General features: G+C 40.3%; 2 protein-coding genes across 2 annotated transcripts; one reads left to right on the top strand and one right to left on the bottom strand.

Annotated features, from left to right (window-relative positions):
• Positions 1-34405: 34405 nt before the first annotated feature.
• Positions 34406-37253, top strand: ttc36 (tetratricopeptide repeat domain 36). Its single transcript, XM_083914361.1, has 3 exons — positions 34406-34524; positions 34756-34944; positions 36848-37253. The coding sequence occupies exons 1-3, from the start codon at positions 34419-34421 to the stop codon at positions 37114-37116; spliced, it is 564 nt and encodes a 187-aa protein (XP_083770487.1). The 5' UTR covers positions 34406-34418; the 3' UTR covers positions 37117-37253.
• Positions 37254-37382: 129 nt separating this feature from the next.
• Positions 37383-42191, bottom strand: LOC310947530 (F-box only protein 40). Its single transcript, XM_083914360.1, has 3 exons — positions 42041-42191; positions 40035-41894; positions 37383-38111 (listed from the first exon to the last, which is right to left on the bottom strand). The coding sequence occupies exons 1-3, from the start codon at positions 42041-42043 to the stop codon at positions 37923-37925; spliced, it is 2052 nt and encodes a 683-aa protein (XP_083770486.1). The 5' UTR covers positions 42044-42191; the 3' UTR covers positions 37383-37922.
• Between the last annotated feature and the right edge of the window lie 29898 nt (positions 42192-72089).

Below are 72089 nucleotides of genomic sequence, written 5' to 3'. Positions count from 1 at the left end.
GAAAACTGGCAGAGCTCCTCTATTTGCTTTTCTATTTGTTGAGGCGATTGACCCCAAAGATGAAGTGGAGAATATGTAAACACACATTACTAGTACAAAGAGGCAGCGATGAGCTTTTGCTTCTTCCCTGTCCACGACCCAGTGAGCACAAGGCAATTTCCTTTCTTTTCTTTTCTTTTTTCTCTTTTACTTCTCTCATGTACACCTGGGTGTTTAATTGTCTCACAATGATATTGCTCAAGGACAAAAAAAAGAGAGCCAGATAAAAAAATGTATATCTTGTAGACATTAAGGAAACATTGATCTGTAACATGCTCATTACCCCCTTCCTCCATTTGCTTATGTCAAATATAAAAGCACAAGATGATTTAAGACTAAAAAAGATGAGACACTGAGGGGGCAAGAGCTTTGACGTATACTTTTAACAGAACATAATGAAAATCATGGTCAGACACAAAAAGGTCAGAGCTTGATGGATCCCTGTGTGGAAGGAAAGTGCTTTCGCTTTCTCAGGAAGCGTTTTAATCAGGAAATGGGGAGCAATACTAGATTAGCAACTCTAAACATTAAAGCGCCAGTCAGTGACACACTGCAACTACAGCACCCTGTAATAAAACTTGATTAGCACAAAACACAAAGTCATACAATGTTACCGTTATTTAACTTTTAGATTAAAGTATTTGAGTATTTATGCCGATCTAGCAACTGTGTATTTTCCACCATACTTCATCCAGACATTTAAATGTGCCACACCAACACAATCCTAACAAAGGGAGCTGACAGTGCTGAGAACGAAATAGATGAAAATTAGCAAAAACATCTAAGTATGCACTTTCATCATAGAAACATTGCTTTTATCTCAGCAAAGAGGATGTTTATGCTAGCTATGCCTCTAACCACTTTTCATCTTATTAGCTCAGATGGAAATTTTTGAGAGTAAGATCTGAAAAGACTCACTGAAAGACGACACAACACTGCACTTCAAAAGAAGGGACGCGACAATTTAATTGACAAATCATCCAGGTAACAGCTTGCAACTGCACCAAGTTTCTAAGGGGAAAGTGGTTTGAATACAAGTGTACACACTTTCTGACTTGAGTTACAATTATTCTAAAATCACATTTTGTCTGTGAGCTGACTGACTCGAGCACTGTGGCTGGTAGACCAAGCAAATTTGTCTTTGTGACAGATGACAGTAGAGTCTCCTATAAACTTTTTGATTGGTGTAATATTTTGATGAATTTTCAGTACAGCATTTAAAATAAATGGGCTGAGGGGAGACATTTCAGGCCCAAGTTACAGGTGACAGTATCTTGCACTAGAGACGAATGTGCATAAACATTTTTTTACAGAAATGTATGATTATATGTATCTTTCTGACAATAAATCTAGATCATTTTCATTTGTTCTTGTCAGCCATTGCACCATCTTTCATGCCAGCAACGTTATATCCCAGAAGTTGATCTTCCTCCACATTTGTCATTCTTTTTAATAAGAATCCCTATTCCATACTGTCTGTTTGATGTGGCACAGAATATGTAAGGCTTGTGGGATATGAGTATTTCAAAAGGAAAGTTAAAATTCACAGATGAGGACACACTATTGTTTAAATTTACAAATTCATCACAAGAGTGCTCTGATAAGCCTTAAAAAAATATATAAGACTGAAATACTTACAGGACTGGTTTCTTGGATTGGAAACTATAAGGGGGGGGGGGGGGGGGGGGGGGATTCAAATAACCTTTATCTTTCACTGTCAAAACTGAGACACAGTTAATCCTTTGAAGTGTAAAATTTCCCTTAGAGTGTAAACAACTCTCTCCCATCCATGACGTTTACCTCCCCTCTTTGTGCTTTCTACAATAATAAAGAAGCTGCTCCTTTCTCCCACTGGCTAGACCCTGACTGAAGTGCAATCTGTTATAATATCAACTCAAGCCCCCATTGGCAAGCATCATTAGCCTCTGCTCTTTCTTGCATATTTAGTGGTGGCATCATCCATGTGGCAATAGACAGCATTACAATTGATTTTACACAGTAAGATGATTAGTGCTTAGACTCTGATACTGTTCTTTACAGGGAATTTCACTCTTATCTGACTACACCCCCCCCCCCCCCCCAAATTTTAATTATCAGCAAAAGGATCTTCTCTACTTATTAATGTGGCCTGAATCAAATCCCCAACACTTGATTTTCTCATTGCAAGGTTTCATCTTGTGTTTGTTTCTGTCAATTCTTCATGAAAGAGGGATTATTCCTTTTAAACAAACTTGCAGGATTTACGTGAAGAAAGCTGTGACTGTGTGTAAAAATGAAATGCCTCTTTTCCACCAGTCAGCTTAGTATCCTGATGCCACTGCTAGCGGTGCACCGGGCACTACACACTAAAGGTAGAGAGGCTGGCTTAAGATTTCACACACATCCCTGTCATGAAAGATTGAGCATGTGGGAGTCATTGAAATGTATTCATGCTCACAATGTAGAGGAAGCACAGGGCCACAGTAATGGTTGTCAGGGGCTGGTATGCCTCAGTGAACTGAAGACGACATTTTCTGTCTCACTGGCTGCAGGGATGTTTGAGTTATATAACCCTGCAGGAGGCCACAGATGAGAATGTCACATGTGAGCTCTAATGAAATGCTACATTTAGTGTGTGTGCCATGAAGAGTTTCACAAAGTCTAAGTGATTAAATAAAAGCTGTTTTTGTGTAGCCTTGATCGTTTCAAACACTACAAGGTAACATTTTTCTCCATGTGCCTCAGCTTGCCTCTGTATTGTGCAACTAAAATCAATAGAATGCGGGGAAGGAAAAAAAAAAAACTGTAAGACTCTGAATCTGGGTATGCTTAGAAATTGAACATTATTATTGAAAATGTCACTGGAAGGTAGGGTACATTTTGACCTTGAGTGCTATATTCAAGACTAAAAAAAACCCTGAAGTCTGTTTGCAACACCAAGAGCCATTTTTGATTCTAAGTGTTCAAGGGGACTCAGATAACAACACATCTAATCTTCTGCAGGATTTAACAATATCGCAGCTTGGGTTCGGGTGTCCTTTTCAGAGATGCAAATCTGAAAATGAGATGAATGCATTGCTGTGTGCTCCAATTACATTAATGAGGTAGAAAAAGGCAAACAATGTCAAATTTGTTGTGGAGTGCTGGATCAAGGAAATTGTCTGCCATATCACTGAAAGAAGGATGCTCGGTTGATTTCTTTGCAAAGGTTTTTCTATTTTCTTTTCTTTAAATTCCTGTGAGGATAATTACCATCAGTTTACAATGTGCACGGAATAAATTCAATGTGTCTGGTATTTAATGAAACAATGAATACAAGTAATCTGACCTTGATCTATCCAACAGTGGTTCCCCAAACTACAGCGATCAAGGGTTTACGGATAGTTTGCTGCACAGAATGTAAAACCCAATTTTGAGAATTTCAAATGACTAGTCAGTCAACTAACAAAACAATGATGACATTTGTAATAGGTGGTTGTTCAGACGTACAAATTGGAAGATGACATCTCCAAAATCCAAACATTGTTTAGCCACCGCTTTCTACTTTTACCTTCTTAGTTGATAAGGTAATGGCTATTAGATCCAGTATTCAGTAGACATTTAAACCCAGTGAGGGTCTTTAAGTTAGCTAGATTCCTTGAATGTCTTAACGCTATTAGGCAATGGTTTACAGAAAATGTCTTGCAACTCAATGTTGATGAGACAGAGGGGACAGTTTGAGCTTTTTCTGCTCTTTTTCTGTCTTATCAGCCTAAACTGTCCCTACAATCAGCTTAAACTGTCCCCCCCACCTGCGTAATTTAGGGATAATATCTGATCAATCATCGTCGTTTTACATCCATGTGAAGCAGCTGATGAGATCTTGTTTTTTCATCTGAGAAATATAATTAAATTGAGATCGGTAGTTTCAATGGTTGGACTTGAGATGCTTTTACATGCCTTTATCTCATCTCACATTGACTACTCTACACAATTTTCCCCTCACTTAGTCAATCCAGAATGCTGCTGCAAGGCTACTCACTACATAGGTCAAAGCGACAGACGCACATTACTCCCATACTGAAATCACTTAACTGGCTCCCTGTTGCATACAGAGTCCAGTTTATGACCCTCACTCTTACTTACAGAGCATTGCACAATCAGGCTCCCACATATGTGACTGGGCTACATCACCCATACTCCTCAGCTCACTGTCTTAGATCAGATATTCTCAATTTACTGTCTGTACCACACATTCCCCTTAGACTCGGGGTGTTGGAGTTTTTTAGTTTGTAGCACCTACATTATGGAATGCTCTGTCTGCACCCTTATGGTCTGTTTTTTTCCGTGGTTTCTTCTAAAAGGTAGATAAGTCATAGAGTGGGGTCTTTACCTACTCTTTAAAGTGATTTGGCACTATAAATAAAATTGAATTGAATTGAATAGATAAAGACCTATTTGTTTAGACAGGTATTTATTTGACCTGTATACACCATGTCAACTAGATGCCTTGGTCTTATTTGTGTATTGTGTTTTCTGTTTCTCCCTGTATGTTATTTTTTACTCCTTTAAAGCACTTTTGTCTGTGAAGTGCTATATAAATCAATTTTACCTACTTACCTTGCTACACACATTTGTATATTTCCTGATATTTTATGAACTGAAATTTTTTCTTTTAAACAAAAAAAGAACTCACTAGACAAATTAGAATGACCACACTCATTGGTTGTATCTTAGACAGATTGCATATTGCATTAATACAATATTGTCAAAGTGAGAAGAACAGGAAAACCTCAAGTTAGATAGATAGATAGATAGATAGATAGATAGATAGATAGGTGGATAGATAGATAGATAGATAGATAGATAGGTAGTTTATTTCGAACATGTGAAAAAAAACAAAATTATCATACATTAATGGGCAATCAAATAGAAAAGGGAAAAAAACAGAGAGAGAAATATATGTACAATAGCAAAGTTTAACAAAGTAAACAGAAAAATAGAAACTCTGTTTACATATCCGAAAAGGAGTGGAAGAAGTGTAAACTTATTTAATTCCACCCCTTTTTAATTAATATTACTGAAATAACACATACTGAAATATTTTGCCTTCTGCCTCTTTATATTATTATAATATATAACATACATACATACACACAGACGTACACACACACATATATATACACATATACATACATACATATTACATACACACACACACATACTGAAGATAACACATAGATACATAAATAACAAAGTAAATAAACAATATACACACAGTAATAATCATACACCCTCCTCATTTCATAGTCTGACTGTTTACATGTTTTTCTAAGTGGGTTCCCCCCACTGCTAGCCTTGCAGTGACATGTACATCACATTTATATACTATATATGGAGCTGTTTCTTATCAAGCTAGATATGAACAGTGTACTGTATAGATGCTTTTACATTTGCGGAATTGATTGTATTAGTGTTGATACTGGATCTTATTTAGCTGTATCTGTCAGTGGTTGGTAGCTTTGCAGACATTTTGCCAGAGGGTTGTTGCAATACATTAATGTGAGAAACAGGGAACATATACATTATTGTCATGGCTTCACAATTACAAAAGCTGTGGTAGTTGGGCTAATTTAACAAGGAGGCTAATGTCATTGAAAAGAACATGAACAAGCAAAGTTAGTGATTGCTGTGCTTGTTCTTGAAGAGTCTGTTCAAGTTTAATGGTCTCATCTAAAGCCTGAATATGGTGCTGTGTACCAAATAAAAGCAGCATTTTGCAATTTGTAGGCAAGGTGCACCTGCTGAAACCAGGGCGTTGAACGTTGAAGTCAGTAAGAGTGACAGGGCTCCAGACTGCGACCACCTTGCAATAAACTAAACTAAAATTTGAGATTATGCGACTGAATTTTACATCTACAAGTTAAACAAATATTTGGTAGGCCAATAACTGTGAGAAGGATAGGAAATTGCCACTAGATAAGATGTAACGATTCATCGTGACACAAATAAAAATCGGTACAAATACGTGATGATTAGCACCGATCGAGAGAAGTAGGATACGTTATTTTCTTCTTCTTTTCTTTTGTAGAAATAGGTTACATTATCTTAAAGAAGATTGGTGATTCATTTGTTCAACATCAAGTCAGTTGACTTAGGTCACTACGTACAGTAGGTACGCTACAGGGCACAGAACGAGGGAAGACGTGGCAGTGGTAGGCAACAACTTTGAAAGAGAGAATGCACTGAGTGGTTTTAAATCACCTATGTGGCGACATTTTGTATTCCCCGAATACACAAATACAACCTGTGAGAAATGGATGGACGAAACCAAAATAGCATGTAACGGCCTTCTGAACCTAATGGTACAGCTACTCCGGCTTCTTCCAAACCATATCTATGAGGTTGATAACCACTGACAGCGGGTGATGAAATGTTCTGAAGATGGACAACTAATAAACGCATCTCAGATACTTCGTCCTGTGGGTTCTCATTTTGTTGTATCATGCAGGCTATATATGATCTGTGTCTCTCGGTCATGTTGATCATTTGTTTTTGTGAATGGCCGAATGGTGTGTTGCTTTAAAAGTCAATGCCATAAGTAAATGTGGGGCAGCATTATCTCCTTCCCTTTTGCAAAAGATGGTCCAGTGTACTACATTCTAAAGGAGATAAGAAAGGAAGCACTGAAGCACTTTTCTTTTGCATTTAGAGAATTCAACAAGCTTATTGTGGCTGCCATTTAGTCACTTCCGGGTCATTTCCCTCAGTGAGGAACCTTCCTAAGCAAAGAAGACTATTCGACTGCAGCACATAATACAGAAAACATCAAATAAAAGTTAAAGTGCAATCATTAACGTGTTCTTTGTTACTTTGATTGGTTCGTACTAGGGCACAGCAAAAAACATTCAGGGCTCTTATTCTGAAGTGTTTCTTCTTGAACAAAGTTGACGAATAAAAGTTTGTGAACCCCTGAACTACCAGTTACACATATTTCTTCAGATATATATAAGAGCTATTTTCTTCAAAGCCTTACACAGTATATTTTATCTAGGGTGAGCTACAGCTTGTAAGTGATATGAACATCATTTATCACAAGTAAAGGTTTTGTGGATGGCAGGGACTCAATAATTAACGTTTTGTGCTATTCTCTAAAACATTTAGAGGGTAGACTCCAAATGACAAAATATGGCTGTTGTGAACTCAGAAAGGTAGTTAAAGTGACACATTTCATAATTTTCTTGCTCTGCACTCTTATCTCTTCAGATTCCAACAGATAAAGTGAAGCAGAGGTTAAAATCCTGACAATCAATTTAAATATGGTGCTGTTTTTATCCCCACATAGTTCAACAGATCTGCTTCACTATATACACTATAACTTAACAAGGACACAGATTAATTTAAGTCCCTAAAACAGTCGGTTCAACACTGCAGCTGGAGTTCTGCTGAGCGTTAACGTACCCCACCTGCGTTGCTCTGTGGTTTCATTTGCTGCTTGACGTCAGGAGGACTCCGATACTTTTGAAACAGGTGAGGTGAATTATTTCGCATAAAAACACATCGTTTCATCTCCTGTGCATGCGCATGTACCGCAACATGTCCTCCCCTGCCCGCCTCAGCCCAAATTTTGCCCAGAAAAAAACCCTGTATTAATACTTTGTTCTTGCTTTAGAAAGTGATTTAGTGTTCATTTCTAGAATGAGTTGACAATGTCATAAATTGTATATGATATGACGATAATTAGGGATGCACCGATTGTGAAATTCTTGGCTAATAGCCAAGCTGATAACAATGTGTTATTGTTGTGGTTTATTTTGTTTTGGTTGTTATGTATCCATCTCTTGTGCCAGGGAAACAAATAAATCCTTAAGTGTATGAGAAATATATTTACATTTTTTCAAAAATATTATAAATATATTTTTACCATATTTGCTTAAAGTTTAAAACACACTTTTTTGGAGTGTACTTCAAAAGTACTTTATTGTCAGTAAATTGTTAATTGTACACTAGTCTAATTTTTTAAAAATCTTTTCAATTTTATATTTAAAATATACTTTCTAAAAGTGTACTTCAAAATTTATGTCATTAAGTTCAACTTCAGTGTACTAAAAATAAATATACTAATTCTGTAATACTTAAAGCTGTATTTCACTGTAGTTATAAAAAGTGGACTTAACAAATATACTAATATTCAACGCTTATATTGCGTCAAATGTATTCAGCCACCTGAAGAATAAACACAGGGTTCAATACGAAGAGTGCTCAGCAGCAGCAACTTCTAAACCGTGTCCTCACAGCACGCAAGTGTCAGACTATCGTGTCGCATTGATGATCTCTGTCCACACTTATTCACAGAATGTGCTGTAAAAAATGCACCTGGAAAACAGGTATATGTCCTGTGCACCCGCAGACTTCTAATATGTTTAACACAGAGCCAGTGCCATCACTTCATAGAGGCCGCCTTCTGCCCAAAGATGTCACACACACACTGTCTCACACAAACACACACACACACACACACACACACACACACACACACACACACACACACACACACACACGCAGCGACACTTAATTTAGGTTTTGTAGTGAAACGAGGTGGTCTTGTTTAGGTAACTCGTCATTTCAAGTTCATGATAGTTCGACAGGGATAAATAGAAAAGGGGAGTCCAACAAAAGTTCAGCTCCAAACCACTTGTGTCGCATGCTGTTAGGACAGGGTGGTACAGCAATCCCATGATATTGCAGTTGTCAGTCGGTCAGTGTGTTTTGATTACTGCCAAAGAAACTAAAAGCAGCTAGTTATTGTAAAGTTGCATCATTGCAGATTGGTTTGTTACCAGCCTAGAGCTAGGGTAAAACACTAAACCAAGTCTCCACAGTTCAGCAGCAGTTGTGTGAAGCTAACATGAGGCTGTAGAAACATTTGGTACCACACCCACACCATGCATGTTATGCTGTCAACTGAATTGAAATTGTGTCTAATCATTTTAATGAGGGCATACCATAAACCTGCACACTGTAATATCAAATTATTTCGAGTCATTAAGTGTTCCGAGTCATCAGGATTATTTGAGATCTGTAGGTTTTTACTTAGTTGAAGTTAGCCTAACTTTTAAAATGGTTTATCTTTCTAGCATAAATAAATCTTTATCCCTGGGCCTAAGGTTTGTGTGCACCTCCTCTACTGTATAACCATAACACATAGCAAGTTTATCATTTTTTTCCATTTTCCTGCTCAGCTGTTATTCCAGCAGTAATGTGTGTGAAAAGCGTTTTTTTTTATAGATTGGCTTTCACTGTAATATTTCCACCTACCGTAATTTTATATTGATGTGATGTTGTTCTGATATGAGGTTAGTGACAAGTGCATTGTTTTCAGAGGTCATACAGGAGTTCACCTCTACACTATGACTGGGTGGCTGGCAGACACATGGAGGCATCTCATGGTGTTAATCTCACAGGTGTGTACTGGGCAGGGATAGAAAGGGTTTCCCACAGCACATTACTGGCCTGGCCTACATGGACTTCCCACTGGGCTTAGGAATCTTGTTCTTGTTCTTCCCTGGTTATCACGGTTTCAGACAAAAATAAAGATATCATAAGAAATATGTAATATTAATAATATAATATATTTGTTCTGAATGAATGAAAAAAAATGAAATTCTGGCACATGGTTATGTCAATAATGATCTAATTTTGGCTTATCTTCCATACCATAACCATGTGCAAATTCAGGAATGACACATGAAAACTTGCTAACAAGGCTACTGAGTTTGTTTGTTTTTAACGACTTTTTTCTTGCCTCAGAATAAGACCCTCCAGATTAGATGAGCATGCAAGTTCAAGGCGTAGTGTAACTGTCCGTATGATGAGAGACTTGTCAAGGAATAAAGGGTGAGCTCTTGTTGAAATATATAGACAGATCAAGATGCTCTTGTTGTGGCTTTCTTGACTTTGCTCCATTGTTCTCCATTTTTAGCAACATATCATAATCCACATATTGATGCTTCAGCCACTATATTTCCCAGTAAGGGACAGTGTTTTTGAGGAAGAATTGTTTGCTCACATGCTGCTTTGAATCATGAATAATTGTTTTGATGATGATTTAAATGCCCTGTCCAGCATCACTTATAACATGGTTCTTCATAGGTAATACTGCCTTTGTAGCCAGGCCAGTTTTATGCAGAGCTTTTTACTCTTTGCTGCTTTCTGTAGCTCCATCATAATTTTTTGTCTCCTTCACTAGTCTCTGAGTGAATAGAACTGTTTATTAGAATATCCAAGCACTTAACTTCATAAAAGATAACATGGTCATTGATTTTTTTTGTAAATATAGGACCCACATCTAACAAGATTACATGTGATGACTATAAATTGTATTCTCAAACCACTACATAATATTTACAATTTATCATATACAATGAGAATATTTCCAGAGAGTATGAAAATGGCTAAAGTCATTCCTTTTTTTTTAAACTGGATACAAGCATGACTTCAATAATTATTGGCCAGTATCACTGCTTCCTCAATTTTCAAAATTATTAGAACAAATATTTGTAAATGAACTGGATAGTTTTGTAGAAAATAAACCACTCAGTGAGAACCAGTATGGTTTTAGGTCTTACTGGTCAACCAGTTTGGCTATAACAAAAATTGTAGAAGAAATCTCAACAGCAATTGATGAAAAGAAATATACGATAGGACTGTTTGTCGATTTAAAAAAGGCATTCGACACTATGTTCATTCTATTCTACTATATGAATTGTATTCGTATGGAATATGGAACCAGATGAATCTAAGTGACAAGATTAAAATGTTTTTTTATTCATAAGTCACTTTGCCTTTACAAGTTTTGTTGACATTAATTGAATTGTTCTTTCTACCTTTCCTGTTTCGAATTGTAATCAGACATTACAGGCTACAATTATATGCTAGGCGTGTAGCACAAATGTATTAAACCACTTTTATTTTGGTGTAATGACCAAATATTGTACAGGGCACAACTACATGGTGATCTAAATCAATGCTGCTCCTGAGGTCAACCTGAAAGTACACATAAAAAGGCCAGCCTGTTATGGAAGTCTAGCAGTAAAGTGAAACGATTTCCAGGTGAAAGGGTTGTTTCCATACTAACTGCTGGACACATACTAACTTGTTATGAACCATTAGAAATGGAACAAACTTCTGCAGAGCAGCATGGCAGACTTTATGGCTTTAAACTAATGTATTGGATCATAAAGTTTCATATAATACAAATCACCCACTTTCCCACCAATATTACAACATTATATATTCCACTTTGTAATCATTGGATTTAGCACCTGTTCTCAATATACTTGTTTTAAATCCCAAAGTCCTAAAATATTTTTAATTAGTTACTGTCTTCATCTGTATCACATTTGCTCCATGTCAACAATTAAAATGTCATGAAATTAAACTGGAGTTGAAACAGAATGATGCAAAGTGAATGAATGCATGATGAATGAATTAATGAAAAAGCACTGCCACTTAAATTCATTACTTTAATTTACGAAAGCCTGCCTCTGACATTTGTCATATCACAGCAAGTGATGCCATAATTACAGTGATGTTGTCATTACAACACATTCACTGAAAATTAAAGTGGAAATAAATTACCCCTCTCATCATTCCTATTGCATCATGCAGAGTATAATACGCAGTATTCAAATGCAGTGAGCCTTTACTGTAAATTTCAGGCCCCTTAAACCAACTTGTGTGCTGAACTTTCCAAATGATGACTCCACTAAAGTGTCTATAGAGAAGAACTATTGATTTCTGTTCAACATCCAAACAGATTTAAATCTTTAATTAGCTCAGTGGCATGTGGCCAGATGTAAATTAGACATCTGACTTGTGATTGTGTCAGGATGTTGATGAAAGGTTCCAGCATGAGCTTCAGGCGGAAACAGCATTGTCTTTGGTGAAAATAAACCTGATTACTGAAATTGAATTGTAGGTTGTGTGCGTGTGTGTGTGTGTGTGTGTGTGTGTGTGTGTGTGTGTGTGTGTGTGTGTGTGTGTGTGTTTGTAAAAGAGAGGAAGGGAAAGAGACTTACATGCAATCTCATGCACTAATGCAAATCTAATGCCACTAAAAGCTAATTCATTGCTTCTGTTGACTGTAATTTTTTAAATCTTAAGTACAGAAAATACATTTGATCCAGTCTAGGGTTTGAAATCGTCTCAACTAAATAATGCTCCCAAGGAAATAACCTGCTTGCCCTATGGCTCAGTAATATATTACATCTGATTGGCTGAACTGACCAAAGGCTGCTGACTAAAAGGGTACCCATGTGGCAGGAACAAGCCAGAGAGCAATAGATACAAAACCATAGAAGCAGTGACAAAAAATAACTTCAAGCTACAATGTTGCAGCAAACAACAATATGTTACATCTGTTTGTAATCCAAAATTTACATGTGAGCCTTTATGTGACATATTTTTAAAAAGCAATTAATTCTCATTTTTTGTATATTTCTCATAATTAACTCAAACAATGTTAACCTCCATAGGTGAAAAATGCCAACACTGATTTACACCCTGCATGGAGACAACACCTGTCGTAGAAACTGACAAGACACAACTGGCAAATGAATGTTATTGTGACACACTATTAAAGCACTTTACAAAACTAAGTGTTGTTTTGACATGAGAACAACCAGACCCAGACGCTCAGCCCATTTAATCAAACCCCAAACCCTCAGAAGCCTAATAAATGTGCCTGCCAAGTTTCATAAATGGGGGATCAATTCTAATTGATTTCACAGTCTGATACAGTTATTAAAGTGACATCCATTTATTCACCTGCTTACCTGTTTTGCCATCAGCCCTGGCTTGTGGTCGTTCAGAGAATGAGCTTTCTGCCTCATACTTTATTCAGAGTATAACTTTGAGATTTTTTGTTACACTGAAATAATTGCTACACCACCCAGGCAGATTCAATACATAGAGAGCAACACATCATTTCTCACACTGGTCAGCCGATGAGACATCTCTAGGATTTGTTAAATACACAATATGTACTATTGAATGTGCAACAGGCAAATAAGAAATGGAATTTCCCCTAAGAGCATAATAAATTAGTTCCAGGGTGTTACCTCCTGTCATATTATGTAACATGGTAAATGGTAAATGGACTTGTACTTATATAGCGCCTTTCTAGTCATCTGACTACTCAAGGCGCTTCACAGTGTCTGTCACATTCACCCATTCACACAGACATTCACACTGATGGCAGTGGACATCTACATACCATCTAATCTGATCTAACCATTCACACCACATTTACACACCCATGCGCAGCACGGGGAGCAATTCGGGGTTCAGTGTCTTGCCCAAGGATACTTCGACATGTGGACCAGGGGGAGATGGGGATCGAACCACCAATCTCTCGAACAGAGGACGACCCACTCTGCCACCAAGCCACAGCCGCCCCACTGGGACAAGCCATGAGTATCTGGCTCCTCTGTGGTCGGCTACTAGGGTTTGTTTTCTTACTTCAAAGTCATGTCAATTGCAGTTTCAAACACTCATTTAAATGACTAAAAAGCAGACAATAACTATTTTGTATATGATCTGGGTTATGTGGCTACTTAAAGCTCTACCGAACCACACTATTTTCCGTAATATAGTAAGACAAATGTGGATGCAGATGATTTGTTATTCATATAGGCACAACTTCAAACCCAGTTTGAAAGTTATCAACTGATTGAAATGGTTTTATCAGTTCTAGTTCCTCCTTCTTGGCTCAATAGGCCGTTATAATCTATTGGCACGATGGATCACCCATCTATGTCACTCAACTGCGGTGCTGTAAGATGACGAAGTATGAAGAGCGACAACGGTAGGGAGTTTTAAAAGACGTAAAGTCTGCACAAGAAGGACGCCTAGAGTGGTGGATGGCTCGAATAAACACAACTTTCACTCGGGACATTGGTGTTATTGTCCCTTAGGAACCCAAAAGTTTTTTTTAATTACGTAGGCTACGTAAGTTAATTTTCTTGGTAACCTTCCTTATGTAATATTCTTTAATGGATACTTTACTAGATCTAAATCTAGGTTTGTGTATGGCAAGGTGTGCATTGTGTTCCGATAAACGGTGTTTGGCAAAAGTCCTCGAAGAACAGAGCATCTGAGATTTTGGCAGAGTGCTGAGGAAAAACAACATGCTTTGCGTCATTCAGCAGATTTCGTCACATCTCGGATTCTCCGTTCATGGGGGACTTACCACATACCTAACCTCTCTCTTTCTGATGATTGAGAGATTCTTTGAGCAGTTCCCTGCCATTCAGGCGGCAGTTAGGGACCCAAGGATAAAGAGCCAGTTTTACAAGGCAAAGTAAGGGATAGAAGAGGACTTGTGTGTTTATTGCTAACTATTTTCTGTTTTCTGTTTGTCCAGTAATGCACACGCTTTACACATCAACATTCAAGTGAGAAACGTCCAACTAGTGGTTGAAATTCTACCCATCTTAAAGAAGTTGAGCGCTACTATTCCATTGAGGCAAAGGAACTCTGCAATCGCAAGAACTATAAAAGAGAAGATATGGATGAATGATGATCCCTCCGCTTGTTACCAGGTGACATGACTGATGTGTAGTTCATAGTTTGTAGTTCATGAACGGTGGATTTCAGACACTAGCAAAAGTGTCACCAGGTTTTTCAACACCTTCTTCATCTTTATCTTCTTCTCCCTATTTATAATTAATGGTGAAGCAATCCAGAAAACTATGATGCCATCTGGGACAGGCTGAGGACCACAGCAGTTGTAGAGACACTCATCGAAGCAGAAAAGGTATTTGAATAACAGTCTGTGGTACAATTCCATTGTGATGTCTATATACTCTGGTTCCATGCATATGACTCCCTTTGTTTATACTTAAGGTACCAGTGCCAGAAGACACACAGAGCCAGAGACTGTATTAGGATGTGGAAGAAGAAGAAGACGATGAGGAAGGCCATGTAAGCACGGTTCATTATAATGACCAAATGGTTTATTCATAATTATCCATACAGATCACACACCTAATAAATAAGTAGATGGTCCTTTTAATTTCAGACTTTACCTGTAAAGCACCCCGAGACGGCTCTAGGGTAGCTGTTTGGAGAGGAGGAGCAAGGCATGCAGCAGGTAGCATCCCAAGAGACCCAGACCAATGGTGAGTGTGTAGACTTAGAAATATGAATGTAAAGAGGCCTTCCTGCTATTCCCATCTCATCTGACCCTGTTCTGTGGTGGTGGCAAAGAAGACACTTTGCCACTTCTGTATGATGTAGCACAAAAGTATTTGTTTGCTCAGGTTTCTTCTATTCCCTCAGAAAGGGTGTTCTCCATAGCAGGAGATACCATTAGTGCAGAGCGCTCAAGAATCTTCCCAAAAAAGGCAGATATTATTGTATTCTTGCATAAGAATGTTCATGCTCATTCAGTGTACTCTGGCAAGCTTAGCTTACAGTTACATTTTTTTTTCATTTCAAGAATGTTATGGAGGAATAAAGTTCATGCCTATTTAACTAAAGTGAACGTGCATTTGGTCACTGTCTCGTTTACATTTTATATCCGTTCTTAGAAAAGGAGTGTTAGACTATAATTTACTGACATTTGGTTTAAGCTAACAGTTGAGGTCACAGTTACTTAAGTTAAATCAACAATATGTACTATGACTTGTGTATGTCCACCAAATGTTATTTCATTTAAAATATCCTTTTTAAGAAAATAAGTGGTAAAACATAATTAGCATGTTCAAGTGTCTATGTTATTTAATGACTGATTTATTGTATTGTTATTTATTTAGACTATATTTCCTTTCTATTCTATATCCTGTCATGGTGTTGTCCAGTTGGTAAAAAATTAAATGAAAAAAATAAAATGGTTGCTTTTGGTGCAGAAGACTGTGTAGAACTCCTTTTTTTGCCACTCAATGAATCAATTTTGATAAAAACGTATCATATCCCCTCCCCTAATACTGTATGACGACTTGATACATAAACAGAGTTTTCATGTGGCAAATTCAAATCAGCAATGACTACGCTCTAGATAAGCATGCATTGCCAACAAGGGGAAACTATTCTCATTCTCAAAAAGTAAAGTAGAGCTCAAGCTGATGCTTCATGATTTTAATTTCAGTCTTTTTTTTTTTCTTGACAGTGTACCTTTCTCTGCTCTGCACATGGCAAGTTGTATTTTTTCTTTCCACACATCCCCAAACAAAGTACACAAGACAACTGTGAAACAGATGGTTATTTCTCCCAGAGATTCTCTGTCCCCTTCAAAAGTGGACTTGTGACTTGAAGGACTATGGTTTGAATTCAGAAGCAGATTGCAAAGTGAAAACGTCTCCCATTTCTCCACAAGTGAAGCCAAGGTGCTGAAGAGAAAGACAATGTGCCTCAGACTCCAATTGTGGAGCTGATTAAGGGCAGCTCACACGTTGAATGTATGCCCCTATACGGCTGCAACTAATGATTAAATATTTATAATTACTGATTTATCAGCCAATTATTTTATTTGAGACTATTTGTTTAGTGTATATAATGTAGTACAAGCTTAAACTAATCAATAGGAGTGTGATATGATCTTGTCCCGCAAGATTTTGCGATATTTAAACATGACGATATTTTTCCTCGAGGTGAAAAGTTGTCTCGCGATAAAAGTACATAAGTGCAACCATTTGTGTGGCAGCATTTTGGATTCCGGTGGAAACAATAAATGGCAGAGTGACAGACAAGGCACAAACAGTATGTAGGCACTGTAAGAACCCCCCTACTGTAAGTGTACTTAAGTGTGGTGCACTGCGGCTAACGAGAGCACTATGCAAAGACACCTGCACCTCCACCACTGCTCGCTGCTAAAATCAACTGTGCCTGTAAAGAAAATACTGATAGTAAAATATGGTGTTAAAATCCTGTCTTGTCTCGTTCCTTAGTCTGTCTCATGGAACAGAAATGCCTTCACATGTAAATGTACCAATCTACACTGACTCCGAGAGAAGAGCATAAGGCACATCTACAAATTCCATATTCTGCCCTGTGAAGCATGATTTCAAATAGCACAAATATCCTATTCTCTTAATATTTTTGAACATATTCTGTTTACTCCATGTGTCAGTTTTCTTCTTGTATACTCCAGGGCTGTGGCTTGGCAAAGGTTTGGCAAAAGAATACATATCATTTATACAGGAGTTTCAATTAAATATATTGTGATATATTGTGGTACTGTAAGCAAGGCAATATATTGTGATTTTTTTGGTAAACTATCATAGTTTAAATAATATGCCACTGTATGCACAAAATCAGGAGCTGGTATAACTCCTAAAATGAGCCAAGGAAAGTTTTCACCTATAATTCTGTATGGCATCCACTCACTAGAATATGTTGAAGCAACAAGTACAATACCAGCACAATTGGATGGACACATCCAACCCATGAACCATATTTGGAAGTTCAACTTCCCTAAACGCGCTTCAACTTTCTTCCTTTGTTCACATTCATGCTGCAGCAACAGCGGGATATATTTTGTGCATGTACGCCCTTATACTACATCTTGTCTCAGTTGATGTTGTTGGAGTGGAAGAGTCAAATAGTTGAAGGCAGATTACAACACTTCTATCTAGCAGCCAGGAGTTTAAATAACACAAAGTGAAACACTGTGTGCCATAAACATAGACTGTAAAAGATATTGGCAGTCACAAATTGGTTTACGGACTACTGTTTTGAAGCCAGGAATCTGGCATTTGGCTATCATCATTGCCATCTTGGTATTTTGGAGCCAGAATTGACCATATTTAAGCAGGAGGATACCCGCTACACGAGTGAAGTTTCAATGACACTGTACTTATTTAAACGCCAGTATCGCTAAGCTTCTATCCTGATTGTTGGGTAGCCATGCCCTAAAGCATACCCTGCTTATCTTCTATTTCACTCTAAATAGGACCATCATTTACAAAGTGAACCTCATGCTGTATTGATTAAGACCATAAACTCATTAGGAATATGGTAACTGAGGTTTTAAGTCCATTGAGAAGTAGGGTCAGTTTTCTATTGAATTCAATATAATCAGACTAAGAATGCAGTTTTAAATTGCAATATCACAGCTTTCCCTAATGTTAGCATGTAGCTACATGTAGCAGTGTATGCAAACACAGCAGTTGTTATTGTTGTAAGTACTTTTATTTAAAACAATCTTTCTCTAACCTTAAATCATATGGTAGTAGCCATGCAGATATTTGGACAAAATGAGAATTGGAAAAATGTTGGCACAGAATGTCAGAAAACACAGGTTTTCGCTGAAAATGATCCAGGATTTTTCAGAATCGCCCCATATCAATATTTGTATCTGCTGATTGTGTTTCTACATAGGCAAATCACCAAACCGTAAGGATCTGTCATTTTGGTTAATGCCAGTATGTTTCTGGTGAGGATAGTCTCAAATGAACTAAACAAAAAGTGACTTGGAGAAAACGGACTACATTAGATTGGTGCTGACGTAACAGAGACTGAGTTCATGAAATCAGTGGGCATTTGTCTCGTTGGTCTAGCCTGTGCCGTTTATGAACCTGTCATTCCTGTAAGGTTAATGGTGTGGGGTGTTGCACTGCTCTGTTGATTAATTTGAGCTGGGCTGAGGTCAGTGCCTCAAACCTTTAGCTTAGAACTCAAGCTCATAAACAACTGTATTAACATGGGAGCTGTGAGTGGGAGGACAGATCCAGAAAGACCTGAGCCACATGAAAACACTACTGCCTCCAGATATAAATGTGATGAGTCACCAAAGAAAATTTGCCATATGTTTATCCTTATTGTTTCTATTAATACCGTGTTGACCTATATTAATGGAAACTGCCTTGGGGCTCTCGATTTTCCCAACAAAATCTAAGACCTGTCTCTGAGTGATATACCCTTGAAAGAGTTGAACGCTAAAAGAAAACAAAATAATAATTAAACAGAACTTTGGCCAGACAGCAATGAACTGAAGTCTTGATGTTGTTGCTGAAGGCATAAAAGAAGAAGAATCATGTTTTATTTAGTCTCCATGCATGAACCTCACAGACTTGTATCCCTTGAAGTGACCAGCAGCAGGCCTGGACATCTCTGTCTTTGGGCTCCATCCTTTGGTCAATATGCATAACTGCAACACAAATATGCTCGCTGGGGTTTTGTATTGTATCAAGTCACTTGAGTGGTAAACAGCAGTGAATATCATCAGTTTCAGGGTTGCTACTTTTCCCTATATTTTACATTTCTTGTAAGCTTTTTTGATGGATAAAATGGCAATCTATGTTTGCAATGAGAAGTTTCTTAAAAAAAAAAATCTGACTCTTATACAGCCATTCTTAGTCCTGCAGACAATCCAGACTGACACATTAACCAACCATTTTTGCACCCGGTGAAGTGGCTGACAAGAAGCAATCTACAAACCATACAATATTGCGGCCGATTAGATCCCACACATCACTCCAAGGGACTTTTCATTTTCCAAATGAGTTATCCCGCCTGCACAAATGATGTAGCCGCATGACATGAAGTGTTAAATAAGCTTTGGACCAGGCTATCCATTTTACTTTGTGGGTGCACAGTAATGTCTACTCCACCATAAAAAATGTATTTTCTCTCCAATGTAGGTAAAAGATCTCATGGGATATCCATGTGCTCATTTAACGTTCTAATAGAAGACTTTAAATACATGCAGATGGATTCTCACAAAGACCAGATAGGCTTTTTCAAGTGCATCCTGGCATGAGAACAGTTGACTAAAAAATGCATGAGAAAATGATGGGTGTTAGGTGGATGCATGCCCACCAGGAAAAATGCAAGTGGGACAGTATTTTATATGTATTTTCTTTTACTGCTAGTGCAGTTATGATGTAACACATTGTGGATAATAATTGGTGTTAAATTGTCTGTGTTTGAATATTTATCTGATAATTATTTGACACTGATCTGTCAAAAATGCAAAAAAGACACAACAATGAGCATCTGCACTGTTCTTGAAACCATGCAAAAACTCATGGACTGACAGAATAGTCAATTGCACTATATGTGACACTGTTTATTTCAGTGTGCCTCGAGTTCTCCACCAGCAAATGTTCCTCTTTCCACCAAAGATACCCTGAATACTATCCAGAACGTCAGCTAGTCCTTGGAGCACAGTAGGAGACTCTTACTCATGCTTATAAACCCAGACAGAGCTGTCAGATGTGCAGAGGAATAACACTGATTGAATAGCTGTATGTGTGTGGACTGTCAATGCGGTGGGGAAAACACAATACCTGCATTATACAGGTATTCATAGGTACAATAGCAAAATTAAATTAGCCTCATAAATATGATGCAGTTGGTATTTTAACTCTTGTATTAAATACATACATAAAACACAAAAGATAATGCACCATAAAAAGAAGTTGAGAATAGTAAAATGGAAAAATTAAGATAAACTGAGAGCATATGCATGCATTATTTGTTCATCTATCATTTTTTCCTATTTTTCATGGACAAATTGTAATGAGATTCCTCTATGAGACACTGCCTCTAACTATGATATACTGTATAATCCTCTGCAGGTTGCACACACAGGTGCATCATCTAGGATCGATGTTAATAACTTATACAGGGTAAGTGTTGCCAAAGACAGTGCAGCTACTAGGCTCAACACATTCAACACACTGTGTTGCTCAGTGGACGCTAAAGCCAAGCACTCTGGATATTGTCTTTCCTTACTGATTTGAGCAAGGCAGTGTAAGGGCAGTGACTTTGGAAACAAATGATGCCAGATCTCTGGTCCAAATGAAATACATTTAGAGAGTTTTCTTCAGTTGGGTTTGAGCTACTTTTGCTTTATCAGGAAGGAGCTACAGTGTAGTCCCTTTTCATGCAGCAGGAGCTGCAGCAGCCGGCAATCCATGCAGATGCTGCATTATTGCACCAAAAGGGAAATAGTCATAAGCTTCCCCAACCATCAGAATTTACACAATGGCGTTGGCAGTAGCCTTGCTGTTTTTCCTAAGAAACAAACTAAAAATGAATCCTTCTCTAACATTTGCAAGACATTGTTTTGTGATGATCTGTGCAAAATTAATTACAAGAAACTTGTTACTCGCAATTCATGGCCTCATGCACTAAATTGGAGAGTTAAAATTGTATGTCTCTACAGTATTGTACCAAGCTGCTGAGAGTGTACCCTACCAGTGCATGCTAGGATAGGCTCTAGCCTACAAAACTCTGTACAAAATAAATGGTACTGAAAATGGGTGGTCATTTTTTTCCCCCATTGAGGACTTGGACTTATGGATGATATTGGGAACACATTACTCCAGTCCTGACCAAATTACACTGGCTTCCCATTTATTTCAGAATTCAATTTAATATTCTATTGATTACTTTTAAATCTCTACAATGGTTTGGCTCGACTTTACATTTCAAATCTATTAACCCCTTAATCTACTGCGGGAGCCTCAGATCTGAGTATCAAATGTTAAAAGTTCCACTCATCATCTCATCTCATCTCATCTTCATCCGCTTATCCGAGGTCGGGTCGCGGGGGTAGCAGCTTTAGCAGGGGACCCCAAACTTCCCTTTCCCGGGCCACATTAACCAGCTATAAGTGGGGGATCCCGAGGCGTTCCCAAGCCAGTGTGGAGATATAATCTCTACACCTGGTCCTGGATCTTCCCAGAGGCCTCTTTCCAGCTGGACGTGCCTGGAACACCGCCCTAGGGAGGCGCCCAGGGGGCATCCTTACTAGATGCCCGAACCACCTCAACTGGCTCCTTTCAACGCAAAGGAGCAGCGGCTCTACTCCGAGTTCCTCACGGATGGCTGAACTTCTCACCCTATCTCTAAGGGAGACTCCAGCTACCCTCCTGAGAAAACCCATTCCCGTCGCTTGTACCCGTAACCCTGTTCTTTCGGTCAAGACCCAGCTTTCATGACCATAGGTGAGGGTAGGAACGAAGATTGACCGGTAGATCGAGAGCTTTGCCTTCCGGCTCAGCTCTCTTTTCGTCACAACGGTGCAGTAGAGCTACTGCAACATCGCCCCCGCTGCTCCGATTCTCCGGCCAAACTCACGCTCCATCCTCCCCTCACTCGTGAACATGATCCCGAGGTACTTGAACTCCTTCACTTGGGGTAAGGACTCATTCCCTACCCGGAGTAAGCAATCCACCGGTTTCCTGCTAAGAGCCATGGCCTCAGATTTAGAAGTGCTGATCCTCATCCCAGCCACTTCACACTCGGCTGCCAATCGATCCAGTGAGTGCTGAAGGTCACTGACCGACGACGCCATCAGGACCACATTGCCTGCAAAAAGCAGAGATGAGATCCTCAGCCCACCGAACTGCAACCCCTTCCCACCACGACTACGCCTCGATATCCTGTCCATGAAAATCCCGAACAGGATTGGTGACAAAGCGCACCCCTGGCGGAGGCCAACCCCCACCGGGAAAGAATCCGACTTACTGCCGAGGATCCGGACACAGCTCTCGCTTTGGGTGTACAGAGATTGGATGGCCAACAGAAGTGACCCCCTCACCCCATACTCCCCCAGCACCTCCCACAGTATCTCCCGAGGGACCCGGTCATATGCCTTCTCCAGATCCACAAAACACATGTAGACTGGATGGGCATACTCCCAAGCCCCCTCAAGGATCCTTGCGAGAGTGAAGAGCTGGCCCGTTGTTCCACGTCCAGCACGGAATCCACATTGTTCCTCTTTAATCTGAGGTTCGACTATAGGACGAACCCTCCTTTCCAGCACCTTGGAGTAGACTTTACCAGGGAGGCGGAGTAGTGTGATACCCCTGTAATTGGCACACACCCTCTGGTCCCCCTTTTTAAACAGAGGAACCACCACCCCAGTCTGCCACTCCCTTGGCACTGTCCCTTGCCACTGTGGAGTTGTTTGACTACCTCAGTGACTTCCGCCAGGGATATTGACAATGATTCCCCATCAGCCTCCAGCTCTGCCTCTACAAAAGAGGGCGTGTCAGTCGGATTAAGGAGTTCCTCAAAGTGCTCCTTCCGCCGCCCGACTACCTCATCAGCTGAGGTCACCAGCATCCCGTCCTTACTGTAAACAGCTTGGATGGTTCCCCGTTTCCCCCTCCTGAGATGTCGAATGGTTTTCCAGAAGCACCTTGGTGCCGCCCGAAACTCCTTCTCCATGACTTCTCCGAACTCCTCCCACACCCGCTGCTTTGCCTCTGAAACAGCAGAGGCTGCAGCCCTTCTGGCCTGTCGGTACCTTGCAACTGCCTCTGGAGTCTTCCGGGATATGTTATCCCGGGAGGCCTCCTTCTTCAGTCGGACAGCTTCCCTGACCACCGGTGTCCACCACGGTGTTCGAGGGTTACCGCCCCTTGAGGCACCTAAGACCTTGAGGCCACAACTCACCGCTGCGGCTTCAACAATGGAAGCTTTGAACATTGCCCACTCCGGTTCAATGCCCCCAACCTCCACAGGGATGCCAGATAAGCTCCGCCGGAGGTGTGAGTTCGAGATCTCTCGAACAGGGGCCTCCTCCAGACGTTCCCAGTTCACCCGCACTACTCGTTTGGGCTTACCTGGTCTGTCCAGAATCTTTCCCCATCCTCTGATCCAACTCATCACCAGATGGTGATCAGTTGACAGCTCTGCCCCTCTCTTCACTCGAGTGTCCAAAACATATGGCCTCAGATCAGATGATACGATCACAAAATCGATCATCGACCTTTGGCCTAGGGTGCTCTGGTACCACGTACACTTATGTTCGAACATGATGTTAGTTATAGACAATAGACTAGCACAGAAGTCTAATAACTGACGACCGCTCGGATTTATATCAGGGAGGCCGTTCCTCCCAATCACGCCTCTCCAGGTGTCTCCATCATTGCCCACGTGGGCGTTGAAGTCTCCCAGCAGAACTATGGATTCCCCTACTGGAGCCCCATGCAGGACTCCATTCAGGGTCTCCAAGAAGGCCGAATACTCTGAACTGCTGTTCGGTGCATATGCACAAACAACAGTCAGAGTTTTCCCCCCTACCACCCGCAGGCGTAAGGAGGTGACCCTCTCGTCCACCGGGGTGAACTCCAGTTCATATGAGTATCCCCACACCCGCCCGGCGCCTCACACCCTGGTCAACTCCAGAGAAGAATAGGCTCCAACCCCTATCCAGGAGTACGGTTCCAGAACCGAGACTGTGTGTGGAGGAAAGCCCCACCAGATCTAACTGGTAGCGCCCCACCTCCCGCACAAGCTCCGGCTCCTTCCCCGAAAGAGAGGTGACATTCCACATCCCCAGAGCCAGCTTCTGCTGCCCGTGTCTGGTCCGTCGATGCCCCTCACCTTCACTGCCACCCGTGCAGCAGCGCACCCGACCCAAGTGGTTCATCCTGCGAGTGGTGGGCCCATAGGATGGAGAGGAGGGAGGTGCCACATCACTTTTTCGGGCTGTGCCCGGCCGGGCTCCGTGGCAAACCTGACCACCAGGCCCGTCTGGGCCTGGCTCCAGACAGGGGCCCCGGGCTTCCTCCGGGCAGGGTCTCTCTTCCTCTTCCTCGTTTGTCCATTGAGTCTTTGTGAACCATTCTTAGTCCGGCCCCTCGCCTGAGACCACTTTTGCCATTGGAGACCCTACCAGGAGCACTAGGCTCCAGACAACACAGCCCTCAGGTTCACAGGAACACACAAACCTCTCCACCACGATAAGGTGAGGTAAAAGTTCCACTGTCCAGGCTTAAAACAAATGGGGGATCGTGCTTTAACTATTTTAGCTCCATTGCTATTGCACAAACCCTCAATATCAGATCAGCTGAGTCAGTGCTTAAAATGCTTTTGAAAACCAACCTGTACACACTGGTAAAATATATATATTTTTTGTTTTATCTCTCTATGTTTGATCACTTCTTGAAAACCCTGTTTTTTTTATCACATTTTCTGTGATGTTTTTTTAAAATACCCCAAGTAGTCATCCAAGGAACTGCAGTTTTTGACACATCCACATTTTTCAGCACCGAGGTTGCCACTTGGTAACAACACAGCTTCAGCGTTACAAGAACACCATCCCCCTGCCAGCACACATAGATACACCACACACTGTACCTCTGAGCCCACAATCAAATCTCACTCAACATCTGCAAAACATTCCCAGCAGGCTTGAAATGTACATCAGCCTGGGGAAATCTATAGTATTGGCTCACCTCACTAGTTTTAATTTTGCGTGTGTTGTTTTCTATCAGCAGGTGGCACAACACCTCTAACAATGCAGCCTGCTCCACTCACATCACTCTGTTTTTACCCAAGTAAACCATAAATCATCCAGGGTTTTTTATGACATTTCTGGCTACGCTTCACCACATTACTTTGGGGAAACATTACAGTACATGTGTGGATATCCCAAATCCTAAAACTGCTATTCGGTTTTATTTGTTTCTCCGTGGTGCCTTGGTTCATGCCATCATGGTTTTTATCATGGTTGATTGGAAGAGTGAGTGATCGAGTGGGTGTGAGCGTGCATGCTGAGGCCAATTAAAACATTTTTTAGTCAAATTCTAAGAGGCAGAGTTGCTCTTAAGATGCAAATCACTTTGATTTTATGGTTGTTTAAGAATATGTCTTGTTCTACCTATTGTTATAAAGTCATTCAATACTGAATTGGTTTTCATTGTTTAACATTGTGTGGCTTATATAACCATGTAAAAGATGGTAGACTGAACATCTGGTAAATTAGAACTTGCACTCTTTCCCAATTTGTTCTGAAACTGCTGCACAACAATCCCCCTCTGATTAATATCTTATCTCATCTCATCTAATCTGATCTTATCTTATCTTATCTTATCTTATCTTATCTTGAAATGCATGTCTGCCAGATGTACTGCAATTCAGCTTGTACATCATGTTAGCACAAACACTTAATTCAGGTGTGTGGAAACAACTGTAAATACATAACGGTGAGGCAAAAGGGATGCCAAAACATTTGCAAATTCACAAAATAAAATACATAATATAAAGTACATAGTTTAGTGTAGTATTTTGGTGTAAACCTGGAGAATGTGCACATTGCCTATTAAAGCACACAATAAACAATTTCCCCAAGATATCCATTTTTGTGTTTTGTACAATATACCTATAATCTATCTATATCCATTATTAGCTAAAGCTGGATGAACAGCAAACATTTCCTCCACATGTCTATGGAAATAGAGACAGTGAGTAATATGTAGTTATTGTGCAGTAGCACAGAGGGTGTTGCTCAAGATTTCCCATAAAAAGGAGCACATTGTTTATTTGCCTAACCTCTGGCACCTCTGTGGAACTCCTCGTGTCTCCAAAGAGCGGATTACTTTGTTTTAATCCAGCTCAGAGTGCGATAGTCCTTCGTCATCGTAACGGTGCAGGTATCGACACACTGGCCCCTGTTTACCTCCACAGGGCAGAGGGATTAGGAGCACACAGTTTGATGTCAGATTCACAGACAAAAGTAGAGCAAAGCAAATGCTTCTCAGGGTTACTATGATATCCAAGTCCATTTTCTTTACAAGACGTTATGAAGCAGCACAAGTACCAGGAAAGAGGAGAATAAAAGAAAAACTGCAGAAGACAAAATGCAAAATTATTTAGAGTATTATCTTATACTATAATTTTATAAATGTCATAAATCACATTTATATTTTGTTGCTCATTTGTATTGTAGGGATTGAAAATTATCTTCTGTGGGTTTATAAAAGTCCACCAGGAGATTTTAGCCCCCAAAGAAATGTCCACTGTGTTTGCTAAACAGCTAACGAGTAATAATGTTGTCTCATTCACTATTAGCAGAGTAAATGTGCCATTATTTATACTCTCCTGTAGTTAGATTTAATCTATTATTATCAGAGGAAATAGAAAGGATGTGTTCATTGCTACATGTTGGTTTTACAGCAGTACTACCACTGAGGGTCAGTGTTTTTTGATTATCTGTTAATTTCCCTTTTGGCCTTAGGCAGACGCAACTCCATTCTCTCAGCTCTTGGTTTTAGAGTCTGTAAACACTGTCAATGTGTTTCTCTACTGACATAATCACGTTGAGTGGTGCTGATGCGGTGACATTTGCAGTAATAGGAGACTGATAATCCTCACACAATTGCTTCTCCACTTTTGCACTATAGGGGAGGCCATGGGGGATACACTGTGCTTCTGCAGAAAATCTGCTGCTTACTGAGTGACCATGAACAGGATAGCCTAGCCCTCACACTTTAACACTTATTACCCTGTGGAAAATGGGAGTCCTGCAGGATCAGACTGGCTGTGCTGACTTCGTGAATGGGGAGCCAGAGACCCAGCAGAAATAAAATAAGCAAGAGCTCACTCAAGAGATAAAAAGAAAACCTCTCTCTGCCCAGCAATCAAGAAGCTCTATTTTAATCCTCTTGGATTTTTATCAACCAGGCAAATAACTATACTGTCTAAGGTTGCTAATTGCCTTTTTAAAACTTTGCAGTATTTTGTTCAGATCAGATTTTCTTCCCACAGATAATTTAAGTCTCATTAGTGCCGTAGAGTATAGAATTACAGCAGTATAGCAGTAGAAGTTAGATAACATTACATACTTGAAATCAGCAGCTGTAAAATGAGAACGTTTGCACAGCCGGTCTGCCAGTGGGCGGGGCTTGGTTTTGGCTCGACTTGATCGCAAACTTTGTAAAAGCATCAAAGGCCTATTGTATTACCTTTCAAGTATTGAAATCAAGCAGTGCATGTATATGTAAACCATTTCAAAGAGGCTTCTAGGGTTTACTTTATAAAGTATTGCACCACAACCAACAAAAACTATCATGAGAGCACTTTAAACTGACATCTCCCCTTAATGTAAACTATTCTCATCATATTTGAACTACAAGGCATAAACATTAGAACACGAGAATGTGGGTACACATTTAAATGCTATGTTTTTTCAGGTGTTTTCTTTTCAGTACCTCAGCTGGTCGTGGTCGACCGCTGACTGCCAAAGCTTTTTCATATTCTTCATATTCTGTGCAGTGGTTAATTTGCAGATGGTGAAACAGGTGGTCGAGCTGTCTTTGATGGCAAATGCTTTCCGGCATAGTTTGCAGATTGCCGTCTTTTGAGAAACATCAGGGTTTTCAAAGTCAAACTAGCTCCATGCGACTAAGGATGGCGTTCAACAGTTAGCTATTAAATCCAACGACGTTGATTCCGAGGCTGGTAAAGTTTGTGTTTTTTTTCCCTGGTGCTGTTTGTTCACTATATTTAACTTCAGCCATATATGCATCTACGTTAGCTTGGTTTGTTGTTGTTGTTGTGAAGCGTGAAAACGGCATGAGTCTACTGTCCTTCTGGCCGGGGCCAAAACCGTTTTTTCAGCTAAAGCCTAGTACGTTTAAGCAGTGTGAGTGCACCCGTTCCCCGCATAACTGTGGCCAGCGGGCCGTCCACGGCCTGCTTGAAAGAGGTGGGCTTTAGCGGAGCCGTTTGCACATGTACGAGCACGAGCGTGCGCATGTGTACGAGCACGAGCACGAGCACGAGCCCTACGGCAGTAGCGTTATGTCCGCCTGTTCGGACATGTAAATAGAAGGACGGACCATGAGCGGACATTTAACAACAACAACAATGGCGGTGAAAGGTTCACATTGGTGTGATGCGGAGGTGGAGTGTTTACTGCAGATTTGGTCGGATGAAAATATTCAAAAACAGTCGACAAGACGCACAAAAACTCTGAGGTCTGTGGAAAGATTTGTAAACAAAGCCACACACACGCGATCAATGTGTGTGATGGCGTATGGACAGCAAGAAGCATTGGCCGGCCCTGGCAGTGTGAGTACAAACGGGGCTGGGGCGCGGGGGGAGAGGGAGGGGGGACAAGTACCCTAAAGCCCGGGTCGCGGTGCGGAAGGACAGTGTGAGTACACCCTTAATGCGCACAGCCCTACCTCATATCCTACAGCACTACAACAGTTTTATTTCTCTAGCATACATGATTGAAAGAGTGCCCACAACAACAAAAGGGCTAAAACTTGGTGATTCTGAACTAGCTACTTAGCTAATAGGGCCCAACCAATATGGTATATTTGAGACCGATACTGATACTGATTCTAGAGGAGAAAAATTCCCTGATAACCATAAACATCTATGCCGAAACCAATAGATACACATATTTCACATGTTTTCACTGCATGATCCTATCCACATATCGACCTGGCTCTATTACTGCTGCTTATATCTGAGTGTAGAGGTGTCTATCCTCAGGCTTTCTGTTCAGTCTTTCCATCCTTCTCTCTCCAACTGTCTCACCATTTCTGTCCCTTCCCTTTTTCTGAACTTGCTATCCAGCTGCACTAAGGGCAACACCTCCCAAAAACTCCCCGTGAGTCTCTCCCATGTTAGTCCTTCGTGGTCACTACAATATACACTGTGCAGTTCTGATTTTTATATGATTGTACAGTAGATATCTTTGCATTTTAGACGGTAATTTGAAGACATCCTCTAACTCTGGTGAGATAAACACCAAATATAAATATAAACAAACATGCAAACAATTAACCGATATATCAAAAAACAACTCAACTAAATTAATTGATGAAAAAAACAACTATATCTCTGGAGAGCTTGCCTTGGTTATTTCCTAATCACTCCAATATTTAGCCTGACATTGTCATCTCATTAGCTGTTTTAAGGTAGGCAAGATTTTCCCTTATCACTGTCCTCTGACAGACACTGAAGCTGTATTAGCCAGCATACAGTAAGCTTAAGCTGAGCATATTTGCCATAAAGTAGGTTGATAATGAGAATATAATGTAATTTATGCAAAGTCAATTTGCTGCATTGTGACATTTCCAGGTACTCTGCGAAAAAGATCTGTCACTTCAGAGAGACTGCTGTCTTACCTGAAATACAACTATAGAATATGAACATAACACTCTTAGTTAGAGCATTTCCCTTGCTGCAAGCCTTATTGAATAAATATTCCACCTCTCTCTTAAAATCCTGCCACCACATCTATTTCTTACCCCCTCCATCATTTGGCACTGTTAGCATTTACAAGGCAGCAACAAATTCTCCTTTTCCCTCAACAGTTGAAAACTACCGCCTCACCACAGTTGCTAGGTCAGTATACAAATATCACACCAGCCTACATCCATGAGTCGGGCACATGCACACAATTCACATACATCACAAAGAATGAATGTGCATTGCACTTTATATGTTAATGTAGCTTATACCCTAGGCCTGAAAGTATATTTCTACTATTTTTGCATTATATATATATATATATATATATATATATATATATATATATATATATATTATAACACGCTATTTTACAAAAGTACAAAAAAAAACAAAAGTCAAAACCTTTGACAACTGAGGACCACTTCTTAACAAACTTTGTGTTTCAGCTGCTTCACTTCAATATCAGATCTGCCTCATCCTTATAAAGGTCCCAAAAGCCCATACCTCCATGAGCACTCTCTTGTTCCAGATCACTGCTGACAGTAATTGGAAACAACTGAAAAAGCCTTTGAGCTGGAACCATTTTCATCTCTGTGACACACTTACACACATTTGCTGGATATACACTTGCAGTTACTTTCTAAGCCAATGAGAACTATGACAAGTCCAAATGTTCCCATGTTCAATCATACCGTGTGGATCAATGCCACTTGTAGTAAAATCACTTTGGCTATCAGTTCCCCCTTTTTGGCACTGTTATCTGCCATTTGTAACATGCAACAACACCTCCAGATGTTCTTCCTCCGTACGTTGCTGTTGCTGTGGAGATCTCTAGAGATCTCTCAACTTAACTTATCTGTTGTACATTGGTATTCTCCTGGTTCTGTGATGCTTTCTGAATGTTTATTAACTGTTGAGCCATTCACCAGATTATGATTGTATAACTAAAGAAAACCTGTACCTCAGTACTACATACTGTGTCTTACATGAATCTAGACATGTACTGCATTGTAATTAATACTATGGTTTAAAGATGGATTAACTTTGTGTACTGTCAAAATCCCATTGCTTATGCCAGAGATTTGCTGTGTGTACTATTTAAATACTACATCAGTAGTACCCAACTGTTTTGGCTTGTCACTTCTGCAATCAAAGCAATGTCTATTTGAGATCCCTCTTCACAGTGTGAGATGTGAGCAGTTTAACCAAAGACGGATTTTTTTCCTCCTCAGACGGTTTCATTTGAATAATATTTTGAACCAGAAGAGATACAGCTATGTTGTATTTCACAGGGAGAAGAAAGATTAGAGAAAAATATTCACTGTACAGAGCAATCATTTTCCGTACCTTTATCCAACCCTGTCCTCGAAAAATTGTGTTTCTACTCTACCAAATAATTTTGTCCAATATATTTAGGTTACTATGTTTTATAATAAATACAGTAATTTCTCCTGAAAATGAACTCTCCAACATAACAAGTTAAGTATAATAGCATACATTTAGTACAATTACATATTTTCAAGTTTAAAAACAATGGGAAATCCATAAGTATACAAATAAGAGCATAACATGAATTAAATAAGAAATGTTGAACAAGTGCATGCATGCATGCAAAAAAAAAAGCCAGAAAGCAATCCATCCTCTGAATGCTGTCTTTTCTAGTTTGGGGTTGTTAGGTTTTAATGAGACTGTGATTATATTAGAGGTCACAACAGGTCATTTTTTTAAAGTGACATCTAGTGTGAAAAAATGGTCTGACAATGATAAAGTCTCAGCTTTCAAGTCATGTCCAATTTACGCAGTGCCAAGACTGTTTAAGGACCCCAGTATGCAAAAATATTCCACCATTTTTAGAACAGGCAAAACAAGACTGCATACTTTGAATACTGAATGCAAAAAGAAACTGCATGGGTGACCAAAATTTTAAGTTTGGAGCACTATTTATCCTCTTTCCTGACAAGCAGGCATCACTTCTATTTTCATATGATACCAGTATCTTCACTCTAAATGTTGTTCCCACAAATCTCCTAGGGTTCATATTCTGCATGCCAGATGGGAAACTTTAGCGGGTCCTCGGGGGCCAGTGGGCCGCCTTTTGATGGTCACCCTATTATAGTTTGTACTATAGATCTGTATCTGCTTAATTCTTATACAACTCAGACACAAGACACCATCACATACTAAATTACATGATATGGTGATATCGTTGGTCTGCACAAGGCCTAAATGCAAATTATGTAGTGACTATCCTATGAGAAAGAACATAAGGAGCCCACCACTATCTTGATCAGTGCTACTCTTACTAAAGCATCTTAAAACAGTTGTCGAAGACCAATCACATATAGACCATTCTGCTACACAGTACCAGAATTCAACAAAATGATGTTGACAGAAAAACTACATAGCTGTATCAAATCGCATACAGTTCATGAAATATACGTCTTACCTTTAAAGGAGCTTCTTCTGTATGAAGTTAACAATGTGTGTCGACCTCCAGGTCAGCAGTGACAGCAAAAGGTAGGATTTGAGCCATGATATTTCATCTGGATGTCTCCTATAACAGAATATGGTTATAAAACAAGTTAGATTCTGATGCCAGCAATGTATCAAACCTGGTGGTGCTGAATACATTAGCAATTCTCTTGGTGCTTGGTTGATTGATTGTTCTGGAGACAGTGCAGCAGCTCAGTAGTAAGATAGCATAATTTTCCTCTAAGACCAGTGTCAGCCTGATTCTGAAAGGCTGCAATGAATAGCTGCTTCCTGGATTTGCTCAGTAATGGTTCCACATTATTTAGGATGGGAAACAATATTGAAATCCTACTGCTGATCATCAGGCTGAAAGTGATGAATTGCTCATTTCACTGTAGCTTCCTTCCACACTGCCTGGAGCAAACTGCTACTGGTCCTGTTCCTGGGTCTCCTTGTCCTCACCGGAAGAGTTTTCTCTGATTTGTATCTACCTGACCCAGTATCGGAGGAATTATTTAGATGTTTTACTTAATTAAAAATAGCAAAACCAAACTGTGAAATACACAGTCCCAAGCCAAAGTCTTGCGCTCAAAGTGCTACTTAAGTAAAAGTCTGGTAGTATATTAGCAAAATGTAGGTCACTTAAAAGTACTAAACAAATGCAATGCAGAATAATGATCCATGTGAGTGTTATATTCACACTAAGATCCTCTGAGACCAATCTGTTAGTGGTTCGCAGAGTAAACTCAAATCAAGGGAAAGCATCTTTCAGTCATTATGCAACAAACAGCTGGAATAAACTTCCTGAAGATTTGAGACTTTCACCCACTCTGACCACTTTTAAAACTAGACTGAAAACTTTTATGTTCACCTTAGCTTTCTGCTAAATCTTCGCACTTTTAACGTCCGCACTGTTTTGATTATTGTCTATGGTTTTATTCTCTTTGTCTTCCTGTAATGCATTTGAATTCATGACATGTTGTGCTGTGAAGCACTTTGAGTCTGCCTTGTGTATGAAAAGTGCTATACAAATAAAGCTGCCTTGCCTTGCCTTGCCTATATTATAAAGTTAAAGATGCATCAGTTTGTAAGCACTGTAGTATTGTAATGGTTTTGTCAGTTATGCGTCATACATTTGTAAGCATACATCAAATTTGAATTCATAAAGTAACATTCATATAGCTATGGCCTATGCATTTGATATTAGTGCAAACTTGAACTAAATCCAAGCAGTAGGTGAAAAATGACGTGTGATTTTAATTTATTCTTCACTTTTTAGTCGACATATTGATACATTTCATCACTTCTTGCTTGAAAAAATATTTTTGTTATGACCATTTCATGAAGGGGACATATCAAAATAATGAAAATATGTGGTTGAGTTTTGTTCTACCCCATGTAGGGATATCCCTTTTGAAGATTTTTGCCTGAACTAACTGTATCTGTCTTGGAGAGCCGGAATCAACCTCTTCTACTTCTTCCTCAGCCAGAGATTTGCTGGTTAGCTTGTGAAACCTAAAGTAACTGTTTTTCACATTTCAAGTTCACTTTAGTCAGTGTTTCTAATGAACTGAAACATGTTCTTGAGGTTTTCTGTCTGTATTTTCTGCACACTGGGTATCTACTTAATGTACATGACAATCTAGGCATCTCTTTTTTTAAAACAAAGTATGTCCCATTAGATTTGGACAGTACAGTTAAAATCATTTTCATCACTTTGCACTGAGTAGAAATCATCAAATAGAATATCTTTGATAATATTTTCTCCCTTTACCATTATAACAATACTTCTGCAGCGTGCAGGCCAAATCTGCATTTTTTACTTAACCAAATACAGATGTGCTCAGTGCAGGCAAATCTCAAAGTCCACCTCTGCTTCCACCCCTTTCTGTGATTGGCTGGTGGAACTGGCTGAAGTTAAGGGAGGAAAAATTCCACCCAGCGGGGATTTAGGTGTCATTATTTCTGTCTTTGCTTCCTTTGCAGACAACAGTAAGATGGCCTCAGCACATGACAGAGCTGTACTCCAGGCTATATTCAACCCCACCACCCCCTTTGGAGACATCCCTGGCCTGAACCAAGAGGAGGAATTAATTGATGATGGTGAGTGTGAGCTTCTGACTTGATGTGCCTCTACATATCATGTTACAGCTTTTTAAGTTTATCATTTCATAGCATATTGAATTTATTTGAACGCATCCCGTTCCTGGACTAAAAAAAACATGACATTTTAATCCAAATTGAGTTCTGGGTGACATTTCTGTGTTTTCCTTGCCACGGTACCTGTCAATTGAGTTTGAGTGCTTTTTCAACCTGTTTATCTCCCCCTGCCAGACAGTAGCTTTGACACAGAGTTGCTGAAGCAAGTGAAAGAGTTGGAGACGCAGGGTGTCTCGGCAGCAGAGACTGGGGATTTGCAAGCTGCACTTCAGCTGTTCAGCCAGGCAATCCAGATCCTTCCTCAGCGAGCCTCAGCCTATAACAACCGGGCACAGGCCCTGCGGCTGCAGGGGAACACAGCAGGTAACACAAACTCAATAATAACCCTTTGCATAGACAACACAGTGTGTCTATACAGTGTTACTGTATAGATTCTGAGTTTGCCTTGCGTTTGGCTCCTTTTACATGCTGACTGTCACAAGGGTGGCAGGGTTATAAACACTGAATGGACAGAAATCGAGGATATACAGTGGAAATCAAAATTAGAGAACAAAGTATTAATTCTTGATATATTTGGAAACACTGTTATTTTTTTATTGTTCCGAATGTGATAGAATATCCGCTATGGCTATACCACTGTTGTACTAGCATGTTTTTATTTTAAATAACCAAGGCACTTCAACAAAAACCTTTATTTTGTGAAAAGAGCAGTGAGCAACATTAAAATAACCACTGTGTCAACAATGTTTTCTTAGGGCTATAGGATTAAAAATGAATAGGAAGTGTAGAGGCCCTTGCTTTGAATGACTTCAGCACATCTGCGCCCACAGGGCATCCCTAGTTTCTCATACTGTTCTGGTTTGATCTTGGTCCATTCTGACTCAGTCTCTTCCACAGTTCAGTAACTGCAGTGGGTTTATTAGCCATTACTTTGTTGCCAAGGATTTTCCAGAGATTCTCTATGAGGTTTAGATCTGGGCTCTGGGGTTTCATTGTTTCAATATTCTTAGCTTCAAGGAACTGCTTAACCTGTTTTTCAGTGTGACTGGGGCATTGTGTTGCATGAAAATTGTGGGCTGATTGGGAGACAATTGCAGTGGAGGTATTGCATGTTGCGGAGGGAACTTCACATAAACATTTGCATTCACACTGACATGTAGCTATACAAGAGGCACAACTCCTGCTGCAGAAAACATCCCCAAACCTGACTTGTTTACACACTTTGGGTTCAGTCTTTCCACAGTCCTACGCCGAACATAATGTTTCCCATCAGACACAAATAAACTGAACGTTCATCATTGAAGTGAACCCTGGACCAGTTCTCCTCTGTCCACACAACACGCCCCTCAGCAAAGGCAAGTAGAACCTTTTTATTCTTTCTGCTGAGGTTTGGTCACTGCAGAGTGGGCTTTCAGTCCAAATTGTCTTAAATGATGAAACACTGTGTGCAGAGACAGATCCATGCCATATTTCTATTCTTGTGAAGTTTCAAAATTCTTTAAATCACAGACTTGGAACGCCCAACCTCTCTTGCAGTGGCTGAGAGGGTCATCCCTTTGGCATTCATCTGGACAACCTATTCAGTCCCTTTAAAGCAGCTTGCCATCTTGCAAAGTAACCAGGAGAGATGTCAGATGAATTGGGAGTGTCGAACAATTATGTTATTTGTCACTAAGTGCTAGATTAACATCAGTAGCTGGGAGGTATCTGAGAGTGTTCTTTATTTTTTTACAAAATACATTTTTTTTAAGTGCTTTGGTTATTAAAAAAAAAAACATGCTAGTACAGCAGTGGTATAGCCACAGCTATCAAATTCTGAACAGTAAAAAATAACAGTATTTCAGAATAAATCAAATATTGATACTTTGTTATCTAATTTTGATCTCCACTGCATATAAAATTATTTCTATAGGTGGTGCTTTGCAATTTGTCTGTAACCTGGTGCCAGTTGTTATTCATGCTGACCAACAAGATCTTCCCAATATTTCTGACAAAAAACCTACTGCACATGGCCATTTAAAATAATAATAATATTTGTAAATTTTACATTGCTGTATATTTTGCATTCATTAAATAACACAAGGTTGTTAGGTTATAGTCAATGTTAAGACTAAGATAATATTGTTTTATCTGACTGCGTACTCAAGTTCAGCGATTCAGAGTAAATATTGCAGTTGATCCAGGCAGCGTAACCTGTAAGAATTTGAGAACAAATTGAGAATCAACTTTCAAGACGTGTGCCTCACAGTGCTCTTCTGTCCCATAGGAGCCCTGGGTGACCTGGACCGAGCCATCTCTCTGAGCGGCAGCACTGGACGAACTGCCTGCCAGGCGCTGGTGCAAAGAGGCCTTTTGCGTAGATTAGCATGCCAGCGTGATGAAGCCAGAGCTGATTTTGAGAAAGCAGCTGCACTTGGAAGTGAATTTGCTCGACAACAGGCTGTGGTTCTTAATCCGTACGCAGCCCTGTGCAACAAAATGCTGTCAGAGGTGATCAACAAACTACGAAACCCTGAAGCGTCCGAGATGCTGTAGTTAATGAGTTTTGTTCCTTGAATTCCTTTTCTGTTATAAAGTTTGCAGCTAATAAAAAAACGATTTTGGCTTTTAATGTAATTTTATTTCCCTGACTATGCTGCAGGTAAAATAAATGAGACCAACTGCTGATGAGATTTATTGTACAGTATATAAATCAGTGTCTCACAGGTTATTTATCTCATTTTCATTAAAGACTGGTTTAAATAGAAACAAAGCTATCAGTGCCTAATCAAATATGACAAATATGACTTGTGATATTCGAACATTCAATATCAAACTTGATTATAATGTTTGTGATGTGTCATCACTCCACACAGATGAGGTGCTTCAGCTTCTCTCCAGTAGATGTCAGTCTTGTCATGTGTAAAACAGTCAACAACAGCTGCCCTTGTTTCTTTGAAATAATGCTTTTCACCACAAGAATGAAATAAGATGGAATAAACAACACTCGTCTACTCAGTATGGCAAACAAATTCAAATCGGATCTGATATTACAGAATATGAGGACCACACATTGTATCAATACATCTGTGAATGTAGTGTCCTGGGGGGCAAAAATATTGGAGGAGAAGTTACAAGAAAAGAAAATTAGAAAGTAAACCAAATCAAAATCTGCAGAAAATGCCGTTTAAGCCAAAGTGAATTCTGTTCAGTATGTCTGCAGGGCTTCAACACAAAGTTACCCCAAATTCCCTTTTGTTTCTAAACAGTATGGCTGTATGTATGCAGAGAATACATTTCACATCTGAGTGATTCTAAATGTAGCATAGCTGGCATTGCCGTCCACCCACTGAGCTCTGGGACTATGAGCATCTTTTATGCTTCACTTTTCCATGTTTGTCTCTGACCTCTCCCAGGCAGGCTAAAGCCACTGGCTCAGTGTGCTCCTCTCTCTGGTAGAAGGAGCAGGTTTTCAGGTGATCTGACATAGAAGGAGTGTTGCTGAAGTTCCATGTGTCCACAGAGGAAAACAGAGTGCTGTACTCCCAAACCTGTAAAACACAGAGACAGAGCTGAAGCAGGTGGAGGTGACTGCTGTCAAGGCATCTATCAACTGTATTGCAGCAATTGCTATGAGGATCACTTGTTTTCAATATCCCCGGAATCTAGATCACAGAGTATTTTTATCACGTCAGGGCATGATGTTATTTCTGTATCCATCCATTACACATTTATACAAGTGATGCACTGCAATGGGGAGCAAATACCCAGCTGTTGCCTACACAGTCTTATCAACATCTAGTCTCCATGAATGATCACATCTGACTTGTTAGCACAGTGTTTACTGGCAGAGAGACCTCAGGCCATTCCACATCACTGATATCACTGGCACACTCTTTGTCCCATGATCACTGCAGTACAGAGAGTCAATGTAAAAATACACACGTATGCATTTATACTATATATGTCCTTTATTACCTTAAGGAGAGAGCTTATTTTTTCTACAGTATAAAATTCACAAACTGGGTTCACTTCAGTGTGCAATACTTAGCTCAGGTGAACTTCCATCACAATGTGCAATAGTAATAGTAATATTTTTCCTCTGTCCCTTGGTGTGAATTTAAGCATTTCAAGGTATTGTATATATTGTTCCTGTTATTCTTATACTATATGCTTCCCTGTGTTTATAATGTTCATATTTTTCTATATTTATCAAGAAATTATTGTTTCTTATTGATGCTTCTTTAAAGTTTGCTATCCACTTTGCTGCTGTAATATGAAAATTTCACCTTTGTGGGACTAATAAAGGAATATCTTATCTTGTTTGTTTGTTTGTTTGTCAGATATCTGAACAACTACTGAACTAATTTAAAAAAAAAGAATTGGTGGGGGAAAAAAGCTTAAAAACTGATTAGTTTAATAAATGGGTCGTTATCCACCCTTAACTTGTCTGCCATTTATATATTTTTTTAAATGTCATCAAATTTGGTCATATTCGTATGAGACGTCAAGATGGTGCAACAGACACATGATGAAGTTAGATGGCCATAGCTTAGTGGTCATCAGTATAAGTCACTTAAAAGTTCATCCTTATACAGTAAACACAGCACTCATAATTCCAGACAGGATTTAGATAATCTCCAAAAATCGAGGCAGCTGGGGGAGTTGTCAAGGCTCAGACCGCTAGACCACTAGACGTCCCTGTGGGGTAGCGGTCTAAGCTATGGGTTCTAAAGTCTAGATGGGCCTCCCTGGTTTGAAATGAAAAAAATAAATAAAAAATTAAGGAAGCTACCATTCAGTTAACATTGCTACATTACATAAATGCTAAAGTACAGTATATAAGCACGTCCTTTAGAGATGCCATTGATTTGTTTTATATATTTTATGCTGTAGAACAGAATCAGCACATTGTAACACTAAATGATGATTAAGCTCAACTGTCTTGTTACTAGCTTGGGCATCAGGAAAGAAAATAAAATACAATTTAATTTTCCTAAACACTTCCTTGTGGTGCGTGACCCCACATGGTACAGCTGCTTCTTGATAAGGACACAGAAAAGCATGGCAAATATCCAGTGGCTGCTTCAGTGGGAACCAATATGTGGTGCCAACACGGCTGTGATTCAGTTTGTAATATTGTTAGAAAGGACTATGCAGAGTCTGGAGAGTGTTTACAATGCAGCAGCTGTCATGATGGATGAATGACTGAAATTTCCCAATGACAGTTAACAGAATTGTGCCAAGGGATCTAACATAGAATTTCGGCCTTGTGTTTACTTTCCCTTGACAGTGTAGGGTTGAGGGTTGTAAGGTTGAGTTCAAAATAATAGGTGATGGAATGGTCAAATTAATAATAATTCTATAATAATCCTCTGCAGTTCATTTAACACCTAATTGATTCAAGCAATTACTCCAAAATTACAAATCTAAGTTTATGAATGAAATTAAAATAGAATCTTAAGGATACTTGCTTTCTTTCGACATTTCCAGGAACTTCCCCCGTGAGAATATGTCTTTTTTTCCCACTTGAGGGACACCATCCCTCTCTCCTGCAACAAGGCTGCACACACCTCTCTCATCAGACGGGAGACTTGGGACATCTGAGATAGTGTAAAACTGTCAAGGTAACCAGCAATGTGCTGAAGGATCTCCAGAGGCAGGCTGCTCAGGGGATCCAGATTATGTGGACTGAAGGTTTTCCCACCTTCACAGAGGAATGAAGGGACTTCTGGCTGGAGGACAAAGGCGCTAACATCTTGGCAGAATTTGATTGTAGCTTGATGACCTGAAGGGTGAAACCTTTTCTGGGTGAAAGCGCAGCCGAGGTATGCTAAGGGGCAACGCTGCTGGAACCAGCCGCTTAGCGAGGCCTGTATGTCAGAGTGCACATTCCTGAAATGTGAGCGGTATTCATCACGGCGAAAGAAGTGACCACACATGTAGCTGAATGCTGAACTTGTTTTGTTGTGTCTTCTGGTGACAGATTCTGCTTCGACGTGTACATAAAGACCACAAGGTTTGTCTGCGATAACATCAGCAAGCGATGCATCTCTTTTGAACGGAGCAGAGGCAAAGTTGTATGTCTGTGTTCCTATATCTACATAAAGGCCATCTCTCCCTACACTCTCTGAGATTAAATGTCCTTTCAGTTCCTTTTCCAGGGAGTTCAGGAGTGTGGCGCTAACCTCGTCACACTTTGGAAGATCCTCAACTGACACGCCCAAATCTGCAGTGTCAACACTAGCATTGATCTTGAACTTTCTAGCAGGGTCCTTGAGATAACTGCGCTTTGCTCGATAGCTGGTAGGAACATTAAATGTGCGAACAGTTTTAACCTCGATGGGCTCCAGTTTCCCATACACAAAATCCTTTTCTCTTGGGGTGCAGGCAGCAAGTTGGCCAAACTTGATCAACATTGCTCCATTATGCGCGAGATACATGTTGTATTCCCCTATGTTGACTTCCTTGCCTAACCTCTCAAGAACCCCGTCTTGCCATGGTGCAAAGCCAGTTGCCCCATCCATGCTTGAAGCAGCAGCAGCAGCATTTTCTTGGCTTAGTTGTGAGTTTCCTGTCTCCCCCTGACAGTGTGATGTTTCTTGCTCTTCCTTTGCCTTTCCCCTTCCCTCCTTTTTATTCAGGTTTTTGACAGTTTGCTTGCACCCCTCCATCTCCTTGTTGAATATTTTCTCCCAGGAGCTGTAGTTCTGATTACCCTCCACGTCCCTACTCTTTGCCAAAGCATCCCTCTCCTCTTGGCTCGGTTCTGTGTCCTCCATTCTTGTGCAGCCATTTTCTGTAAATTCACCACAATCTAAAGAACAGGCTGCTTCCTCTACAGAACTGTTGTCCCCAGCAGAAACCTGCTGAAGGACAGGATCCTGCACCAACTCAGGAAAAATGTCCTTCATTTTGATGGATCGAAACAGCACGTCTTGGTCCCTGAGAGCCAGAGCAACATCGAGGTTTACTTCAGTTTGAGGGCCTTCTGAAACATTTTTGGAGAAGGTCAGATCAGTTTCTGAAACAGGCCAGCGGTTCCACTCCTGAGAGCAGCATACCACGCTGGCAGGACAGAGCTCCAGGTGTTTGGCCAGCCTGTGGCGCAGCATGGTAAGAAGACAGCCATAGTTGACATTGAGGCAAGGGACCGTCTCATTGGGACAGAGAAGCTGGTGCTCTTCTTGCTTGCACATATGGAAGGTGGCACCACAGTTTGTACGACACTTAATGACTTTGCATGAGACAGAGATCTGCACTGGGACTTGACAGTGGACACTGTAACACTTGTCACAATGCCCATGAGGACCCACAGGCATCTGTCTCTTCACCTAAGAGAGAAATAAAACAACACAGTGCAAACTTTTCAACGTCCATACCGTGGCTAATTAAAAGCTATTACAGTAAGTAATGTGAGAATCACATTTTATCATACATTTTAAATACTGATGACCACAGCGCAAATAGATGCACTTACCATTGATGCTTATGAACACAATCAGATCATATGAGAAGAGTTTCAAGCCTGAAACACTGTCAGAGAACATTGTCAATTTTGCATTTTTAAATTTCACATTGACGCTTCTTCCAAGAAAGATATTAAGGAAAGACATTGTAACAAGTAAGGTTGTGTAAGGTAAGATAAAGTGTGTGCTGACATATTATATCTGTTATGTTCAATATTTTGTTTAATGAGGTTGTCCCACATAACAAGTAAAACAATACTGGAAGCACAGCTCAATCCCTCTTTATCCCTCATTGAGAAATTCTGTCTCTGGCTTCACCCCTAACACTGCTGCTTGTGCTAGGTTGAAACAACAGTGAGCATCAAGATGGCTACAAACATTGGAGAGATTCAGCCATATATGTGGGTGGGGTGAGAGCCATGTGGAGGCAATCCTAGCCCAATTTGTTTTCAATATTTCGAGTAGAGCACCTTTAACCAGTTGATCTGTTTAGAAAGAATGCAGCTGCAGTAATAGTTAATGTGTCCTGTCTGACCCCGGTGTCATTCAGACCGGGACTCAGACTCAGATATTAGACATATTGACTTCTGAATTTGTGACATACCAACTACAGCTTTGCTAGCATATGTTTGAATCTCAGCTTTTAGGGAAGTCCAAAGATATCTTTCGCTTCAAGAGAGAAATGTAAAAAAACAATCACTAGTGACAAACTTTGCTCAGATATAAGTCAGTATAGTTAAGGTCTGACATTTTATGGGACATAAACGTAAGAAAAACAATTTGTGAGTGTATGAAAAAAATTAAAATTAAAATATGAATAAATATGAATAAAGAAGAATTACAAATTCAGCTTATCAAAATACTTTCTAAAAACTCAAATGAATCTAAACATTAGTAAATAAACAGTGAACAATAACAGTATTAGTAATTTCTCACCCTTTGGTCCTCTATGCCTGTCACCTTGTGTTTGCTGGCACCCCTGAACCTCTGCACTGTGTCTGGACATTATAAATAGACACAACAGAGGGGCAGACAAGCCGGTGGGACGGAGCACCATTGTTCCACAGCCATTAAGAGGCAAGGTCAAGTTACAGACGCCACCTCTGCTTCACTGTGAGAGGGTGGTGATAATGGCATGTAATCCACATCCTCAACAGTTTAACTGCCGTATATGTTCAAAAACTTCTCAACATATGCAGTACACCGTCTGAACAGACACTGTGCTGTCAACCTTTTCTATTCCATTACCAGTCGTTTGTGTTTACATATCCTTTTGTTGAAAACAATAGTTGATTGAATATGTTTAAAACAATTTTATAGATGGGTTTCTGTGAAAGCCAAATTTGTTTTAAGAGATATGACATTTCCTCTTTAATACAAAACTGTAAACATTATAATGTATATTTGTCCTGATTCATGTTCTCCACTAGATGTCAGTCACACACTTTCAAAAAATCAAGCAACATTTTCCCTGCAGCTGCTGCTGCTATAAGATTTAAAATTCAAACATGGATTACTTAAATTCTTTTGGGTTAAAATGCAAGATCAAAAACGTATTTTATTAATGATGTTTTGAAAATGTTGTTTTTAGTAGGCTAATTAAAATTCATCTCAAGCCTAGGTTTAATTGTGTTCTACATTGAACTGACAATTGAAGCAGTCTTAGGGTCCATGTGTACTATTTTAAGGGATATTAACGGAAGGGAAATGTATTTTTATCAAATCACCTTTCAGAAGTGTCATAATCTAAACCTTTGCAACTCCAACAGAAATAGTTTACCTGTACACATATAGTATCTCATTATAAAAATCAAATCAAATCATGTGGGCCTACATATGGCACTCAAACGACAAATTGTATATAAAAAAGAATGTCATTCACCCACGATGTGTGAAACAAAATGGATCATTGATCCAGTATAACTACCTTTATCTAATTACGCTCAATTACATTGAGGCTGGCTGAACTATTGTCACGTTCTCTCCCCCACATCACCCTGCAAAAACCTCCTGACACTCATTTTCTACCTCATGTGAAATGTGCTGGATCCACAATCTGCATCTGCATCTTTTTTTTTTTTAATCACCTGGCACAGATTATAATGAACAGCTTATCAGAGGCAGCTGCTTTGTTTTCTATAGGCTCTGCAATCAGGATACATTTCATCAAGAGAGACAGAGAGGGAGAGAGAGAGAGAGGGGGGGGAGACATTGGTGCTGGAAAAAATACTTGCTATTTCATTCTGTCGTTGCTATTCAACAGCAGCACAACTGAGGCTAGATATGTCTATGAAGTCAGATAAGTCGGATACAGTTGTAAAAGTTTTTTGAAGCAGGTGTAAAATGGAATTCTATTTTCAATGAACTTGGGTTTGATTCAAAGCTGATTGCCGTTGCTCTTGAATTTAAGCAAAGATGACAGACCATTATAATAAGCAACTGCTGTTTTTTTTGCATTGATTCATTCTATTGTTGTTGGTGATTACAGACTACAATTTCATAGACGCATCAGCTACTGTAATTTAAATGTATAAGTTATTTTACATTATTGGTATTGTAGTGAAGTGTAACACAAATGTGCTAGTTTGACATCTTTAGAAATACGCTTATTTACTTTCTGGCAGACATATAAGATGAGAAGATCGATACCACTCTGAAAAGCTTGTTAGCCTAGCTGAGCTTAGCTTAGCATAAAGACTGAAATCAGGGAGCTGCAAGCTACAGTACTCTGGTTTTTGGTGTAGTGCTGATCTCAGCTGCTAAATAACTCTTTAGACAGGCTAGCTTCTACTCAAAAAAAAAAAAAGATATAAAGGATATCGAAAGACATTCTTAAACATTAAAAACATCTACAGCCAGCCATCTATTTGCACATGTTTTGAATATTTTGAATGTCTTTTGACATCCGTTATTCTGTACTATATTCCACATCTCCATGTTACATTGTTAAATGTGTATGTGTTATGGCTGCAATTGTATGACTGTTATTTGTGCTGCTGCTTGTCATTTTGATCTCAATAAGTATTTTAATCCTGGTTAAAATAATATATAGATTTTAAATTTTAACCTACGCAAGCTTCATAAACTAATCCTAAACTTTCATAGACTTTTCTCCACTGAAACAAACAGAATGCAAAGTATCAAGATGTTTAACAGAACATAGAAGTCCTTTTTAATAAAATGCATCATTTGAACACTCAGCTTGAGCTCTCATGCAACCTGGCAGCTCAAAAAGGGGATAATTACAGCTTGTCCATTTTCTGTAGCGCAGATTTCAGTGAAGCTGAGGCTACGGGTTAATGATTCATGCAAGCTTCATGTCATTTAACTCTAATTTAATGTTCTGAGATGTGACTAGACATCTTTAGATGGCAGAGAAATAAAGAGCCAAACTTGATTAATGTTCAAGACTGTCAGTGCACAGCAGGACTAATAAATAAATGGTTTCAAGTTTTGTTTTCAAGTTTTGCCTGCTTCCACCAACACCAAACTCAGTGCATCCTTATATGGTCTGTAGAGCTTCCTATAAATCCCATCCAATTCTCTGAGAGTTACCCTTCTTATTCCCATTTCTCTTAAAGATTGCCCCCATTTTGGGATTTCCATCTAGTTTATTATACCTGGCAAAACATATTAATAAGGCCAAACCATTGGGACTACTGAGAAATATGTGCGTCTGCTAGATTTCCAAAGACCCTGGAAATTGTGTTGGTATACTGTGTTTATTACAAAGCTTGGCTCAGCAGAGGCCTATAAATAAGCTGCAGATTGCTATGGAAATGCATAATGAAAATGAAAATGTATCTACTCAAAGCGGAGCTCAAATACTGTATGAGTTTGAACTTTTAGGCTGAGAAACCAAAGACTGCATACATATAACTGATTGCATGTATTGGCTCATATGATTTCAATTAAAACATAAAAAGACTGTTACGCTTGTGTCCCTTGGATAAAAAAGATTTCAGAGACTAGTCTTGACGGTCACTTGGGAGTCATTTTAAGATCATAATGTAATTTATTGGTGTGTTGTTGATATGAGCGCACTAATGTATACTGAAGGTATGTAATGTATACTGAAGGTATGTATTCATATATTGTATAACATACTAGAGCTGACAGTTAGTCAATTGACTGAAAAAAAGTGTTAAACATTTTGAGTAATTTTTTAGAAGAAAAAAAAGTCAATATTTTTTAGATTGCTGTCAAATGAATATCTTGTGTCTAAGGACAATGAATATCTTGTGTTGTTGGTCCAACAACACAAGACATTTAAAGATGCCACATGTGCTCTGGAAAAGATTAAACAATTGATCTAAAAAATAGTCAACAGATAAATGGATAATGAAAATAATACTTCCACCCCACAACATGTGAATAAATAAGCATGGATATATGACAATGCTCTCTATATGGTCATGCATACCAGGCTCTCCTCATTCACTGTTTGTACATTTACATATAAAAGGTAATGTAATATAATTTGTATGTAATTCAAAAGGATATCTGGAGCAAAGAAGGAATCAGGTGCTGTAGTATATATACTAGGGTTGGGGTGATGGATGGGTCCCAAAACACAGGACTTTCACCCTGGAGACTGATGTTTGTGTCCCTGCAGTGTGTTCCAGAAGTACTAAGCCAAACCACAACATTTTGTTCTAATCTTAACCAAGTCGTTGTGGTGCCTAAGCTTAATATTTCGCAATAAATCATACAAATCTGTTTCTGTCATAATTCGTAAGATATCATACCAAACCCTTTGTTGAAAATATGTTGCCAGTACATACAATGTGCGTGCGCTTGTAAGTGATATATAGTATGATGTTAATGCTTTTGTATTTTAATGTGGACTCTTGGGAGACTAGCCTGTATATAAGAGATCTAAAACAACAGATAGATGGAAACAGTTGGAAAAAAGCGCACGTGTACCTATCATGTGAATTATTTGATCAGATTTGAATTGTTGATTTCTGTGTGATAAAACCACCTTTTTCTTGTTTTGTTCTCTATTACATGGAACATTTTGATACATATTGTTTTTTAATTGAGTAAAAATAAATAAATTAATAAATAATAATAAGTGTATGTTTAACTGATTACAATTATAAACCATCACCATCATCTTAAGGTGCTCAAGTCTGCTTAACCAGACACTGTGCACTATCTCACAGCTGTAGGATACCTTTAATAGTATGCCTTTGGGTGAGAATTATCCCATATGAACCCTTTCTGCATGATGTTTAGCATATTCTCAGCCAAAAATAGTCACACCTAGTTTTCACTTTCTCATTAACCAGCCCTGAACTTCATCCCATTAAATTAAGAGGGTGTCATACATGTTTTCCTTCTGTAGTTCCTCATGTCAGACTTGACGAAGTAAAAAAGAGACGGTTTGCAAGCCCTGACCAATGAGCATGCAAATGTTTATGGGCTTTTCCATTTAGCTTCCAGCCTTTCTTCACCCAATATTCTGCTTTAATTACTAAGACTAATTTAAAGTGCCTTGTAATGAAGTCTGTGTAGGTTTCTCCCTAGGGCAATGTACTTTATGTCATTTTGCATCATTAATGGAGAATATGCTGAAGAATGACAAAACCTCAAAATGAGACATTTCAGTTCACATGTTTTCACAATGTGGGGAGCTAATAACTGCTTATGGGGCTCACAGTGCAGGGGAAGTTTTCAGCAAGTCATTTCATGCCAAATTTACAGCCATAATAAGTGATAGTTTATTTAAAATTCATGACACTAGTGGAAAAAAGCTTGTTGTGGAAAAGTTAAATAGTGCACAGAAGCCATTTATGAGTCTTCTCTCTTCAAACTTTTATATATATAATGTGCCCATTCAAAGTCATTTTCACATTCACATGATCTTGTGTGCAATCCAAGGTATAAAAACACATAAAAATATCAAATCTTAACTGAATTCTTGCTAAACCTCCACATGCATGCTCCATTTTCTGACTCTCTGCTTCTCTGATGTTCAGTGTGACTCGCCTGGCAGCATGTGTGTGTGTGTGTGTGTGTGTGTGTATGTGTGTTTGTGTGTTTGTGTGTGTGTGTGTGTGTGTGTGTGTGTGTGTGTGTGTGTGTGTGTGTGTGTGTGTGTGTGTGTGTGTGTGTGTGTGTGTGTGTGTGTGTGTGTGTGTGTGTAACAGTTGTTATCTGTAAGCCTGGCATCTGTCTGGGTTTGACAGTTGTCTGCCATACAAATGTCAGGAGAGCCTAAAGCTGTACTAGCACTCGGATAGAAATGTAGAGGAAAAGTTGTTTGCTTTGTTTTTAATATTTTCCACCACCATATATGCTATTGTATACCGATACTCTATGTCCCATTATACCAGAGCATTACATGTCAATGAAACATTATTGACTTGTTATGTGGCTGCCTGAAAGCTAGCTATCTAACAACAATGCTCATAACCTGCAGCGAATGACACATCATTATATCTAAGGCATTAAGAGAACGAAGAATCCAGAAATGGAGAATTAATTGTAATAATAGAGTCCTTCTATTACTTCAATTCTTTGCCCATGGAGGTATGTGAGAATTTTTTATTTTTTTTTTAAGAATTCAAGGAAACACGTGGTGAGGAGTTCATATACAAATGAGCGTTTTAGGGGGCGGGGGGGGGGGGGGGGGTATTCCTTTAATTAACATTTTTGAGACCGTAAAACAGGCTGTTGTGTTACAGTTATATTATGCAGGCCGACAGTGTGGTGGACGGAACTTGTGCCCTGATCCAGATTGTGGAGACATAAGATCCAAACAAAGGGACATTTTCCAGAAGCTTAAAGTTAATAACAAACATTCATAACAAGATGACCTATTTTGAAGAACTTTTACAAAGTACATGTAAAGTATTATCTGAGACAGGACTACCTGGAACAAGAACAGGTGACGTGGATTCATCTGTAAGATTTCTGTTGAACACTATATAACTGCCCTCGGGGCTTATTTCTAGAGAATTAAACCTGTCAAATGTGCAAATCTCCTCTTATTTATGTCGAGCCAGAACTGCAGCAGCACATATCTCAATTTTCTATAAGTGGTTATGGATACTGTGTGGCCATTATAGTCCTGTCATTGCCATTTAAAGCAATGTTTCTGTCTCTTTTCAGCTTTCATTTGGCCTCCAACTCCTAAGAATATTATATTTTAATGCAACTTTGCTACTGTCTTTGCCTGGATTATCAGAGCATGTTTTCTGGGTTGATGAGATGATAAGTGGTGAGACTGGACCATACTGTAAATGTGCCAAAACACAAAAACAATGAGCGAAAGGGTCAATAAGCTCAGCAGAGCTGCAAAATTGTGTGATAATTATCTCTAAGTTCATCACTATGTGCACCCCCCCCCATTTTGTCATTTGATTCAATGTTAATATATGAATGTTTATTAATAGATATTCAAATTTAAATGCATTCTTTCAACAAACGTACAATGTCAATTCCTGCATCACAGTTGTTTTCAGTAGTCAGCATTCATAAATTTATTATTCAACCATAACCAGGGTGTTTAATCAAGCCCGGGCCGTGAGTGTGCAAAAACCATTGCATTACAGTTTTATTCATTCATTCATTCATCTTCAACCGCTTATCCCGGGGTCGGGGACGCGGGGGGTGCTGGAGCCGATCCCAGCTGACATTGGGCGTGAGGCAGGGTACACCCTGGACAGGAAGCCAGTCTATCGCAGGGCACATAGAGACGAACATAGACGAACAACCATTCACACCTACGGGCAATTTTAGAGTTATCAATTAACCTAACACATGCATGTCTTTGGATTGTGGGAGGAAACCGGAGAACCCGGAGAAAACCCACGCAGACACGGGGAGAACATGCAAACTCCACACAGAAAGGCCCAGGCCGGGATGCAAATCTGCAACCCTCTTGCTGTGAGGCGACAGTGTTAACCACTACAGTTTTGGCTTTGCAGAAATTCCAAATTTCAAAGTTTGGCACTATTTGTGCCACACATCCTGTTATGACCATAGAGGCTCCAAGGAGTGGAAAACCAACAGCACGAAAATATTGTTTGAATACTGTATGTGATGGCCAGACAGAGGAGGAGACAAAAATGTGCTTTGGGTGATGATGTTACTCAGTCAGAGATCTCCTGAACTTTGGTGCATGGTATCTGCAAACAAATAATTTTTCACTTATTTTCTCTCAGTTTCTGCTGCTTGTCCGTAATACATAATTTTATCTGGGATCCACACACAGGAAAACACAACAGAATGTCATGCAACCGCCATTGATAAAGATAATTTCTTCTCATGTGGTGCAGCTAAAATAGTCTCTGTGTGTTTCTGCTGTTCTGGGGCTGAGTGATAAGAAGCCGACACTGATAAGAGACTTCAGCATAACCAGGATGTCACTCCCATTGCTAACCTTGTACTTTACCAACAAGTTTAATGCACCTTAGAGGTGTGTGTTTGTGTGTATGTTCACATACACGTGTTTTGATCTTATCAAACTGGGAGCACAAATGAGTATGTATGATATGTATGTTGCTGTGACTGCTGTACTCTATATGCAGTGGCTATGCATATGCATTATATTGTATGGCTTTTGTCATTTTGTCTCCCACCCCCAGCTCAACAGCATAACGCCATAAAGAAAAAGATGATAACAGCACAAACCATGCCTTCGAAATTACCATAATGTAGGCATATCTCTGTAAAAGAGCATCAACAAATAATGTACCTTATGAGCTTCACAAAAGAAGTATTCAGGGGTATCTTATGAAATATTTTAAAGGTGTTTTTTTTACCAAGCTATATTCTGCCATACAACCCAAACACAAATAACTAATTAAAAAATAATGCAGAGACAGTAGGATGGATCAAAAAGACTTCCTTTAAGATCTGTAATGGATAACTAATGATATTGATTCAATCTAATTATGTATGCTGGACTAATAGCTCCACTGGAGCTCCTCTAAATCAGAAGAAGTGATGGACAGCAACAGCTTCATGTTCAGTCCTGCATCATAGTTTTATCAGCATCTCGGTAGAAAAGAAAATATTCGGAGATGGTGAGCATTGTGCTTATTTAGTCAATGAAATCTTGACCTATTACATAAGTGAACAAGATCCTGGGCAGCTCAGCCATTTCTGTAGCTACAGACACTAAAAAGACCTTTGGCATACAGACAATCACTCTGTTTCAACTCAAAAAGTCCACAGTCAGGATATTCGCGGCTGAGCCACATGGATCAGAAATGTATGAAATTCCCTGCTGTGTTGTTCTCCAATTACTGCCACTGATGTTTACCCCTGAATAGGCCCAGTCTCTCACAGCATGTCCTCTAGGTCTTGGTCTCACACAACTGCTGCCTGCAGCTTCTCTCCAAACGGGGGCGTGACTCAGCTACACAACTCCAGGGGAACTGCCACTCTCATGCTCCATTAGCCCCTGCGTCCCCAGTGGATGAAGAAAAATGTATTCACTACTGGGATGCTGCTGCCACAGACATCTAAATAGCAACCATTCGTCCTCTGTGCTTCGTCCTCGACGCTTCGAATGACCTCATGACTGGAAGCACACTCGTCGTTTAACCAGGCGAAAAGAAAGTAGGTTTATAATCACACCATGTGAAGATCAGGAGGTTGACAGTGATTGTTTTACCCTGACATTGCAGCACAGGTTATTCCACGCAAACATAAGTGGCTAAAAAGGTTCACTAATTCTATAACACATCAATCTGATTTTTACAACAAAGCAGTGCAGTCCCTTTCAGACAAGGTTTTCTAGGGTTTACTGTTGGATGCTGGATGATGGTATTAGGTATCAATGACTATGTAGATGTAGAAGTGGCCACGTAAAGAGGGTGGATTTGCCATGGCTAAATCCAGAGGGAAATCATGGAGTTGTCTCTGTCAGACAGCCGACCCTGTAGCTCTAAATGGGATGAATCACAGAGCAAACGCTCAGGTCACTGCTGCAGTATTGATTACCAATGGAAGATGTCTGATTCTTTTTCTCAAGTCTCACTCTCACCCCACCACACACACACAAACTCACAACTGAATTATACTTAGCATTTATTTTGAAAGTATTTGCAGTCAGACTGCATGTTTGAAATGTTTATGTATATAAGCTTTAAAATGTATCCAGTCAACAGCACGTATTGTACACGCCGATTGCTTCGAAACCCATTTCCAATTTACAGTGGAAGTGTTTTGCAATATGCGTTTGTTGAACATACAGTATCATTCATTGGGTGGACATTACATTTGAAAGCTTGGCTGGGTGTTTATTGAAGTCCTGACCCGGTCCTCCACTCATTAAATTGATTCATGGATTCAATAAGTGGGGCACAGACGGCGGGTGTGCATGTCTGTGTGCGCACAAGGCTCACAGGCATCCATCACACTGATCAGGTATCTTCAGCTGCTTCTCCATATAGCACTCTCACAAGACCCCTGCAGATGTGGCTGGCATACAGCCCAGCCTGACCTAGGCTAGTCTGTATGCAGGTGCATACAAGCACAAACACACATATACGGAGGCTTTCAGATACACACTAAGATGCAAAAACACACACAAACAGGCATCATTACAAGCCAAAAGCTGCCGTTTCATTATAATAACTGTGTGAGTCAGGCCAAATGCCAAATTAGGTTAAACTATCTTCTTGAAAGAGATCATTCATGTTTCGCTGGACATTAACAGCCAGATCCAAAGCCTCACAACTAAAAATAGAAATTGCAATTCAAAACATTTTCCATCTTCAGTTTACTGATGTTTGGAGAAGCTAAAGGTTAGAATATATCTCATATACAATATGCGTGAACAACAAACAGCCAGCGGTTCAATGCCATCTGATGTGATCGCAACATCCATGGCCAGTTTGTCAAACTTTGCAAAAATGAAACATTTTATCTAACTACAACAGAGAAAGGTTGAGACTTTTATGTTCTTACATGATATACTAGGAAACAATATCAGGATTTAGGAATGGGAAATTAATAATAAAATTGAAGTTATGCCTATTTGCAGAGGCATGCTGAAGGAAAACATCAACATTGCAACATAAATTCACATTCCACAGCTAAATTTTCATTCTTGTTTATATAACATCATGCTTGGTGTTCATTAGAGAGGCTATTCATGAGATTTTACGCTGAAAACATTCAGCGGTTAGGAATTAAATTACATGCGGCGCTTCTAACATCGCCCTGACTGACTAATGAAAACATTCTATGAAAACTTGCTTGTTTTTGACTCATTAGCTTTTTGAGCTGAGGTTCTGACTCATACCTAAGGAAATCAACCAAATCCCACAGATAATAAGGTTCATGTTATGCAGTGGTAACATTACTTAGTGCTGGTTAACAGGTAGTGCCTTATGTGTTATATAAGTTATTTTCCAGACCCTGCAGAAAATGATTATTTGAATAAAGACCCGATTGTCCTCACCCAAAAAAAACATTTTCCACCGTATTCCTATCATCCATAAAACGGATATTATCGGCGCAACGTCCAACGGGAACTGGAACAGATGCTAATCTTCTTTCATAGAGCACTATATTTGGAATATTTTCACCATTTTATCTTGCTGTCAGACAGCCCTGTTTAAGAGTATATGGGGGAAACTGAAGCTCTTACAGAATGTCGTAGAAGTAACCAGACTCCATTAAAAAAACAGTAATTTTACCTCCCAGAACACAGGAGTTGCTGTGCAACTCTGGTGTTCTGTGAGGTAAAATTGTTGTTGTTGTCAATGGAGTCTGGTAAATTTTCTCATGTAAACTTCCGGGCTGTCTGACAGCAAGGTAAAGCGGTAAAATAATTTGAATAATAATTTGAAATATAGCATACACTTAAGCTGGGCCTTTAGGTTTGATGATTATGTTAGGTTGGTCTTTTTAGAATATGTTTAGCTGCTGTCTCCATCCACAGTTCAGACTATACACTGACAACCACACTTCAAAAGTCTTTTTCGCCTTTGGCAGTTAGCCACCATTGTTAGCTGTAGTTAGATGTAGTAATAACTGTTGGAGCTGACAGGACCATAGTACTTGTACCCTGTGTATCCCCAAAGCAATTTCGGTCAAAAGCCACTGGACTTGGTTATTTGTCTAGGAAGATGTTTCAGCTCTCATCCAAGAAGCTTCATCAGTTCATGTACACAACTGACAGGCTGGGACTGGTCCAACTTACTGGTGTGGAGATCCAGGTATTTAACCCCTCACAAGGCCGATGATGTCACTGGAACCCTTTGTGCTCCAAGTGCCAACGACCGTCGTTAGAGTGGCAGTCGTTGGTGGTAAGTAGGTCTCGACTTCGTTAGTGCTCTATTGAGTCATTTGTGAACAGGTGTTCTTTGAGGTTAGATTGTTGACTCTCCTGGGAAGGGATGAAAGGGCCGCATTGTAAATTGGAGATAAGTGGTGTCTCAGACCCCCTCGTCCGTTTAGCGATCGTTTCTCTACTTTTGCATAGCTGGCTTCTTTTACTCCTCTCTCAAACCATCTGTCCCCTCTGTCCAGAATGTGGACATTGTTATCGTCAACTATGCACCCTGTGAAGCTAAAACTTATTTCTTGTGACATTTTTTAAGTTACTTAACTTCCACCAATGATGTTGTTGCGCCCATGATGCTCTTATGTCTGTGACTCATTTTAAGCCAATCTATGATCTTGTTCCAACCCTAAGTGTATTTATGCCTTAACTAAAATAGTCACATTTAGTGGTCACGTGTCTCAAACTGCCACCATGCGGATCGAAATGTTCAATAAAACATTCTTATAAGTTGTTTTTGGAGTAATTCACAGTTGCCCCATTCTGCTGTTTAGGTATTAAGATGTGTTCATAGATACACAATTTTCAGTGCCAGCGGAAAGTCACCCAAAACAAAGCCACTATTGTCTCCCTTAGAACCATCTTTCCACTGAGGAAAAAAGTCTCTTATAAATTAACTGTAAAAAGGTGTACTTGGAGATATTAGATCTGTCAATTAATGTTATTAATGTTTATCAACTTTTTTGTACTTACTTTTCTTATTAAATTGAAGCTGGATAGAAAAATAGTGCTGAGTAGTTCCAAATAATCTTCTCATCAATTCTCTGTTTAAAAAAAAAAAAAAAAAAAGTCAAGAATGCCAGCCAAAGCCACTAATCACAGTGACAGCTTTTTATTACCAAATAGCTAATTCAATTTACCATTGCATATCTCCCTGGTGGCTGCAGATTATAAGTGGTTGCACTGTGTTTGCTGTTTCTCATATTTTACATGCTAAGCTAGCTCAATACTCTGTGGTGTTTAAAATTCAGTGTCAGTCTCATAAGTAAGGTTTATTTATCGGAGCAAGAAGAATCACATCAAAAGAGAAGAGATGACTTAAGAGGAAAGTATCTCTCCTTAACCTCTAAAGTATGATTAAAACCCAGGTTTGTGAGTCTCATCTACTGTATGTTGGACCACTGCTGTCACTGCAGGTCACAGTTAGCTCGTTGCCACAGGCTCTCAACGCTGCCTAGGAAGGGCTGCAGACAGGAAAACCCACCGGTGTCCTAATCAGCGCCCCAAACACTAACTGCAACTGAAGCCTTAGGCATGAAACCACAATTAAAGGGAAGAGCACTTTCCCTGGTGTCCTTTGAGCATTACGTCTCCCTCTCAAACTCTTTGCTTGTATGCACTGGGGCTTCATGGCCAAATGCTGGCATTCTTAGTTCTGCTGAGCTGTGTGGACTCAGGCAACTGGTTCTTCAAAGTCCTAGTTAGAGTTAAGGAGCCATGTCATGCTCCTCACTGTCCCCCAAATACACCTTCAAAGCTGACTCTCTGCACGTGCGAACAACAGCAAAGATGAGCTGGATGGAAGTTTTGTAAAGGGATGAAGTTAGATAGCATTCAAACTGTCAGTTGGAAAGAGGCAACATTTCGTAAGAGCAGAGAATGGAAAGCACCATCAGCCAAGTCTGCAAAGCATTATGCATTTCAGTTTTAAGTGCAATACTCCAATTCTTCAATATTATGTATGTCTCTATTGTAAAGGCTAATGCAATCTATATTTATTATATTAACTGTCCTTTTGGTTGTGTATTCTGCTTGGAAATATGTAAAATTGCCAAGAGTGAGACTATAATCAATTGGTTTCCAACTATGGTTAGACACATTTGTCCTACAAGGAAAAAAAGAATCAAAGGACTCTACTCTGAGGAAAAGTAAAAATATCTGATAGTGGAAGGACAGCTGACAGAATGAAATAAAAACTAATTATTAATTGGACATTCATGTTTTTTTTATTTGATTTGCGTGACATCTTCTAAATTAAATCTGGAGACTGACAGCATGAGGACATGCATGTGAAATATGTGTGCACGGATGTGTGAAGGATACATATGGAGATGGGAAAACATGTCACTGTGATGGCATTCAACTAAGTACATAACAGTCCTTAAAAACCCAAATGCTCAGCTTATGTATTGTCCAGAGTTGTATTATGCTTGCATTTCTGGGATAACTCTGAAACAGGCTGAGGTATATCAGGAGAGAGTAGCACACAATTAAGAAGCAGTTTTGCTGAGTTATAGAACTGGCAGCTGTAATTAGGCTTCCAGCCTTGTAGCTAACAGGAGCTCATAGGTGTTCACGCATGGCTGGTGTGGTAACACTGCAACAAAGAGGATATGACATTACTCGGCTGGCACGCTGCTGGTATTTGACTGACAACCTCGCAGCTGAAACACCTTCTATCTCAGTTGTGAAAAACTTGGAGACTGGAGGCCTACAAGAATATTAAAAGACAAATGCATTCAAGCTCTAGGCCTACATGTTTACACTGTTTCTCCAGTATAATGTTCCCAGCTCCCACTAGTATGGTCAAAATTTGACAGGCATCTACTGTACCTGCTGAACTTTCTGTGGTGGTTGAAAACATTGACAGCCTGCATAGTTGGAAGATATAGTCAGGAATCTGGAAACCCCTTTCTCGGGAGAAAAATCTTTGGTAACACTTTATATTACTATATAACACTGTCGGTCCTTGTATTTGCAGTTAATTACTAGGAAATAAGGGCCTTATGAGTAATTTTAAGATGTATTATTATTATTATTATTATTATCATTATGTGTTAATAAGTTTATATATGTCTTAATAATGGCATCATTTTTTGGAGGGGGGATTATACAACATTTATAAGCACTTATACCAAACACATTATTAAGCATTTATTAGCAGTTAACTACACTTTTTACAGCTACCGGACCTAAAGCGAGAACAATAACTTATCAGGGTTAATAAATCCTCAATTACATTAACAGTTATTTAAAAGGATATTTAAAGAGAGAGGGAATCAGCAACTTCATCAACCTTGAATATATGGGGTGCTCATTCCAAATAGGGGAGTTAACGCTTAATAAATGCACACCAATAGCTCACTTAGTAGAGTTCTCACACCAGGAGGCAGCCACAGTAAGGACTCTTCAAAGTTGTGTACTCCGTAAGATTTCCATCTATTTAACTGCCTTTTAAGTTAATCTATCAAAGAGTGAGTTAAAACAATGGTGAGTGATCACATGACCCACTAATGAAAGCACTTTGACTTGCCTTTTTTTCAAAGTATTCCAATTTCAGTGTCGGTGGTGACATACCTGGGTTACTGTACGATATATTTTAGTGCACAGTATATTTTGAAAAACCTTTTATCTTAAAAATTCACATTGAAAAGTTCTGTGAATATTTATATATTATTAATCTTATTTCCATATTTATTTGGTATTTGGGCCTCCTGTGTAACACACAAAAAATATTTTTGACACAATTTAATTGTATGTATTTCACATGGTGTGCTCGTGTAAAGTTAATACCTTATCTCCTCTCTGCAGGAAAGAGTTTTATAGTGCAGAGTAAGACAAGATGAAAGTAAAGTGTTTATCCTTATGTCAGTGCCTCTGTGCTGTTTTAATGCATTTACCATAAATGTCACTACAAATATAGGGCACGGTTTGACTACGGAGAAGCCAATGACCGCTCTCTTGACCACAGTGGTCATTCTAGTGTCGCCATAATACTTGACTTTCATTTTGCAAACCTTGCATATTGAATTAGTCGTGTCAAGCTCCAGGTTGTGAAATCTTAAGTGCGCCAATAGACTTGTCTTCTTCAGTGACGGGCAGTGACCATAGACTGTAAAAAAATGGACGTAGCCTCTCCCCCGGGGCCTGTTCTCTTAACTTGATCCAATGATGTTTGCCTCGCATCTTGTCAGACTTTAACTCCTCCTCATTTCCTCTTACCAAAAAAGGGCATTAATGTGACGTTGGGGGGCGGGAGATATGGCCGTCTGGCTGATATATACAGAATTAGCCACATTAGCTCACATTAGCTCCACCGCCCTGGAGCTAGGCTCACAGAACAAGTTACGATAAACTGAAGTGGGAGTCAGTGTTAAGATTTTTTCCAGGACCGGGAGGGGATGGGAGTCATTATTTTTATTTTGTAATGAGAACAGGATTTTTTAGAGGGTAGAGACACACGGCACTCCGTGTCTCTAGCGGAGATTAAACTGGCTCGCCGAGTCGAGTGCAGGCACTCCTGTGTCTCTAGCGGAGATTACAATGGCTCGGGGAATAAAGTGCAGCCAGCATTTATGGTCTATGATTTACACTGATATTCAACACAGTACTATGCTCATAGACTTTAAAACACCGACCCTCATGGCCCGAACCCTCCCGCTGCTCCAGATTAGCATCTAGTGTACTGTATGTTTCATAGATAGCAGACTGTATTGCAAGTCATGGTGCAAGTGCGGTTATTTAATTAGCATAACAAAGCTAACGTTTGCACGGTGTCTTCCTAAACCATCTGTTTGTACAGTTGATCGAAGAGCAAACCATCTTGTCACTTATAGTAACACAACCACACGAATGACCGTAGTCCAGGTCGAGGTGACGGAGTTAGCATGCTAATCCCCTCCTCCTAGGCTAGTTGTCACTCAAGAGCCTGTGCCCCTAATTATTCACAAACTTTAGCCTCCAATAAAACAAAAACTAGGTGGAGCGCTACCAGTTAAATCTGGTGGGGCTTACCTCCACACACAGTCTCGGTTCTGGAACCGTACTCCTGGGTAGGGGTTGGACCCTATTCTTCCCTGGAGTTGCCCAGGGTCTCAGGCATCGGGTGGGTGTGGGGATACTCACAAACCCCCAGCTGAGCGCCGCGGTGTTGGAGTTTACCCCAGTGAATGAGAGGGTCGCCTCCTTACACCTGCGGGTGGTAGGGGAGAATACTCTGACTGTTGTTTGTGCACACACACCGAACAGCAGTTCAGAGTATTCTGCCTTCTTGGAGACCCTGAATGGAGTCCTGCATGGGGCTCCAGTAGCTGACTCCATAGTTCTGCTGGGAGACTTCAACTCCCACGCGGGCAATGATGGAGACACCTGGAGAGGCGTGATTGGGGGGAACGGCCTCCCTGGTCTAAATCCGAGCGGTTGTCTGTTATTAGACTTCTGTGCTAGTCGCGGATTGTCTATAACTAACACCATGTTCAAACATAAATGTACATGGTACCAGAGCACCCTAGGCCAAAGGTCTATGATCAATTTTGTGATCGTATCATCTGATCTGAGGCCGTATGTTTTGGACACTCGAGTGAAGAGAGGGGCAGAGCTGTCAAGTGATCACCATCTGGTGATGAGTTGGGTCAGAGGATGGGAGAATATTCTGGACGGACCAGGTAAGCCCAAACGAGTAGTGAAGGTGAACTGGGAACGTCTGAAGGAGGCCCCTGTCCGAGAGATCTTCAACTCACACCTCCGGCGGACTTTTTCTGGTATCCCTGTGGAGGTTGGGGGCATTGAACCAGAGTGGGCAATGTTCAAAGCCTCCATTGCTGAAGCTGCAGCAGTGAACTTTGGCCTCAAGGTCTTAGGTGTCTCAAGGGATGGTAACCCTCGAAAACTGTGGTGGAAACCGATGGTCAGGGAAGGTACAAGCGGCCGAATGGGTTTTCTCAGGAGGGTGGCTGGAGTCTCCCTTAGAAATAGGGTGAGAAGTTCAGCCATCGATGAGGAACTCGAAGTAGAGCCGCTGCTTTTTGCGTTGAAAGGAGCCAGTTGAGGTGGTTCGGGCATCTAGTAAGGATGCCCCCTAGGCGCCTCCCTAGGAAGTGTTCCAGGCACATCGAGCTGGAAGGAGGCCTCGGGGAAGACCCAGGACTAGATGGAGAGATTATATCTCCACACTGGCCTGGGAACTCCTCGGGATCCCCCAGTTAGAGCTGGTTAATGTGGCCCGGAAAAGGGAAGTTTTAGGGTCCCCTGCTAGAGCTGCTACCCCCGCGACCCGACCCTGGATAAGCGGTTGAAGATAAGTGAGTGATGATGAGTTGATTATTACTCTTAGAGGATAGAAATCAAGATTTTTACATGAATCGATTTTTTAGCCAACCCTTACTGTTCAGCAGAAAGTCCATGACCATCACATTTCTTTTTAGCTCTGGATTAAGCTGCATTAGCCTCTGCCATCGCCTGAAAGCAGGGCCGATGTTGATTCGCGTCTTGCCTCATCCATCCTTCGCCGTTCCTTGCTATCTCTCACAGACCACTCGCTCTGCAGACAGGCGACTCGCAAGCAGTGATAGCAGTAGGCAACTGGAAGGGACACTGCAACAATGACAGGTTGAAAGCTCTGCAAATCATTTTAGTTGGACCAAATAAAATGATTTGTCCGACTTTTATCAGTAATACATGAGAATTGAATATTGATGAATTTTAACATCTGATGGATTTATTTTACATTATTGTATGCCATACGCTTATTAGCAGCCTTTAAAGATAAGAAAAGAAAAGTGTAAAAATGCAAGAAAGGTAAGAATTGCTTTAAATAAAATGTTTATTAGAAGGAAGTGTTACCCTGTTCATGATATGCTGATAGTCAACTGACTTTATTTAGTATCCCCTATTGTGGCAAATCTGTACATGGAGGAGGTAGAGGACAAGGCTTTGAACTCCTTCAAAGGAGTAACCCCAAGCCATTGTTTCAGATATGTGGACGACACATGGGTTGAGATCAAATCCAAAGAGGTGCAAACTTTTACTGAACATATAAACTCTTTGGACAGAAACATCAAGTTCACCAGAGAAGAAGTCAAGGACAACAGTTTGCCTTTCTTAGATTGTGACGTCCAATTGGAGAATGACAGGAGCCTCCACATTGGGGTATACAGAAAACCCACTCACACAGATCAATATCTACTGTTTGACTCTCACCACCCTTTGGAACACAAGCTTGGCGTTATCAGAACACTGCAGCATAGAGCTGATAACGTACCCACCAGCTCACAGGCCCAAGGGGAAGAACGCAAGCACCTGAGGGCATACTCACACTGTCCTCCCGGGCCGCGACCCGGGCTTTAGGGTACTTGTCCCCCCTCCCTCTCCCCCCGCGCCTCAGGCCCGTTTGTACTCACACTGCCAGGGCCGGCCCATTCTTCTTGCTGTTCATATGTCATCACGCCGTAACACGTCACACGCATTGATCGCGTGTGTGTGGCTTTGTTTACAAATCTTTCCACAGACCTCGGAGTTTTTGTGCGTCTTGTCGACAGTTTTTGAATATTTTCATCCGACCAAATCTGCAGTAAACACTCCACCTCCGCATCACATCAGCGTGAACCTTTCACCGCCATTGTTGTTGTTGTTAAATGTCAGCGCATGGTCCATCCTTCTATTTACATGTCCGAACAGGCGGACATAACGCTACTGCCGTAGGGCTTGTGCTCGTGCTCGTACACGTGCGCACACTCGTGCTCGTACATGTGCAAACGGCTCCGCTAAAGCCCACCGCTTTCAAGCAGTTGTGCGCGGAGCGGGTGCACTCACACTGCTTAAAGGTACTAGACTTTAGCTGAAAAAACAGTTTTGGCCCCGGCCAGAAGGACAGTGTGAGTACGCCCTCACAACTTGTGGCTACCCCAGCTGGACCTTTGTGAAAACGGCAGCTGCTTCCAGAAAGAAAACCAAAGTGGTTGAGAAAGAAAACAAGAGGAACAACATAGTCATCCCGTATGTGGCTGGGGTATCAGAGAAACTCAGGAGGATCTTCAACAAACACTGCATCCCTGTGTATTTCAAACCCAGTAACACACTCAGACAGAGACTAGTACATCCCAAGGACAGAACACCACACACCCACAAAAGCAATCTGGTTTATGCTGTCCAATGCAACGAGAAATGCAAAGATCTTTATATTGGAGAAACAAAACAACCACTGCATAAACGCATGGCCCAACACAGGAGAGCTAACTCCTCAGGCCTGGACACTGCTGTCCACTTACACCTCAAGGAGAAAGCCCACTCCTTTGATGACAACAATGTCCAAATCTTGGACAGAGAGGACAGATGGTTTGAAAGAGGAGTAAAAGAAGCCATCTATGTAAAAGTGAGGAAACCATCGCTAAACAGAAGAGGAGGGCTGAGACACCACTTATCTCCAATTTACAATGCCCTTTCGTCCCTTCCCAGGAGATTCAACAATCTAACCTCAAAGAACAACTGTTCACAAATGGCCTCCTGTGACCCCAACGACTGTCGTTCAGACTCAATAGAGCACTAACAAAGTCGAAACCAACTTCCCACCAACGACTGCCACTCTAACGACGGGCGTTGGCACTTGGAGCACAAATGATTTCAGTAACATCATAGGCCTTGTGAGAGGTTAAATACCTGGATCTCCACACCAGTAAGTTGGACCAGTCCCAGCCTGGTCAGATGTGTACATGAACTGATGAAGCCTCTTGGATGAGAGGTGAAACGTCTTCCTAGACAAACAACCAGTCCAATTGCTTTTGACTGAAATTGCTTTGAGGATAAGTTAAACAGATGTTATACAAATGTTCTCTTTAATAATTGCTGAATCTCAGTGGAGCAGTTGCCCCACAATCTGCTCACCTAAGTCAGAAAACTGACGTTGAACACACTGTACAGCAGTTGAAAACATAAAACTGGCAAATATGAAAGAAAACTGACCTGAGCCCAGCCTCATGTGTAACTCTAACCTTAATGCCATAGTGCTGAATGCTGATACATTGTTCAGACTGACATAACTTTCTTTTTAAACTGTACACCAATCATTTTAAAACCAAAACTGACAGGCAGGCTCACACAGTTATTAATGTAACATAATCCTAAATGATTATAAAAAGTTATCTATATTTGACAGGATAGTCATTAAGCAACAGGTTCTAAAAAAAATAATGAGAAACCACACAGAGGTGACATTTACAGCTTGAGCTTTTTTCTTTGACATTTTAATTAGCACTTATCACTTATTATATTTATGTCACACTGTAGCTACCTTCTATTTTGACAAACAGAAAATCTTTTTTTTTTTTTTTCTGAGCGAACAGTGAACAGAAAAGTATTTCAATTAAGCTTATTTAGAATTTATTTAGGACATGGAACGATTTAGGGTGGAGCGGTATGGTGGTGTGGTAGCACCATCAACTTGCCGCAAGGAGGTTGCTGGTTTGAATCTGGGCTGGGGCCCTCTGTGTGGAGTTTGCATGTTCTCCCTGTGTCTGCATGGTCCAAAGAAATGTAAGTTTTAATTGATGACTCTAAATTGCCCGCAGGTGTGAATGTGAGTGTGAATGGTTGTCTCTATGTGCCCTGCGATAGACTGGCATCCTGTCCAGGGTGTACCCCGCCTCACGCCCAATGTCAGCTGGGATCGGCTCCAGCCCTCCTCTGTGCTCTGCACAGATCTGACACCTGTCTGCTCATATCCCCAACTCAAATTCATGAAATGGATATTAGCAATTTAATTCCTGTCACATCAAAATGTCTGCTTCTGCTACTTAGAAGGCGGCGAGCCGGAGTGGTCAAAGTAGTGGCTGTAAAACATCATAAATAAATACATTTCATTTCCTATATATTCTTCACAATGAAAGTGATTTTGTTCTTTAAAAAGTCATCTCACATCTCTCTAATAAGGTGTGATTTATGTGAGTGTAAATTCAGACAGCTACACACAAAACAACAATAACAGAAACATTTTTCATGAAAATTTTCTGTATATGCATAACAAATAAAAATGATGTACGTGTTTATTTGCATGTAGAGCAAGGAGGAAATGAGATCTGATTATAAGTGGTCACTCAAGACGCATGTGGAGACGCATTCTAAAGCCAGGTCTTAAATCAGTGAAACAAAATTTACCTACGTAATAACAGCCATCTGAACTAATAAAGAAAAAAATACAAGTTGTTTCTAATGTTTAGATTGTAGAAGGCTAAAACGGCCAACACATGTTAACACTAACGCATCTTCTAAAACGGAAACAGTGTGATGTTAAAAAAAGACTTATGGTTTGTGATTAACAAACCTTTTTCATCCGTATAACACATTTAAATACCATGTTTTATTCAGCAGAGCTCCTAAAGACTAATCGATGAGAATGTACGTTTTGGTTTCTTAAGTGTATCTATATTCATGTACTGCTGCTGCATACTCTGTTATTCACATTAATTATCTCAGGCAGAAAAGAGATAAATGCATCTTTGATGTAAGAACGTTAAACTGGACTGGTAAAATAAATTAACTAATAGCGACAAATAATAATTGCGTGAACAATTTGGATACAAATTCATTTCCAAATGAGTTTGATGAATATGGAATATGGATATAACTTGTTTCATTAAAGTTTGCAGGGATGAAAATACATATCCAAAGTAACACACGATTATTCAGAAATCCATATCTTACAAAATGCTAAAACTTTATGTACATAAATATATGATCAAAGCTGGTCAAATATGATTTATTTTAATGAGAGGCAACTGAAAGTCAAGCTCTGATAGTTTGGCTGTGTTAGTGCTTAAATTCAGAATGATTGCATGATTAAATATAATCTTTTTTGGTTTCTCTAATGAAGAATGACTGAAAACTCGAACAATCAGGTTAGTTTGGAGCACTGGAGCCGGAGAGCCTCGAGTCAGAAGGTTTGAAATCAGAGGAGCTGCTGTTGCTAACTGCATTACATGTCTGCCTATGAGGAATTTGTATCTGAATGTGCTCATTACATGTAATTTTCACAATATTGCTGTTATTTGAAAAAGACCAAAGAGCATAACCACCAGATTATTATTATCTTTGGCCATCATTTGGTGTAATCATGAAAACTGAACAGGACCTTTTTAAGATCAGTGTGTACAAAGGTTGCCCTCTGACTTAAATGCCTCATTCCTCATCCCAGTAACTGTAACATAAAATGTCTGGGTGACCATTATGGTTATTGATGGCTTTGATGGGGGGTCATTATACATGCTGTGGGCAGCATATGCTCCTCCAGTGCTCTTGAAAGTCCTCAAGGGTTTAAAGAAGGACACATGTCTAGACCTAAGCGTTTACACCAAATGTGTGCCACTATTTTAACAGCAATAGCAAGCATGTGCAATCACATGTGTATTTAAAGTCAATTCGTCTAAGTGGTGCTTTGCTCATTAACATGGGGTGAAATTTGTTCAGCTGATCTGCATGAAGAGGCTGCATAATATCTATAGAATGACCATGGTTAAGTGAAAGGGAATCAAAAATAGACAGTTTATAGTAAATTGAAACCATTTCTCAATGATAACGCAGTGTTGTGTATTTTCTTTAAATTGGAATGAAGCATGTGCATTTGTTCTAAGTCATGCATATTGTGGAAATGTATCTTTCTGGAATTCTAATTTGTTCATACATGTTTGTGAAAGGAGGCATTTACCTGTCAGCTGACAAAGGAAATTATTAAAGTTACACTCAGCAACATTTGTTTGATGATATTCACTAAAGCTGACACTACAGTGAAGATCGAAATTAGAGAACTACTAATAAATACTTGATTTATTTTGAAATACTTAAACAAAAACCTTTATTTTGTGAAAAAACAAAATTAGAGAACAATAATCTCTAATTCTTTTTTTCTGTATCGGAAAAAAAAAATTAAACAATGTTTTTTTTAGGGCTATAGGATTAAAAAATGAATAGGAAAAGTAGAGGCCCTTGCTTTGAATGACTTCAGCACATCTGCGCCCACAGGACATCACAAGTTTCTCACACTGCCCTGGTTTGGTTTTGGTCCAGTCTTCTTGCAGACTCTTCCACAGTTCAGTGGGTTTCTTAGCCACTACTTTGTTGCCAAGGATTTTCCAGATATTCTCTATGGGGTTTAGATCTTGACTCTGGGCTGACCATTTAATTGTTTAAATAGTCTTAGCTTCAAGGAATGGCTAAACCTGTTTTGCAGTGTTATGGGGGGGCATTGTCTTGCATGAAAATTGCGGGCTGATAGGGAGAAAATTGCAGTGGAGGTATCGCATGTTGCCGAAGAAGGTTCACATAAACGTTTGCATTCACCCTGACATTTAGCTGTACAACAGGCCCAACTCCTGCTGCAGAAAACATCCCCTAAACCCTGACACTTCCTCCTCCCAATTTAACTGACTTTGTGACACTGTTTGGGTTCAGAGACAAATAAACTGAACATACTCTTATCACTGAAGTGCACTCTGGACCAGTTCTCCTCTGTCTACACAAAATTATCCTCAGCAAGGGCAAGTCTTGCCTTTTATTCTTTCTGCTGATGAGAGGTTTGGACGCTGCAGAGTGGGCGCTCAGTCCAAAAATTCTTAAATGATGAGACAATATGTGCTAAGACAGATCCTTGCCCTGTTCAACACTGAACTGGCGAGAAACTCCAGCTGCAGTGTTGAACTGATTCCTCATTGAGAGTCTTCACATAATTCTGTCCTCTCGTGCACGTGTTTTACGTGGATAAACAGCCTTTTTCAGTCACCTTAGAGTGACTTGCCATCTTTCAAAGTAAGAGGAGAGCTGCCAGATAAATAGGGTGTTTCCAACAATTAAGTAAGTCACCAGATGCCAGATTAACACCAATAACTGGGAGGTATCTGAAAGTGTTCTCTAATTTTGCTCACTGCTTTTTTCAAATCGCGCCTCTACTGCCCCTAGAGCTTGTTGTTTGTTTTGCAAAAATCTGCCGCGCCCGTATCATCCTTTCCACTTTAAAGCAGAGCTGACTGTCAGGCACAGGCACAAATGACGTTAGCAGTTGCTACCTCCACATAGCGTGTACCCCATGCTGTTTATCAATGAGAGAAGACATAGGCGCGTTTACAGGAATCTGGTGCAATCGTACTGACGAGCACTCGTCGGAGAAAGCGGAGTAGCTCAGTGGTAGTAGGGGAGGGGCGTGAGAGTTGTAAACATTCGAAATTTGACTGAGTCAACGCGATCTTGCAGACTGCAGCTTTAAATTACACAGCCTGCATAGTAAACCTTCAGAAACACAGTAACAGTCAATGACACGTGCCATTGATTGGCATTGTCATGAAACACTTCATCTGATAGACATCTGTGGATCCTGTTTTTTCTTTGATTATGAGCCTCTGTTCCAGTAACCTAATTAACTTCTCCGACCTATATATGCTATGTGTTACCTACTGTTCTTTCTGGCTGTCTCCCTTCGTCCTTTCTACCTACCCAGAGAGTTTCCTCAGCTCTTTGTCATCCTGGTTTACATCCACCCCAGAGCCAACGCAGTCACAGCCACTGAACACATCACAGACTCCTTAAACAAACTGGACCACATTTCACCGGACTCTCCCAAATTCATCTTGGGTGATTTCAACCACTGCTCCCTGGACAAATCATTAAAAGGTTATCAACAGTATATCACATGCCACACACGCCAGGAGAAGACACTGGACAAGTGCTATGGTTCAGTACCCGACGCATACAGATCTGTCGCCCTCCTTCCTCTGGGCTCTGCTGATCACCATGCCATCCTGCTTGCTCCGGCTTACATCTCTGTCATGAGAAGGGTGAAGAAAGTTGTCAAGAACATCAAGCAGTGGACCAACGAAAGCATCATCACACTCCAAGGATGCTTTGAATCCACTGACTGGGACAACCTCCTGGCCCCCTCTGATGACATTAATGAACATGTGGACACTGTGTCATCGTACATTTCCTTCTGTGTGGACAACATCATCCCCTCCAAAACGGTCACTATCTACCCCAACAACAAACCCTGGATCACCAAAGAGCTCAAGGAGATCCTCAACAAGAAGAAAAGGGTCTTCTTCACCGGCTCTGAAATGGAGAAAAAGGAGGTCAACAGAGAGGTCAAGCATGCCATAAAAACTGCCAAGCTGGAGTACAAGAACAAAGTGGAGGAGTGCTTCACGCAGGGTAACCTCCGCTCAGCCTGGCAGGGACTTAAGAACATGGCTGCTGTGAACACTGCTGCCAGCAACACAAAAACCATCCAGGTTTCAGGCAGCAGCTCTTCATCTCTCCCAAATGACCTTAACTCTTTCTACACAAGGTTCGAGCAGGACAACACCACCCAGCTGGAAGAAGCGATGTCCAAGCTCAAGCCCAGTGACTCAGCAGCCTTCACCTTCAGTGAAGAGGACGTGGTGAAAGCCCTCAGGAAGACAAGGGAGAACAGCTCACCTGGCCCAGACAACATCAGCGGCCGCGTCCTGAAGCACTGTGCTGAGCAGCTAGGGGGCGTGTTTCAGACCCTGTTCCAAAGATCCATGGACAGCAGCATAGTCCCCCAGCAATGGAAACACTCAACAGTTATCCCCATCCCCAAGAAGAGCGCCGTCAAATGTCTGAATGACCTCCGGCCGTAGGCCCTCACCTCTCTTGTGATGAAGGCCATGGAGAGGATCATAAAACAACACATCATCAGGGAAACCCACTCCCAGATGGACCCACTCCAATTCGCTTATCGAGCTGGCAGGGGCGTCGATGATGCAAAAACATTCATAATAGACACTGTTCACAAACACCTGAAGCGCCCCAACACCGCAGCCAGACTCCTGTTTGCAGACTTCTCCTCTGCATTTAACACCATGCAGCCCCACATCCTGGCTGACAAACTCTCAGCCCTCTTTCATCTGGACCAACTGCTAATCCTGTGGATACTGGACTTCCTGACCAACCGTTCACAGAGAGTCCTGGTCAACAGCACCTTCTCCGACCTCCAACACACCTCAACCGGCTCCCCTCAGGGCTGTGTGCTCTCACCTCTGCTCTTCATCCTCTACACCGATGACTGCAGAACCACACAGCCTAACTGTCATCTGGTGAAGTACGCTGACGACACCGTCCTCCTGTCTCTGCTGTCAGGCCCATCTCTGCACCACGGACCAGCTCTTCAGGAGTTTGTGGAGTGGTGTGACAGCTCCTGCCTGGAGTTGAATGTCAACAAAACCAAAGACATGGTGGTGACCTTCTCCAACAAGCAGAGGGAACTGGCTGCGTCAGCAAACACCGTGATCCACGGGAAGCCTGTTGAAGCAGTTGAGGAGTACAGGTACCTGGGCACCATCTTCGACAGCCTGCTGAAATTCTCCTCCAACACAGAGGAGATTCTCAGGAAATGTCAGCAGCAGAAATACCTCCTTAGGAAGCTCAATTCCTTTGGAGTCAGCAAGAACATCCTCCTGACCTTTTACTACTCCTTCATCGAGAGCATCATCACGTTCTCCATCACATGCTGGTTCTACTCCACCAGCCTCCAGAACAGAAACCGCCTGCAGAGCGTAGCCACGGTCTGCTCTAAGATCATTGGACTTCCTGTTAGAACTCTGTAGACCATCCACGAGCAGCAGACACTCAGGTTAGCTGGTCAGATCATGCAGGACCCCTCTCACGCTCTCTTCTCAGCGTTTGAGTGGCTCCCCTCAGGACGCCGTCTTCGCTGTCCCTGCTGCAGGACACAGAGGAGAAGAGCAACCTTCATCCCCAGGGCTGTCCAGCTCCTCAACTCCTGACCCCTCTGACCATCCCCCTCCCCACTCTTGACACCCTCCCCTGGACACTATTGTATCCATCACAGCACTATGGTCACTTTATTCTTCAGTATTCATCTGTTACACAGAGCTAGCATATCGTTAGACTGCTGTTTTCCTGCCATGCACCACCACTATCACTTTATTATTTAGCTTATAGTTATATATTATATTTATACTCTATTACTGCACTATAGTTCTGTTTACGTCTGCTCATTACACACATGTATCATGTCTGACCTCATCTGAATCTGATCACTGTCCACTTATATCTTCTCTGCACTACAGTTCTGTTCATACCTGTTTCAACAGTCTATTGCATGTTTACATTGTTTACATCTTATACACCCGTTCACATGTCTGCTTACATCTGATACACACATGTCTTTCTACATCTCACGCCGACGATGTTCTCTGTATCTAACCTGTACTAACACACTAACATCCTGACACTTATCCTACCTGTACTAACACACTAACATCCTGACACTTACTCTTCTTTTACACTTTATTCTTGTGTTAGGTTAAAATGTTTTTTTTTGTATAATTGCACTGTCGTGATTTGCTGCTCTGTGTGCCCTGAATTGCCCCCCGGGGACAAATAAAGTTTTTTGAATTTGAATTTGAATTTGAAGACCTCTGAACATTGCCCATGGTGTAGGAGCTCTGACCCAGCTGTTAAATATCTCTGTTGTACTCTGAATTTTGTTTTCTTTTTGTAGTTTAACCAAACTGCTTACAGTATACAAATGAATTTATTTGCTCATTTCAGAAGGCAATTATAATTTCCAAAACAATGCATTAACAGTTGCTTTATATCATTGCTTGTAACATTCCCATGAGCAAATTTCCTAACTATAGCCCCATTCACAGCCTGGTGCAGGGCAGTTGTGCCTTCAATACGCCCTGCCTTCTGTGTAAAATGGGGGGATAGATCTGTAGTCACAGAGCCGCAACAGCGCCAAGCCGACGTCTGTGGTAATGGAACAACACTTTTGAGGTTTATTGGCAGTGGTGTAAAAAGTACTCAGATCTTTTATTTAGGTATAATAAGCAGTACCACAGTGTAGAATTATGTTATGGGAAAAAGTCCAACATTAAAAGATCATAGAAATACTTTTGACATCATGAAGAGATCATGAATATTAGCATCAAAATATACTCGCTCTGCAGCTGGAGCTCATTTTACTGATTTATTAAACTGCTGGGTAGCTTAATTCATAATAATACATCCTCATTTTGTATTATTAATCTGAATGTGTTCTCAAGTAGTACTTGTGTACGTTCCACCACTGGTTACTGACTCAATCAATACTTACTCACTGTAATATCAGTAAATTGTGTGTTACTCTGCAGCATAGATAAAAACTCAAAAGCACCTATAAAGAGCATATTTTCAAATGGGTTTCACAATTCCTTAAATTGTGTTACGAAATAGTTCCATGATGTTGCCGTTTGTCTTTTTTTACTGTCATGCCTGAAAAACTATTGAAATGATTTCCAATAAATGTTGTACAGGCATTCATGGCCCCCACAGAATGAATCCTAGTGAATTGGATGATAACTATACCTCCAGCACCACCATCATCTGTTTAATTCGTCCAATACTTTGGTTTATGACTAAAAACTAATGGCACTCCCATCAACCTTAGCCATGCTTTGTGTTTAGTGCTATTAACATCATGACAATTACAAAGTAAGCCTACTATCACCTTGAGTATATATAAAGGGTTACTTAGACTTATGTCTCAGCAACATTTGGAAAACTCACCATTGCATTTGTCTTCAGTAGACCTGACAAGTCTAACTGTGTCTTCACTGGTCTCTCTAAAAATCGATTAGACAGCTGCATCTGCTTCAGAACGCTGCTGCTCAAGTCCTCACTAAGACCAACAAAGTCAATCACATCACTCTGAGGTCTTAACACTGACTTCCTGTCCGTCAAAGATTTGATTCCAAATAACTACTGTTGGTTTTTAAAGCAATAAATAGTTTAGGAACAAAATTGTTTTGTGATATTTGTGATAATCATGAGCCATCCGGACCTTTTAGATCTTCTAGGACAGGTCAGCGTTCTGACCCCAGAGTCAGAACTAAACACTAAAGAACTAAAGAGAAGCAGTGTTTAGTTTTTTATCTACCATATATCTGGAACAATCTCCCTGAAAACTGCAGATTCGTTGCAACTCTCAGTTATTTTAAATCAAGGCTGAAGCCTATTATGTTTGATGC

Source organism: Echiichthys vipera (assembly GCF_963691815.1).
Source record: "Echiichthys vipera genome assembly, chromosome: 5".
NCBI lineage: Eukaryota > Metazoa > Chordata > Actinopteri > Perciformes > Trachinidae > Echiichthys > Echiichthys vipera.
The sequence above is the reverse complement of the archived record's forward strand: the minus strand, read 5'-3'. Positions and strand labels throughout refer to the sequence as shown.

Coding starts and splice junctions, on each gene's coding strand:
- ttc36 (XM_083914361.1), top strand. CDS start 34,419: ATGGCCTCAGCACATGACAGAGCTGTACTCCAGGCTATATTCAACCCC. Junction 34,525..34,755: donor GGAGGAATTAATTGATGATG/GTGAGTGTGAGC, acceptor TCCCCCTGCCAG/ACAGTAGCTTTGACACAGAG. Junction 34,945..36,847: donor GCTGCAGGGGAACACAGCAG/GTAACACAAACT, acceptor TCTGTCCCATAG/GAGCCCTGGGTGACCTGGAC.
- LOC310947530 (XM_083914360.1), bottom strand. Junction 38,112..40,034: donor CCTGGAAATGTCGAAAGAAA/GCAAGTATCCTT, acceptor TGTGTTTTACAG/GTTTGGGAGTACAGCACTCT.